This window comes from Thermobia domestica, chromosome 4, assembly GCF_964235325.1.
Source record: "Thermobia domestica chromosome 4, izTheDome1.hap1.1, whole genome shotgun sequence".
Taxonomy (NCBI): Eukaryota; Metazoa; Arthropoda; class Insecta; order Zygentoma; family Lepismatidae; genus Thermobia; species Thermobia domestica.
Window position 1 is genome coordinate 183,765,278 of NC_137457.1, and position 72,089 is coordinate 183,837,366.

The following is a 72,089-nucleotide window of genomic DNA, read 5'->3' on the forward strand; positions in this document are numbered from 1 at the left end:
TGCAATTACAGATTGTGATGCTGTAACATTAGGTCAGCTTAAGTCAGTGTTAGATAAATTTCTTACAAAAGGATATTTCCAAATATCAAACGAAGAAGCAAATATGTTCACTATGAAGAAGGAAATTAATTATACATTTATTATGCCGATTGAGAAGTAAATGTGTTAAAGATCAAATTTTTAGAATGGTCTATTATCTAATATTACACATTCCTGTATAACGGTAAACTAATGCATATAGAATCATATTCTGTTAAGTTCAACCTAAATATATATTTAGGTGATGATAATTTGATGGAAAATTTACCTTTCAGCTTTAACAAGAATAATACAACAACCTTAATTACGGTTTAACAATTACGATTAAACCAAGAGATTATTTCTTGCAAGTTTGAGAAGACATTATAGAAGAAATCCACAAACTTGCAAGAAAACACTATCCTAGACTAGACGCTGTTATAAAACGTATTATCATCTTTAACTAACTGAGCTTGTAGAAATGGATAGTGGAGCATTAAAAGTTTTTTTCCAATTAAACAAAGGCAATAAGTAATTACTAACGATTATTGGTATGTTCTCCAAATAAGCGTTTGCTGTTATTGTTAAAGCTTAAAGCGGTAAGAATGTCACAAAAGCGTTTGAATCAGTATTAAAAATTAGAAAACCTAGTAACTTACAAACTGATCAAGGTAAAAAAAATTCTATAACAAAAACTTTAGTGAGTCGTAGGAATAAAATATGAATCATTACTCAGCTTATAGTAATAAAAGAGTTTCTGTCGTATAAAGCTTTAGCAGAATTCATAATTTTCCGAAAGTCGCCCTGTTGTAAAAAGTACAAGAATATTTTTGTTTTTTCTGCACCTCACTATTAGATAAAGTTGTAAAGCTGGCTGTGTTATGTGTGCCTTCCTTCTCCTTTTCCCCAGCGCTCCACCGAAAGCCAAGCCCTATCACGGCACGGTTCAGTTTTCAGACGCCATTCAAGCTGAGAAGAAATGTCTTTGTATTAGTTCTTTCGAATACAAATATTTCGATAAATATTTTAATTTTTTTGAGTGTTTTCGAACATGGTAAGGGTAAGTGGTATTCCTCCTCTTCTCCAACAGTAGTCTGACAAAAAGGAGAATGGTGTCATCCTTGAGCCTGATACTGGAAATGATCTAACTGATGGAAATATTGAAAATGATAGCCATTTAGACGAAAATGAAATAGAAGATGAAGATAATAATGTGGTGTCTAGTGACCAAGATTTTGTTCTTGAAAAGGATTTACAAAATATTCGGAATAAAACAGAAATAAGGGGTATGTATAAAACTGCAGAAAAATATTGTAGAAATGTTACCTGTACCAAACCCTAAAAGTATAGGTATCAAAATTGAAGTTGATGCCTTTTTACAGTTTTATGACACAGAAATGTTGGATATAATTGTAAAATATACCAACATATACAGGAGTAAAATCAGGATGAAATATGGTCGGGACAGAGATTGCTTACCAACTAATCGAACTGAGTTAATAGCTTTGTTTGGAATTTTATATTTGATAGGAGTACGAAAAAGAAATCATGCTAATGTTCAAAAGATTTTGTAAAGTGATGGTAGTTTTCTAATTGTTGTCACAGGTGTCATGAGTTACAAACGTTGCTTGTTATTTTTGCGCTGTATGAGTTTTGATAATCCAGACACAAGGTTCGATTGTAGCTGTGTCGACATAATTGCTGCAATCAGGAACATTTTAGGTCCTTTTGTAAAAAACTGCATTGAGAGTTGCTAGTCACCATAGATGAAATGAAGCATCCTTTCAAAGGGAGATGTTCATTTCTTCAGTTTATGCCATCTAAGCCGCCCAAATACGGTATCAAAATGTTTGCTATGTGTGTTGCCAAAATATTATTCTGCAGCAATTTAGAGGTTTACTGCGGCAAGCAGTGACTTGGACCTTACCAACCTTCTAATAAACCGGATGATATAATGGAAAGACTGGTTGTTCCTATCGAAAAGTCAAACAAGAAGGTGACAACTGACGATTGGTACAGTAGTATACCTCTTGTTGAGGATATGCTAGCGACACAGATATCTGTGATTGGTAATTAGAAAAAAAACAACGCGGAAATTACTCCATCATTTCTGCCAAATAAGCAGCGAGCAGTGGGCGCTTCATAATTTGGTTTCAACGATGACAAAACAATTGTTTCGCACGTTACAAAGGTCAACAAAGCAGTGATCCCCATTTCATCTTTGCGTGACACGAAAACTACTGTCACACTTACGGGTAAATCGTAAACCATTCTTGACCACAATATGACCAAGTGTGGTGTGGACACATGTGAGAAGATGTGCGCAGCTTATACTGTGTCCCGAATAGCAAGACGATGGCCTCAAGCAATTTTCTATGTAGTGATGAATGCTGCTAGTATAAATGCTAGAGTTATTCTTTCTTTCGATGAAACTTAAAACATTCGAAGAAGAAGGACTTTTTTCAGAAAAATCTTGCAATGGAGCTAATGAAAGGGCACCTGACAAACAAAGTGCAAATAAAATCGTTGCCTATGGATATTTCTGTTTACTTGGCGCGATCGAAACAGCAACCTCCGGAACAAGCATCTATTTCAAGTGAATCTCCAACTACGAAAAGAGGTACTTGCCGGTTGTGGGGAAGGGAAAGAAATTCAACAATTTCTATGAAGTGTGACAAGTGTGCTTATTTTATATGAGAAACATATGCGAAACCAATCTGTATGTTTGAAGTGCGTAGAACAAGATGCTGCAGCCAATGAACTGTAAGAACTAATCAGCTGGCAAATGACATTGAAAAATATTTTCAGGTTATAGTTTATGTTTGACAATTTTGTATAGGTTATTAAAGACTTAAAATAGGTTAATCAATAGCCCACATATTTATTCGGAATTTCATAATATATTCATATCGTATCCTCATAGTGACATTCAGAAAGAAAAAAATACAAACACCATATTCAATAAGTTAAGTCATTACGTATATAGTATTACATATTAACATGTTATATATTTTATATTGACTGATTACAATATATTAAATAAATAATATGTTTAGCGTTAGGTGTTGTAAAAAGTACAGCGTGCGACTGCTTGTGTGACAAAGGTGGGCGCGACTATAGGAAATTTGATGAAAGCATGTGGAAGAAGTTTACTACGCAGGAAAATTATAAATGGATAGAGATATTACCAACATTTGCTAGCGAATACAATAGTAAAGTACATTGAATAATTATTATAACGCCTGTAGAAGTTAATAAAAGGGATGTGCTAATAATATTAGAGAAAGTACCTAGGAAAGAGTATAAGCGTATCAAACCTAAATATAAAATTAATGATTACGTTCGTATAAGTTAATCTAAAGGTTAGTTTAAGAAAGGATATACTCCTATCTGGTCAAGAGAAATATTTGTTATTACAGAGGTTATTACATGCAATCCATTAACATACATAATAAAAGATTTAGATAACAAAGATGTACAAGAAAGGTTCTATGGGGAAGGACTGTAAAAACTAAATATAAAGATGAGTACCATGATGAAAATATATTGCGAAAGAAATGTAATAACGTATATGTCAAACGGTTAGGGTTTGATGATTCCCTTAATAGTTGGATAGATAGAGAGAATGTTGTAGTTTAAGTTTAGTATGTTTTATCTTTTTATGATTATTACTCATAAAAAGGTTTCTAAGATTCTCTGGTAGCATATATTCCTAACATGAGAAAACCAAGAGCAGGGCCCATAAAAATGACTTAAAACTACTTTTTTCAAAAATAAAATCTTTACAAAGTATCTCATTAATTATCTTATATCGTAACATGTCTCTTAAAGTTGACTGTTAAATGCAAATACTATAGTCAAAAGAGTTATGGTAAAAGATTCTGCTGTGAATGATATGTTTTCTTCTCAGGCTGTGAGAATAAAACCTGTGCATACCCGTTTACTTAAAACATGAGTTAGGATAGACACGCCAAAAGGACACTTTGGGAAAATCTATTCTAGATAAAGTTTAAGTTTAAAAGAAGATATATATATATATATATATATATATATATATATATATATATATATATATATATATGCATTTGCTATAAACGGTGGATATCATGGAGCAAACTCTCAAATAAAATTTTCTGATACCTTATCAGCAAACTCTCTTGAAATCTTCTGACAAATCATTGTATGTTAAGTCTTCCCAATTCATCTTTTCCTTGTATTTACGTATAGAATTTGTAACGCTTTCAGTGAAACAGACATAAGACCATTGATCATCTCTTAGTGTATCTAATATTTCATTTGACAAATTCATAATATATTTCTGAATAATATTTTATATAAGGAGTTCATTATCTTACATGACAGCCTTTTTAAATAAATGATATTGCATACCAATATCAATGCAAAAATTAATAAGATTAGGATTATCAAAATTAACGCACTCATCATCATGTAGATTTTCATATTCATCTGGGTTACAATAAATACCATTTCTATCATATTCTACATTCATTGAAAGATCATTTTCATCATCAAGGTAATAACACACGATTGAATACAGGTGTAAGAGATAACATTTGCTTAGCATGTAACATGTTCGATTACCATTTAACGTAAAAAATATAGGCTATATATTGTTTCAAGATTTTATATATAAAAAATATGGAAATGAATTGTGATTTAATACATGATCAACTTAAAATTATTCACAAAGACAAACTTCTAGCAGCACTATTACAAAGAGAACTACCACTGAAAGAAAAGGAAATATTGCAAAAAAAATAGAGTTAATGGAAAGAGAGAATGCATAACTAGAATTAAATTGGGATAGACATAAACAAAACAAATCTATAGAGGGCTATGATGTTGTAGATTCTTAAGTATATAGTTTAGAATGTAATTATGTATGTCTTTACGTATATCATAGAATCTGCTCTATAGCATGTAAAACGAGTACTGTTAAGAAAAATGAAACGAAATTAAAATGTGCAAAATAAAACAAAAAGATGAAGTTTTCTGTTAAATGTACCTTTGCAGAGTTCACGATTATAGGTAAAGAGAAAGGAATAATATGTTATTCCCGACTAAGGAAAGCGCAGCTTACTGATTGTATTAATACTAATGAAAATGAAGAAAAATAAAATAGATTGAAGTTAACCCAAACATTCCCATTTGAAAATGACACCATTGCAGAACCAAAAGCTACAAGACTAAATACAAAGAAAGGTTGAAAGCTGTTTGCACTTGAAGAATTAATTTTAAAAACTAAACCGGAACGCATACCTACTAAAATATAAACAAAAGAAACAGCATTAAAAAGCAATTTTAGAACATTAAAGTCGATAACATAAGTTGATATAAAGACCCAACAAAATTTTTATATGTAAGTGGAAGAGTTGCTATTAACAAAATAAAAAGAGAGTAAAGGTTCCATCCTGTTAAATATAATCTTGTTTTCATTTCGGACTATATCAAAGGCAAATAAATACAAGAATTTAATTTAACCACGACAAACGAGATAATATTACAATCACCTGAATTAGATGAATACAAGTAGTTTGGTGGCACTTGGTTTCGTTTTGTAACCAGATACCCGATTTTGTTGTACCAGAGTTTGATTAACTTTGTGTAGTCTTTTATGGCCTTTTTCTCAATGCTAAAAATTACTATGACGGTGTACTCGTTCTCATTTATAACCCCTATTTTCAACCCTTAAATATAACATTGCAGACCACATAACCACTTTTCGCAAACATAGCAAAGAATACTAACATAACCGGCTTACTAGTTCTCTTTTATGACCCATATAAAACATAAAAGTATGAACACCTATTTTCGCAACACATACCAGAGCTAATAAAAGAGCATGATTGACTTATTTTTCAACCCCTATATAACAAAGCACATATTAATTAAGCTTATAAGCACATCTTTCAAGCTGATTTCACACAGTAGACATTATATCAGGTTGCGAGCACGTAACAGAGCTAATAAAAGAGTTTGGCTTATTTCACCACTCCTATCTTAACATAGCAAAATTTACATAATATTATGAGTACATTTTCCTTCCCCTATGTAACATAGCATAAATTATATAAGACTACGGACAAGTAGCAGGGCGCGTAAGGGTTTGGATAATTTTTAAAACCATATTTTAATACAGAAAGAGTTACGTAACGATATGAGCACAGAGACTATGAACGCAGATTTAACAGCACTATTATGTAATCTAGTTAAAATAACAGAAAATAATAGGGAGTGTGTTCGTTCTCTTTTATGACTACTTTTTTCAACCCCAATTTTAACAATGGAGAAATTACTTAGAGACTACGAACACCTTTTTTCGCAACCCTCTAAGTATAAAAGAGTATGGCCTATTTCTAACCACCATTTAACATAACAGGGATTACAACCTCTCTTTAATACAGCAGGGAATATGAACTAATGGAAGGAGTGTTCTCTTTCCCGTTTATTAACACCTATGTCACATAGAAGAAATGACACAAGCATTTATCTAGTACTCCATATCCGGAAATTACTGACCATCGAGGTCAAAAGTAAAAATAATAAACCCGAATAACTCGTAAACGGAGTCACATATTGAGGTTATGTTTCCACACTAAAGTAACAGGTCATCAACTACTAAATATCCCAAAATACTGACCATCGAAGGCAAAGCTAATAGATTTAAATACAAATAACTCGTTAATGGCGAGATGTATTGTGTGCGTGTTTCCAGATTTAACAATAGCTCAACAAGTACTGCACGCCCGAAAACAACTAATCATCGAGGTCAAAGGTCAAATATTTAACAGTAAATAACTTTAATATGGTAATAGGTATTTAGCAATAAGTTATCAAGAGGTCCTAGTCCCAAATATATTAATCATCGAGGTGAGAGGTCAAATATATAAACCAGAATAACTTTTAAACGGAGACACATATTTAGGTGCGGTTTCGACATTTAATTACAGATCATCAACTACTTGATGCCCCAAAGTACTGGCTATCGAGGTCAATGGTAATATATTAAAACTCGAATAATCTGTAAACGGAGTGACATATTGAGGTGGTGTCTCCATATTTAGTAACAGGGCATTAACTACTACATGTCGAAAAATTAGTGACATCCGAGGTCAAAGGTTATTTAAACCCAAATAACTCGTATGCGGAGTCACATACTGAGATGCTGTTTCCACATTTAGTAATACAATATGTAATACATATCCCAATTATACTGACCATTAAGGTCAAAGGTCAAATATTTAAACGCAAATAAGTCGTGAACGGAGCCACATATTGAGCTGGTATTTCAACATTTTTTAATAAGGTCATCCACAGGAACAAATTGCAAAATGGCGGACACCTTCATGCCCATTCTGTCTGATTGCATAATCGCCAAGTACGGATGCTGACCAACAGTGACGTTCTGAGTATTAAGTAAAGCGAATTTGTACTCAAATGCCTTAGAAAGACATCTGGAGTGTCCAATAGCACAATAGATAAAGCAGGGTGATTCACATGTGTGGAAAGACAACGAAAAATGCCTACAAATGCACTCATACTCAGTAAACGTGAGTTCAGAGCGTCGGAAATGTAAGGATTAACGTCAAGAACATGAAGGTCATTGCTGACTCACCAACAATATTCCCTCAATCGAATGCAATATGATGCGCACGGTTGCATACCAATAAGGATAGAACGACTGATGTCGAGTTGCAATTGTGCAAGGGGACTCAGAAAGAAACTGGTAAATTAAACGTATGCCACTAGTGGGATCGCATGACCGACATTGAAATGTGGCCAATCTGTGTGTTGATATCAACATGTAGCAAATGGACAAATGTAAACATGTCCTACTACTACTAGGAAACCTTCCCAAGTGCGAAAACTAGGAAAATAAAGTTGTACGTTCTACAATTACATCTGATGCACTGTTTGGTAGAACGTAACTAGAACACGAGCGTATCAATCTGTCTTTGTTTGGGACATTGTCCAGCAATCGAAATATGAAAAGAAATCTCTTAATCTATGGTTCAAATTCTGATAGAGCGTGAAAACTTGTACCATACTTGTACCATGTTCCGCGTCTTTTGGGACCTATGACGTATTCGAAATATAGGAAAATACCTAAAGAAATTCGTATCTTACACACAGTGCACGTGCCAAGACAAACACGAAAATGAACTAATTTGGCACATGTAACTCTACTGCTGCAACACATATGGAAAATAAAACGACCTGAGAAGTAGGAAGAAACATCTTAAAGCTTGATTGTTTACAGCTGAGCAGTAGGAGAAACAAAATGAAACACACAAGCATGTCGGAGGACTGTACAAGAGCGCTTGCCGAACAAAGTAAGTACTCGTAAAAGAAATGCGTACAGTGAAAGTGAGGCTCATTCGTAGCCTCAGGGCTAGAGGGCTCGCTTTCGCTTGCGTGGTCGCAGTTTCCAATCATACTGAGAGCCCAGTGCATCAGATTCGAGACCTGAAATGTTATTTTGCTATTTTATGCACTGGGACGGTGTCCCAGCAGTAGTGGGACATGTTTACATTTGTCCATTAACTACATGATATTTATTTATTTGTTTATTTATTTATTTAACGTCAGAGTTAAGGCTATGTTTGCCTTTTCTTACACTCAACCAAATCAAATGTATACAAGATATACGTACTACCATTGACGTCAAATCCATAAGAATTACAATTGCCACATTAATGCCTATGTACATACACACATATATACACTTAAACACGAATATGCTCCCTTACATACTCCCTCCCCCACCATACCTTCATCCTATTCATCATGAAAACAACAAGAAAACTATACATACAGCATACACAGAACGATATATGTATTCATAAAAGTATGCAACCTTACATTCCCGCCTCCCCCATAACCTCCGCACAAACCTAATATTATAGATACATATCTAAGTTTCTGTTTACATTTGGTTATCATTGCTCAGTTTTGAGAAAAAAATCATCATTCCCGAGATTGGTGTACATTGGCTAAGGCTATCAGATATTGCTTCAAATTTCTTTTGAATGTCGCAATTGAGGGTGAATTCCTTACATTGGGTGGAAGTCTGTTCCATTCTCTAATACCAGAGATAGTGAATGAATTAGCCATTTGATTCGTATTATGACGAGGTATCCACAGCAGTGTTGATCGGCTAGAGCGAGTATCACGATTGTGGCTATTTCTAACATACTGTAGTTTATTGTAAAGATATATAGGCACACCACATGTCAAAACTTTAAATAAAATTGCCATGGATTGATACATGTAGCGAGCTTGGATATCTAACCAGCCCAATTCATTAAAAAATGGCGCCAAGTGATCAGAACATATAAGATTAAAAACAAACCGAACGCATGCATTCTGAACCACCTGTAACTTTCTTAGCGCTTCTTTATTTACATTGCCATAAGCTCCACTGCAATAATCAATATGTGGTAGTAGGAGGCTTTGTACTATAGATGCCTTAATTGCATAAGGCAACATATTTTTCAAACGGTATAGAGAGTGCAATGACCAATCGCCTTTTTGCATACATGATTTATATGATCCGCCCATAGAAGATTCTGATCAAATATGAGGGCAAGATTTTTCACTTTTTCATCAAAAGCTATATGTGTGCCATTAATGTAATTTTGGGAAGTTCGGTGTCTGCAGTATATATATGCAGATGGGATATATATGCAGCTTATATGCAGATGGGATTTATAAATAAATTATTAGATTGGGCCCAGGCACTTATGCATTCCAGGTCTAAATTTATGAGTGAGATAGTGTCATTTATGTCCCCAAGATCTGTCGAAGTATATACTTGAACATCATCTGCATATAAGTTATATTTAAGGTGGCGAATTTGTTGAGACAAGTCATTTATGTACATAGACAACAGGATCGGTGCTAAGACCGTTCCTTGACTAACTCCACAGTGCACTTTTGTCCATGAACTTTGATTGTCCAGAACAGAAAGACGCTGATATCTATTCTCAATGTATGAACGAAACCATTTAACCATCGTATCTGTGAAATGAAAGAGTGACTTAAGTTTTGTTAGAAAAAAATTGTGATCGACCGACTGGAATGCTTTAGTGAAATCTAAAAGTAAAAGTATTGTGGGTTGTTTCTTGTCTATGCTTTCTCTTATGTCATCTGTAATTTTTATAAGAGCCGTATGTGTAGAGTGTCCTTTTTTAAAGCCAGACTGATATGGACATGGGAAGTTATAAAATCAGACAATTGCTTTAATACAATATTCTCCAAAACTTTCGAAATAAACGGCGTCACGTTTATTGGTCTATAATCGTTCGCCGTTATTGGTTGTGCTATTTTCTTGAGGGGATGAATGAGAGAAAATATTAACTGGCTAGGAAACCAACCTGAAAGTAGAGAGGAATTACATATGTCCATTACAGGGAACAGAATATATCTCATGATCTTCTTAAGAAATTGTAGTGGGATGTCATCACCTCCTATTGAATTGGATGTAATTTTTTCAGAGCTACCTCTATTTCTGGGACAGAAACCGTTCTAAATTTGAATTTTTCGTGAATGCATGGGTTTTTGTGTATGTTTTTCATAGTAGATTGTTTCGTAACATCGTCTATAGTTGGGAGCTGAGCAAAGTGATCGTTTAGTTCGTTAAGCGGAATGTGTATAGATTGTACGTCAGTCTGACGGTTTCCTATACCGAACATGCGTAACTTATTCCAAACATATTTGGGGTTTTTGCTTTCAGTGCTTATATCAGCCGCAAATCTAATTTTAGCAGTTCGAACTTTTTGTGAGGATTCTATATTCTGAGGATTCTATTTCTTCAAAAGTATTGACAGAACCACTAGGAATAATTTTCGTGGACCATTTAAATTTTTGATATGCCAAGTCCCGTTCTTTCATGAGCTGCAAAATGTCTGGTGTGATCCATGGGTTAGCACCTTTTTAAATATTTTCTTTTTTAGGTGCATGTTTATTGACGAGAGTGTGAATAAGGCTATTAAATAATTCTAGTTTGCCTTCAGTGGAAGGTATAATTAGGATGTCATTCCAGGGTATTTCCGCTGCGTCCCGTCTAATGCTTCATCATTTATGTGTTTTAAATTTCTAAAAGTGGAAATTTTATGTCTATATTTAGGAACTTAGTGAATAGCTAGAGTATATTAAATCATGACGTGAAAAACCGAGGGCAGGAAATTGCCCATGACTGACAATTCTAGAGGGGACTGCAGTTATAATATGATCTAGGAGGCTTTCACTATTTATTGTATGGTGCGTTGTCTTCAACGCACACAGTGAAATGTTGAGTGAGCGACGAGATTCTTTGTACCTTTTACTATCTCTTTTATCGAAAGTAAATCATAATTCGTATCCCCACAAACCATGATATGTTGGTATACGGGAATATTTTTAGATATCTCGTTTAGAAAGATTTCAAATTTTGCTTTAGGTCGTCTATACATCACTGCTAAGAGCACCTTTTGGTGGTTTCAATTCACTTCTAATATAAGGAATTCGCTCTCACATGTATAAATATTAGGCGATTAACTCACCACTTTCACTTTTAGGTCGTTTCGTAGATACGGACATTCTCCTCCCGCCCCCTTCCCAGTGCGATCGACTCTCAAAAGATGATAATTTGGGAGTTTGATCAAAGTGTTACTCAACGATGGTATCATGTTGATATCAACACACAGATTGACCACATTTGAATATCGATCATGCGATCCCACTAGTGACATTCATTTAGTTTACAAGTTTCTTTCTGAGTCCCCTTGCACAATTTCAACTTGGCCTCAGTTGTTGTACCCTTATTGGTACGCAAGCGTGCACATCATATTGCATTGGATTGAGAGAATATTGTTGGTGAATCAGCAATGGCTTTCATGTTCTTGACGCTAATCCTTACATTTCCGACGCTTTGAACTCACTGTTACTGACTATGAGTGCATTTGTGAGCATTTTTCGATAAGTGGTTCCACACTTGTGAATCACCCTGCTTTATCTGTTGTGTTCTACTGACACTCCAGATGTCTTTCTACAGCATTTGAGTACAAATTCCTACACTTAATACTCAGAACGTCACTGTTGGCCAGCATGCGTACCTGGCAGTTATGCAACCACACACAACGAGAACGAAGGTGTCCGCCATTTTGTATTTGTTCCTGATATCGACTTAATATAAACGAATTGTTGTTGCCTGGTAGAAACCCTATCGATTCATATACATTTAAACCAATTTTCATTTGGCAGATTATCTGGGACTCTCTACGTTCCTTTGGGGAACTCCTTGCGCGTGCATTGCAGGATTGTGAAACATGCAAAATTCAATACAGCACATGTGACTTCTTCAGTGAATTTTTAAACCACCCTCTTTACGTTGAATAGTTTCCGAACTATTGGCGTCCGAAAGTCATTTTTTCAAACTTTAGGCATCTTGTAGATCCGAAACAATGTCCGATAGCCGAAAGTTCAAAATAATTTTCTCTCTTGTTTCAGTGGCAGGAGTCACCTACCAAGAGTTCTAACACTTATTTTGCAATACCCGATATATATATATATATATATATATATATATATATATATATATATATATATATATATATAGATAGATAGATAGATAGATAGATAGATAGATAGATAGATAAATAGAGATGTGTTTGTGTCTAATAGGAAACCACGTATCTCTGAACAGAAGAACAAACAAATTGTTTGTGTTTAGCATATTCTTCTAATAAGAAAAATGCCTGAACTATAAGAAAGTAATATTCCTATATGTCTTTAAAAATGCGAGAATGTTCAATAAATAATGTAGTGTAATATACTAGTTTTGGTTACTATTAGAATATGCAGTATAAACAAATATAATGCTTCGTTATATTCAAATATGAGTTATGGATGTTTTCCTACCGTCATCATAGTTGCAGTCTTCTGTAATTGAAAAAAGTAATATTATATGTAATAATTATTTAGGTGTTGAATACATATGAAGTAACAGAAACAATAGTGAATTTTGTTTTACCAAATTACTGCATATTATAAGAAAGTTATAAGAACAAACCAGAAAAAATGCTTTCATTTTGTCTAACTTATCTATTTTAAGTGGTTAGTCTTCGAGATATAATGGAAAAGAGATTGCTCAAAAAGGGCTACTTATTATGACCGTTAAAGAAACAATTACTTTAATAAAATATGGCGTTGCATGTGTCTGGTAAAGAAAACTCTCTCCTTTCCTCTCTCCAATACTAAAATTAGCAAAAATCAGTGCATTGTAATTTCAAAATGTACACACCACAGTATTGACAAAATGCAACAATAAAAGCAATACGAGATAACATTAATAACTTATTGTAGGGAGAACCTTAAGCGCACACACAGTGAATAATAGAAACTAATTGATATTGATTAGACAAAGGTACAGAAGAGAGATATAAAGATAATAGATTAGAAAAGAAGGAAAGGGTAGTTCATACAAAAATATTGAACTTAAAAGTAATGAGAAAATCACCTAACGTTATAAAATTCCATAGTATAAAAGTTTATATATGTATTCATTAAGTCCCTTTCAAAACGAATAGCCAACTAGGTGGTCAAATTAAATACTCAATTTCCAGTAGAACTGTACCGTAGAGCTCTTACAAACATCTAAAACAATATCAAAAATTCACACACTTGCTCTGTTTCCGCTTGGATTGGTTGCAAATCCAGGAGTTTTCATTGAACGTACTGATAAGAAATACATTCTAATAAAACCAGTAAGTATCGTAGGTTCATACATTGTATTGCAGACTACTAATTCAAACTGAACAAAATATAACACATACAGAGAAACAGGGATATAAGGAGGAACATCCTTATCATTACACTGTATGATGAAGTACGCAGACAGTGTTTACTTGGATTCTCGCAAGTGATGCTTTGTGAGTTTTCCAACCGCAGATTAATGTTTCCAGCTATTATTTTATGTGGAAAAGTATACTACTTGGTGGGTAACCGACAGTGTTTACTTGGATTGTTGCCAGTGATGCTTTGTGAGTTTTCCAACCGCAAATTAATGTTCCCTGCTATTATTTGATGCGAAAATGTATACTACTTGATGGGTAATCGAATTTTCCGGTTGGCAATCTAGCACGGCAAATTCTGCACTTAGTACGCTAAACAGAATTGTTAAACAAATATTATAATGTTTCTTTCTGACAATAGTACCACGAAAGTTAGATACTTCTAATCTATCAAATGTTTTGAACTGCCCATGTAATTTCTATAAATATTTGCCGCTTCGCCACCAACATTCGTAAATCTCCTTCATTGTACAGGTTTATGCTTACATATTCTTGATTATTGTTAGATTAGCATGTGAATCATTTTTGGATTCTCCGTACCCACACAGCAAGCAATATTTCTTCAACCAAAAGAAAATATTTTCCTAGGTTCCAAAAGGTTTTCCTTCTCTGGACACTTTCATGCTTGTTTCTCCAATGTATTCCGAAAATTTTCAGAAAATATTTCCCAGAAAATGATTGGAAAACATTTTAGAAATTACCAAAAGTACGTTTTAAGTATTCTTGCCAGAAATTAAATCCAGGACACTAGCCGGAAAGAACATCCACAAAATGCATTAGACATTTTTGATTTGATGTAAAGTAATATGTTTTCACTGTCGAGAACGAAAATATTGTCAAAATTATACTAACAATGTTCTAAAAATTTGAAAAATGTTTTTTTAATATGATAATAGCAATATTTTCTATTTTTACGAGAACAATTGAATATATATTGTGAAAGAACATGTAGAATATTTTAAAAATAATAAATTATTTCGTAATAAAAGACATATATTAAACATTTTTTTTTTAAAAATTTACATATTTTTAGAAAAGCGTTTTAGTAATCTTCTTATATAACTCAAGTGAAATATTTTCGTACAACATTTTACTGTTACTTCCAGAAGGTGTTTTTTCGAATTGTTATTATAAGCAGGAAAAAGATATTATAAGTGAATAGAAAATATTTTCTGTTGAGTTTTGAAAAAATATTTAGTTTTTTTAGTGAACAATATTTTCTGATATATCATAGAAACATATTTGCATTTTTTTCAGAATATACTCTTCCGTTACTGTAAAAATATAATCCTTTATATATATGAACACTTTCCCTAATATTTACCAGAAATAATTATTTTTAAAAAGGTGGATAACGTTTTATGAAGTACAGGAATACATTTTTAGAACGTTAGCAGGAATAGAATGCGACGAAAATTTTCACAAATCATACTAGAAATATTGAGCGTTATCCAGATTCGTTCTGGTGCGTGATTAGTGCCATACTAAAGAGTTCGACTGTCATATGATTCTTGCAATAGTCGGGCCTTTAGTATGACGCCAATCATACATGAAAATGGCTCTGCATAAAGCCTATTGTGTTGAATGTAATGAAATATGTTTTCAACGTTGCCAGGGAAAGGTTTTCAAAGTAATACTAAAAATGCTTTACGTACATAATAAGGAAAACAGAATAGAAATTTATTAGATATATTTTAAAGCGGTTTCTAAAATGTTTTTTGCAATCTTTTCTATTATTATGAGAAAACATATGAAATATGATTTTAAAAGTGTTTCAAATATTTTAAAAATAAATTCGTTCGTAATATAACACATATTTTTTACCCACAAATGCCCAAGACCAGTTTTATTCGTTAGCAACTGTCTTGAACAATACCGTGTTACATCGAAAACCTGAGAAGAAAACTGAACGAAATTCGTACAACAAGAGAACGGGTAGTGTGCCTGAAGTGGAACAACGGGGGTTTGGCTAACTGAATGATATAGCCCATGTAACGTAGTGAAAAATAAAGTGGGTCACTGGTGGCACAAGGAGCGTTTGTGGGAAGCACTTCATTTTCATTTTTATGGACATTTTTTGTATTTTCTTCTATAACAAATGAAATATTTTCATACAATATCTTACAGTTATTCACAAAATATTTTATTGAATGTTGAATAAAAATTTGAAAACAGATATTAAAAATGAATAGAAACTGTTTTTATCGTATTAATGAAATATGTTTTCAGCCTTTAGCTAATAATAAATTCTAATACATTAAAATATATCTTTTACAATATTCTCACAATATTTTCTTCAGTTTCAATAAAAGTTGATAATCCTAATATGAATTTTACCGAAAATGTACATTTTACCGATTTAAATTGCATATCCTTTGATAATATTTTGGAAATAATTTTAATGTTTTCGTTCGGAACACACACACACATATTTATACAAAATTATATATATTACAGTTTCCTGCACGAGTCGGCACTTCAGGTAGGACCTGGCACGTTCAGATTATTAGCATTTCTTAACAATTATTGATTTTAGTTGAATGATAATTGCAATAAAATCAACGTGGAGTGAAACGTATCAAAGCAATCAATTTTTTACAGTTATTGATGCCTGGCGGCTCCACTTTCGCTATATAGAGAATTAGTGGTTCACCCAAGTGACCGGCACAGGCCGGACTGGGCCGGACTTAGCTACATTCAGGCCAGATTATGCTCGGGCCGAAAAGTACGGCCCTAGCATGTCTTTAATATATAGGTTGTTCGCGTGCACTGTTTACAGCGTTTGGGAGGTGAATCTAATCGAAACACGAAAAAGGTTTATGTAAAACTTACTAATACACAATTGAAATCTTCTCTTCTCTTAACTTTTATTCTTAATCTGCACCTTGTCTATCTTATGTATCTCATACATCAATATCATTCATGAACTTCCAATCTTTACATATCTCATAATCTTAATCGTATTTCTTACATTTATAATCTTCCACATAATCATACATCACAAAATCAACTTATCTTTCAAACTGTATCTTCATAATCTCTACTTTTATATTCTATCTCTTCAAACTCTCTATCCTAAACATCATCCATATTTGCACAGAATCTCTCTCAATCCAACGCAACAGTTTGTGTCTTATTTGTGAGTACTTTTTGCCCTTTTTATATCCTAACATTTCTCCCTCTTTACATAGTTAGAACCTAACTAAAAGAAGCAAAATATTACAATGATTATAATAAGCAAATCTAGGAATCAAAATCAAATACATTATTCTGAAATTCCGCTGAATTCTTCCTTTTCTTTCGTGTGTACCCTTTGGCCCTCAGGAAATCAATCTGCGCCCGCATAATATTTTGTTTCTCAGTGAGTTGCGCAATAATTTTATCTTGTTCTTGCTGTTGATCGGTGAGCACTGTAGTGCTTGTCTCTGAATTATCTCTGTTTTCCTTGAACTGCTGCAGACTAGTATCACTTGCAATATTCCTTCGTCTTTCACTTCTTATTCTATTGTCAACCCATTTAGCGACTATTTGTTTAAATTTCTTGCGTGAAGATACTTCAGAAATTTCAACAGCATCAATGGAAGGGTAGCTAGATTGGTTTGTTCCTATGGACTTAGACGCACATATTTGGTTTGTGTCCTTTGTTTCTTCCTTGCACTTTCTCTTTTTCTTTCCTTCCTGTTTCCTTGGGTTGCTGGCATTCTCCTGTGACGCCCTACCCTTTACCTGTAAATTCAAGTCATCCTGCTTCATGTGATTAGTGACAGTAGATGACTTTCCAAGAAACTTACGTTGTCGTGAGGAATATGGTTGTACTACAAAAGCATCTTGTCTACCTTTACCCGCATTAAGTTTTGAATTATTAATCAAAGGACAAACGTATGCAAAATGTCCTTGCACCTTGCACTTGAAACAAGCTTTGTTTCTAGCCGGACACGTTGCGTTCCCATGACTCAATAAGCAAGAGGAACAGCGATTTGAACTGATGTACGACTTTTTAGAACAACGATAACATTTGTAAATTCGTGGTTCCAACTGCAGAACAATTTCTTTCAGATAAGCAACTTCCTTGACCAAGTATTGAATTAACATATCTCTCTTAGCCAGTTCCGTCCTAAACCAAGGCTCAGCAGGGGTAACATGTGTTTTGTTAGTGCTTGGTCTACTTTGAACTCCTGGTTCTTTCTGACCGTTAAAATTCATCTTCAATTTGTCGGATTCACAAAAACTTGTTGCCATTTTTAGAACATCCTACCGACTGCGCCAATGTAAAACTTACTAATACACAACTGAAATCTTCTCTTCTCTTAACTTTTATTCTTAATCTGCACCTTGTCTATCTTATGTATCTCATACATCAATATCATTCATGAACTTCCAATCTTTACATATCTCATAATCTTAATCGTATTTCTTACATTTATGATCTTCCACATAATCATACATCACAAAATCAACTTATCTTTCAAACTGTATCTTCATAATCTCTACTTTTATATTCTATCTCTTCAAACTCTCTATCCTAATCATCATCCATATTTGCACAGAATCTCTCTCAATCCAACGCAACAGTTTGTGTCTTATTTGTGAGTACTTTTTGCCCTTTTTATATCCTAACAGTTTATATGAACATGTGGTCAAAATTACGAAGTATCGGAGCTATAGGCTGCCAAAAGCGTGAAAAAGTGAATTTGAAGGGTCCTTGGCTCCACTACTATAGGACCGATCGTGGTCGAGTCAAGACATGACTTCGGAACTAGTATGCGACCTAAACAAATATCCTTGTTCAGAATCCAGCGAAACTTGGTCATCAAATTTCGTGGATGCAATTGATGGATACTTCAAATTTTCTGAGTGCTTTTGAAATGCATCGCAAAAAATTGTTGCGTAAGCGCTGCAGGATTCTGAAACGAGGATATTTAGAGAGGACGAATACTAGTCCCCAACTGGAGCATTGACCCGACTACTATCGCTTCCAAAGTATTGGAGCCATTGCCTTTGAAAGTTCATTTTGTCACGTTTTAGGCAGCCTATAGCTCCGAAATGATGGGCTAGACCACATGTCCTTATGAACTTTTTACATATGAACTGTTTCAATGATTTAATTCCCAAACTCTGTAAACCTTGCACGCAAAAACCCCGTGTACATATATATCGCGACTTTTAAGTTTTGAAATCAGGTATGGCAGAACATATTAGAATTATTCCGCAAACATTTGTCATCCTCTTATTTAGAATACTCCTTGTGCAGATTTAATGTTCTGTGCAATATATTTTGATAAATTTCACAAATATTTTTGAAACATATTTGACAAATATTTTAGGAATATGTTCATCGATTAAAGTAAAGACATACATTTTATATACTTTAAATGTATGCAAAAAAGTGCTTAGCAAGCTGAAATACCTTTTCTCCCAAAAGAAGGATAACTTTATATGAATTTCCGAGTTCAAGTAGAGCAAATCCTCACATTGGACATTTTCACGATGAAGTAGGGATATTTTCACGATGAAGCCAATTAGTTACAGAAATTACCCCCTTCCATTCTTAGAAGTGACTGCATACTGCATCAATTATAGCTGAATTGAACTATTGTGTAAAATATTATTAGCTCATATTTATCATTAATTAAAAGTGGAAATTCTTTGACGTCACTGAAAAATAAATATTGTTAAGCTTTTGGAAATATTGAACTAACTGAAGTGCCCGGCGTTTTACGGCAATAATAGTTTTATGGAAATTTTTTCTAAGCTATATTTGAACTTCTTTTCCCGCATTATATGACAGAATATATATTTGCATTGGAATTAAAGTGTAAAAATCCAGTTCGGTCAAAAAGCTGAAGTTCTCAGCGTTGTGCTTCTCTAATGATCCTCTCCAACAACGTTTCCTTGGAACTGTTTGGGGAATCGTAACGGTTAGAGGATTCGAAACCAGAACTCTTTTGGCAATCAAAACTGTTTCATGACACGGATCTTTTCGAATCTGAACTGTGTTAGATATCGGAAATATTAACGGAATCGGAACAGTTAGACGATTTGAGAACTACTTTAGGAATCGGAACAGCATAATGAGTCAGAGTAGTTGAGGTCTCCACCCCTTTCCCTACCTCATGTCAATAAGGGCTAAATTTGGATTACAAGACTATTCATCTCAGCGACTACGATGGACTCGTCGCAAATATTGGTCATATACAGTGGCGCCGATTTCTGTATAACTTTGGAGGATCTGGTTCAGGTACCTGTAACCAGAGTTCAGATGTGTGTATAACTTTGGGGGGATCATTGTCAGATACCGAAGTAAATATGCAAGAACATGTAATAAATCACAGCTGGGACATGCAATCTTTCTGGAGGACTAGAGCCCCTTGACTCACCCAGAACCGCAAGCCATGGTCATCTTTGACATCTTATTTTTAACATCTTCTTGCGTAATACTATTAGGTCTGAATTTAGGAATGAACGCCATCTGGAACGTCACCGTTTAATTTAGCGACTCCGAAAACTGGATTTCACACAAATTTCGGTATTATTGATTATTTTTATATGTTCCTGTGACACTTCAAAGGGTGATACAGCGTGCGATGCCCGATTGAACTCGTGTCCCCATGGGAATTGCCGCTCTTGTCCGTCTTCGCAGGGAAAGGACCACCCGCCACTATCCTACTTGCGGAAAATATGCTACGAAACAAGAAGTGCCGCGCACCAGTAAATGGAAGACGCGAAAATGAAAAGTTGTTGACTAAAAGAAAGAAATGGAAGATTAATCTTGATTGCTGCATTGAAATATGAATTGTTGGCTTTCTAATTGGCACGTAGTTTTTCTGAAGTAGACCGGAAAAAATCATGCCGCTCATGAATATATGCCTTCCTGAGCGGTAAAAGTCGAGGGTTGGAAGCGTGAAATCTCCTACGATAAAAAAATAGAAATGTTTTATAATCTCTGAAAATGATGTGAAAATTGAAACTATCATGAAAAATCATCTGTTGTATAGAAGTTGGAGTTTATTAATAGAAGTTGGAGGGGGGCCCTGTGTGGGAAGTGGGCCGGAGGAGGAAATAAACGAGTGGATACAGAGGGGTTCTGACAGTGTACTGCTAGAAATCACTACAGAAAGTAATTTACAATATCTCCTCCAGAAAACAGATTTTGTTGCAACAAATGCATGGATATGTAAAGTGAGTCGAATAGAATTTATACGAAGTTAAAAAGAGAGTCAACAGGCGGTCGATATGAGTGCATTTTCGTACGTGCCATCTTTTTTTTACAGTCTACCCGTTTAAAGGGTTACGCCCTTTCTTCGGGGTAGTGGTGCATTTATATTTTTGAGGCTATATCAAGTATGGTTGGTCTAAGGTTTTTTTCTCTTTAATCATTATTTTAAAGACATGAACATATATATATTAGAAATAAACTTAAACTGGTGGTATACATAAATAAAATAATAACATCAGAAAATGTGCAGGGAGGCGATGAGTAATATGAAACAAGAAAATAAAAAAATAGTGCAGTGCATTAGGTTCAGTGCGTGAATATAAAAACAAATATGAAAAACATTAAAATGAATAACAATTCATAGCAAAAACATAGCAGGGATAATATAACTCATAGGAATAATTATTTGAAATGATGATGAAATGAGGATGAATTGTTCTAGACGCCACAACACGAGGTTCTGTTAGTGAGCAGATGCGATTATCTTCTGTTCCTGGGGCTATTCAGGAACTGATGTAGACAGAAGAGGCCCATGTTATTAGGTATTTACTGTGCATATGATGGATATATGGAAGGTGACAGATGACGTGGATGATATATAGCAAATACTTCTGGGTCGCGGTCGGCAGGATCTATTTACAAGTGGTACAATGTAAGATAGTGCTGTAGCGGAGAATCGACGTATCGTGGTGGTGCATCATTGTCTCGGTCATAGCGTATTACGTCCTGAAGCATGGGGTGTTGTAAGTCAAAACGTTGCGTAATATAACGGATGCGAATCTGTTCTAGATGGGTAAGCAATGGTGGAAAATCCATGAGGTCGTAGAGGAGCCTAGTTGGACTTGGTAATTTAATTCGAAAGGCCAATCTGAAAGCATGTCGCTCCATTATAGATAATTGTTTAAACATTTTGTCGGGAGCAGCGGCCCAAGCTGTATGGCCGTAGGTTAAAGTAGTCCTCATAAAAGCTTTGTAAGTATGGAGGACAGTAGGTGGTCGTAAACCCCAGCTGGTTCCAACTAAGCGTTAAAGGAGATTTAGTCTGTTCTTGGCTTGAGTAATAATTTTCTCAAGATGCGGTGTCCAACTGAGCTTTGTGTCAAATATCAGCCGAAGGTAGGTAAGAGAAGATGAAAGAGGAACTGGCATGTTGTCCACATGAATGTTTAATAGATTTGGATTGCGAAGCACTCTGGATCGTCTACCAGGCGGTAAAAATAAAATATATTGTGTTTCCGCAGAGTTAATACTGAGTCTCCATACGTCACAACAGTGGACAAATGTGTCGATGGCTAGCTACATTAGTCTGTTGATAGTACGAGCCGTTGTTAGAAATGCTGCGTCGTCAGCGAATTAATAGACTTGGACGTGAAGAGTAACTCTGAAATCTGCAACCTAAGGTAAGTACAGCAATGGAGAGAAAGAAGAACATTGAGGTAAGCCAGAGTGTAAGAAAATTTGGTGTGATAGAGCGTTGTTGATAAAGATGTATGCAATACGTCCGGTTAAGAAAGCATTAGTTAAGCGTTTATGAAATATGGGTAGCAGATAATTATGTAATTTGTATATCAAGGCAGGATGCCAGACTTTATCAAATGCCTTTTCCAAATCAAATGTAACTAAACAAGAAGGAAATCCCAGATTCTAATGGTTATAAATGGCAGTTGTAAGTCGCAATAATTGATCTCTTGTTCTGAAATGTGGTCGGCAACCAGCTTGATGGATTGGCAGGTGATTGTATGTAAGGAGGTGTTCGTGGAGCCGTCGAACGAGTATACGTTCGAATAATTTACAAAGACAGCTTGTTACATTAATTCGACGATACGACTGGACATCAGATGGTGGTTTCTTTGGCTTAGGAAATAAAAGAACCTTGGAGTATTTTCAATCGAGCGGAAAGAAGCCAGTTCGAAGGATGAACGTATTAATACGACTGAGAATCAGAATGAAAGAAGGAGGTGCATGTTTGATGAGAGTATATGTAATGGAGTCGAATCCAGGCGTCGTATTGCGCTTAGTTGCTAAAATAGTTCTGATGTCATCTGGGTCTATAGCCTGAGTTAGTGGATTATTAGTTTCGAGAACATGCTGGTCGGATGGTTGTAAATGAGCAGATGAAGGATCAGCGTGATGGTTGATGGAAGATTGAAGGCATGCGGTGTGTGCCATCGAGGAAGTGGAGTGAAGATATCTTGAAAAAATGCAGCAATGATATTCTACTTTTCTATCTCAGTATTAAAAGCTTGATTGTTGTGAATAAGAGGATAGGGCGTGCGAGACGTTTTGCCAGTGAGTTGATGGAATTTACGCCAGTATTTGCTAGTTGAGTTTCCTTGCTAAGGATGTTACACTTGTGAATCCACTGTCTTGTCTTGTAGGCTATAATATAGTTGTGTGTTATTCGGAGATATTGACGGTGTAAACGAAGTGCTACAAGTTGCCGCTTGTTCGATATTCTCGATAAGCTCGACGTGAATCAGAAATTAATGTAAGATACCTTGGGTGCTAGGTAGGTTTGTTCGGATGGACATGAGTAGATGGAATGGAATGATCTGCTGCACCATTAACTGCGTCAGTAAGTTCCGTGATGACATGATTAAGACTATCTTGCGAGGTAGGTACAGTGAGTGCGGTAATGGTATCATCGATGGTAGATCGATATTGATCCCAATTAGCCTTATTATAGAGATAAATCTTCCTAGCTGGTAAGGGATTTGTTGACTTTGCTGTACACTGTATTTCCAGGTTAATAGGAACATAATAACTACGGATTGAGTCCAGCATAGTAATGTTGATAAGAGGAGAAAAAGAAGACGAGGTTATTGTTACGTCAGGAGTCGTGTTAAAAACTGGTCTCGTAGGCTGTGGCAAATTGTGAAATTCCCCAGCAGTGGAAGTATGTATAAAATCAAGGAAGAGCTGTTTGTCGCGTTGTGTTCGAATATGGAAATTTAAGTCAGCCATGATAATATAATGCCTAGATTGTGTATCAATGAAACGAAAGAAATCGTAATTGATAATCTTTCCGGGGTGAACATAGATTGTAACAAATGTGATTGTGCGACCGCAAAAGTAGATAGTTGCTATATTGTATTCAGGCAGATTGAAATCGTGAGGTATTGTAACAATGCGGTATGGTATACGACTGCTAATGCTGAGAGCTGTACCCTCATATAGTCGTGGTACGGGCGGAGCATCATGACGTAGTATATTAAATTTTGGTTTGTAACACTGTAGGTAAGGAGCCAGGTAAGTTTTGTTGAGCGCAAAATCTGAGATATGTTCTTCCTGTAATAACTGCGTAAACAGCACTTGATGTGTCAACAGAGAACGAATGTTCATATATAATAAGTTGTAAGTCATCACGAAAATACAGAAATAGTAGTAAATAGGAGCTGCCATATTACACGCAGACTTCAAGAGGATGAATTTGAAAATGTACTGTTGGACCAGAATAGGTGGATTTAGCTGGAGATTAAACAAGATTTTAGCTGCAACAATGATTTGGTTGAAAATGTGAGTGCGAAGAAACGGCTGGATATTCTGTAACCTAATTGTGAAAAAGCGAAGCAGATCTTCGACAGTAACAGGGACAGCCATCTTTCTTTTGTCCGTCATTCCGGTTAAAGGGTTGTGCCCTTTCTTCGGTTAAGTGAATTAATTTGACTGATTGAATTGAAGGAAATGTAGGTGGTGTAAGACGTTTCTTATTTAGCGTTTATTTATTCATCATATTAATATTAATCATAAACACACATAAATATAAAAAGAAACACATACATGAACAATCATATTTTAGATATTATAAGTAAATATGTTAACATTGTCAGGTATTACATGAACACAAATCATTTAGGAATTTGTGAACTCAAAAATAAAAGTGCAAGTATAATTAATGGAATGGAAGAAATGAAGTGCTCTGGACGTCACATCACTGGGTTATGTTAGTTCCGAGGAATGAAGTTATCTTCTGTTCCTGGGGCGATTCAGGTACTGATGAGAACGGAGAAGGCCCTTGTTAATAGGTACTTACTGTGCGTATGATGGATAGATATGAGATGAAAGTTCATGCGGATGATATACTGCAAAGATTTCTGGGTCCAGCATAACGTTATCTAATTGTAAATGATATAGTGCCATGAAGTGCTGAAGGGGAGTATCAACGTAATGAGACAGTACATCATTTTCAGGATCGTAGAATTTCATGAATCGAGGGATGGTGCTGAGCAATTCGTTTGCAGATAAAGCGTATACGAAGTATTCCAGATGATTTAGTAATGGCGAAAAGTCGATCATCTCATAAAGTAATCTCGTTGGATGCGTCAGACTTATACGATATGCTAGGCGTAGAGCATGGCGCTCGAGGATAGCAACTTTTTGGTAGAATTTCAACGGTGCAGATATCCAAGCTGTATGTCCGTATATTAACTAACTCCGCATGAATGTTTTATATATATTGAGTACGGTATGTGCTCGTAGTCCCCAAGTTGTGCCAACTTGCCGTTTCAGAAGATTGAGTCGGTTTTGTGCTTGGCCTATGAGTTTGGTAAGTTGTGGAGTCCAAGTAAAATAAGTATCAGAAATGACTCCGAGATACGTAATAGTAGTTGACACGGGAAAAGGCGTAAGATCAACCTGAACACGAAGTCGATTATGACACCAACGCACGAATGCATCAATAGCTGCTTGCATGGGTTTATTAAGAGATCGTACTGTGCGGACAATTGTGAAAAATGCAGTGTCGTCCGCAAACTGGAAGATTGTGGTGGTATTAGGGACGACTAGATCGGCGACGTACAACAAGTATAATAAAGGAGACAGAGATGAGCCTTGCGGTACTTCAGAGTGTAAGAAGATTGGATGAGATAGCGTTCCATTGGTCGAGATGTAAGCTAGTCGCCCTATTAAGAAGGAGTGTATGAATCGGAGGTACGAGGTTGGTAGTAGGAAATTACGAAGTTTGTATAGTAAACCAGGGTGCCACACTTTGTCAAAAGCTTTTTCTAGATAAAACGTTACAAGGCAAGAAGGAAAGCCTGTATTAAACTGATTGTGAATGGCTGTGGTGAGACGGAATAATTGATCTAGACTGCTAAAATGTGGTCTAAATCCAGCTTGATGAATTGGAAGAAGGTTATGTGAGTTGAGATGGTCGTGCATGTGGCGTACAAGGATTCGTTCCAAGATTTTGCAGAGACAACTTGTGAGGTGAATAGGACGGTACGATGTGACTTCTGATGGAGGTTTCTTTGGTTTAGGGAAAAGAAGAACTTTGGACTACTTCCAGTCGAGCGGAAAAAATCCAGTTCGTAGAATAAAGTTATAGATGCTGCTAAGAAAAAGAAGAAAAGAATGAGACGCCTGTCTGACGAGAAAATATGTAACAGCGTCAAAGCCTGGTGCTGTATTCCGTTTGCCTATAAGTGCATTACTGATAGTTTCGGGGTGAATTGCCATGGTTAGAGGATTATTTGGTTCTAAAGTATGATCAGCCCATGGTCGATAGGAAGTAGAAGCTGCATCGGTATTTCGGTTGATAGCTGATTGTAAGCGGTCTGGTGTATACTAACCGGGTAGTGGGGTAAAGATGCCTTGAAAATAAGAAGCATCTGTATCCGTCTTGGTCTTGTTTGTATCCGTAAGGACTGCTTGATGGTTATGAACGATGGAGTATGGCGTACGAGAAACCTTACCAGTTAGCTGATGAAATTTGCGCCAATATTTTGTAGGATGTGCTTCATTAGCAAGTGTGTTGCAAGTTTCGATCCACTGACGTTTCTTAAACGCAACGATATAGTTATGGGTTATCCTTAAGTATTGTCAATGAAGACGAAGCGCTTCAAGGTTGCCCGCAGTTAGATATTCACTGAAAGCTCTCCGTGAGGCTGTAATAAATGGTAAGTATTGCGGAGGTAGCTTAGGTTTTGTAACTGAACTTCGATTGTTGGAATTGAACGTTGTGCTGCGTCCTGAAGGGCTGTAGTTAGACCAGCTATTGTCGTATCGAGGTCGTATTGTGTGCTAGGCATAGAGAATGAAGTTACTGCAGCGTCTAAGTCGGAAAGATATTGCTCCCAATTTGCCCTTTGGTAGCAGTAGACCTCTTGAGGAGAGGGCTTAGGCTGAGTGCTAGGAGAACAGTGAAGTTCGACTTTGATGGGAACATGGCCGCTACCTATGGAGTCTAGCACAGATATATGGATGGACTGAGAGAGAGAAGATGAGGTTATGACTACATCAGGAGTAGTACTAGTGATAGGACGTGGAGGTTTCGGTAGATTATGGAATTCAGCTCGTGCTTCATTCCGAACAAAATCTAAAAAGTTGTCCTTGTCTCGTTGTGAGCGACTATGAAAATTTAGATGGGCCATGATAATATAATGCCGGAAATTGGAATCAATGTGGGGGAAGAAATCATAATTAATAGCTCGTCCTGGACGATAGTAAATGGTGACAAGGGTAACTGTGCGGCCTCGAAAATAGACTGTCGTGATGTTCTGTTCGCGAAGGTGTAGTGCGTGTGGAACCGTAACTGCACGATAAGGAAGATTGTGTCGGATACCAATAGCCGTGCCTCCGTAGAGACGTGGGCCTGTTGGAGCGTCGTGGAGAAGTAGATGATACTTTGGTATATAACACGTTAAATATGGTGCAAGGTAAGTTTCATTTAGTGCAAATGCGGCAATTTGTTCTTCCTGAAGGAGCTGGGTTAAGAGTACTTGATATGTCAGCAGAGATCGTATGTTAAGAAAAAGTAAGTTGTAACTCATAATGATAAAGGATATAAGTGAACAAGTTGAATTATCCATACTAAACATAAACCTCAAGTGGTTGGATTTGGAAATGCACGGTTGGTCCCGAATAAATTGCATGTAGATGTAAATTAAACAGAAGTTTGGCTGCGTGCATTATTTGAGTTAGAATATGTTTGCGAAGAGATGGATGATTGTTCTGTAATGAAATAGTGAGAAAACGGAGTTGATCTTCTACAGTAACTGGATGAGGTAATGAAATTGGTGGTGGAGGTGGTGCATCGACCGAACGTATAGGAACAACAAGTTCAGGCTTAGCTGGATCAGGCTGAGGCTTAGCTTTACATTAATAGCTGTATGTTGGCTGACGCTCGGAACAGCGATCACAACGTGGTGGTTCTTGAAGGTTTTGGGCAGCTTTTAGTAGGATGTTCGCGGGAACAATAACCACATTTGATGGTGTATGTGCATTCTATTGTTGGGTGTGAATTATACTCTTGACACTTCTCGGATCGAACAGGCAGAGGTGCTGGCGTGCGAGATGGCTCGACCTTATATCGGCGTCGATATATATAGGCGCCCTTGGAAAGAAGTTGATCAATCAACTGTTGTTGGTCAGTTAGCACTCGTACGAGATAGGTTGGTAACTGGTTGTACTTGATCCTAATACAACGTTTTATAGGTAGCCCTTCCTGATGAAGTTTATCAAGAATTTCGTCATCAGTAAGATCGGGTTCTACACCACGAATTACTACAGACAGCATAGGAGGTCGCCGTGGAGGACGAGGAGTTTTGCGGGAACTCGGTTGCAAAGTAGAAATCTTTGCTTTCGTCCCAAAAATGGCATACGTTGCCTTGTTACGAACATGCGTGGCGAAATTCGGGTTACTGGATTTCAAAATGATGCCACGGCCGTGTATTAACAATTTCACGAATCTTAGGACGAAGAGCATACTTGGTTAATTGCTGGAAAACAGCACGAACAGTGTCATACTTCGGATCATAGTCTGTTAGTAAGAAGTTGTATATAGGATCAGATTGATATGGCTGTTGTTGATTATCGGCAGAAGTGGATTTACAATCCATAGTATTTCTAGCAGCTGAGGGTGTAGTCTGGTTAACGATAGGAGTAATTCGTTGCTTCTTGGGATCGAGGGTTTGTTCGCTATCAGAGAGAGATTGAGAATGAATCCGATGTCCTTTAGTTAAGCAATCAGCGTAGGTAGATAGAGAAATAATGTTACGGCCTGAACGAGGTATTCCCGTAACAATCCATGGCTGCGTCTTTTAGCGACCGTTAGGCCCGATGTTAAGTGGTGGAAGTTTTAATCCTACAGCCTGACCGAGGTTCGTAGATCCGTTAACATTGCCAGTGTCCGTCATAGTGATAGAGTAGCCGAGAGCCAAAGCCCAGATGAAGATAAATAAAATGAAAAAGATGTTAGACGAGGTTCAAAAAACAAGACACCCTCCGAAAGTGAAAACTTTCGTCAGACCAATAAGTACTGTAATTGTGCTATGCTCGCAAGTACGTATGCTATACTTGCCTCTCGCTCGCCCAGTAACTGACGCAAGAGAGGTTAGGTTTCTTGGTAGGGTATGTGTGACAGCCATTTTTTTTAGAAGATGAGCTTTTTTTTTTTTGCTAGCCGCTTACGACTAGCACCCACCCAAAGGGTCACACCCTTTATTGAGGAATGAGGGAGGAAAGGAAGACAGACCGGAGACAGGTAAAAGGTAGATGGTTAGAAACCAGTTTTCATTTATTTCTTTATTTCTTTATTTCCATATAATCAAAAAAGTGTAAGGAAGCATCAATTCGCAGCAGCGGGACTGTCTTGAGCTGCTAGGACATTATGGCATTTAACCATAATCATTCAATTAGGATGGGATGAGATGAGAATGAGGTGCAGTAGACATTACAACAACAGGGAGATGGTTAGAATAGACGAACGCATGTTATGTTCTGATAAAGGGCTACTCTGGATCGTGATGTAGACAGTGGGACTACTGTGCAGTGGATTTAAAAATGAAAGATGAATCATGGTGCGTGATGAAATCTGCTACGAGAGGAAGGGGAAAACTATTTGGCGGTAGGGAGTAGTAGTAGAGCGTAAAGAGTAAAGATAAGTGAGTATGGCGAAGTACCGTCGTTTTACGGAAGGTGGAGTTGAAATGCATAGTGTCGAAGAGAAGCGGATGGTGGTTCTGGAAGCGCTGCGAGATGTACCGTAAGCGGAGAGTTTCAAGATGATAGAGAATATGGGGAAATGGTGAACGGGCGTATAAATCACGGGTTGGGCTAGGCAGACGGATTCGGAAAGAAAGCCGGAGTGCATGGCGTTCCAGAATTTGAAGGCGTTTCTAGAAGGAGGGAGGAGCATCGACCCAAGCTGTAAAGCCATAAGTGAGGACTGGTCGGAGGAAAGCTTTATAGGTATTCAGAAGTGTGTTAGCAGAAAGACCCCGCGTGGTACCGGTCAGGCGACAAAGAAGATTAAGGCAAGAATAGGCCTTCTGACAGATATACTTGAGGTACGGAGTCCATTTGAGGTGTTGATCAAAAGTAACGCCTAAGTAGGTGACTGTTTTGCTGATGGTAATAGGGGTGTGTGAAATGTAAAGATGGAGGTTGGCGGGGTTACGATAGACGCGGGACCGTTGGGCAGGTGGTAAGATGATCGCCTGAGTTTTTGTGGCATTGATGGTAAGTCGCCGCGTGTGGCACCAAGAAAGAAAGGAATCGATGGCGGGTTGGAGTAAGAGATTAAGGCGAGAGATCGTATTTCCTGTAGCAAGAGTGGCAGTGTCATCGGCATATTAAAAAAGGGTGACATTGGCGGGTAGAGTAGGAAAATCTGCGACATAAAGAAGATAGAGAAAGGGTGAGAGAGCACAGCATTGTGGAACACCTGAGTGAAGGAAAATGGGATGAGATGGATGATTGTTGATGGATACGTAGCTAAGGCGACAGGTTACAAAGTGATAGATAAGACGAATGTAACAATAGGGTAGATTGAAGTGAAAGAGTTTATAGAGAAGGCCCAGATGCTATCCCTTGTCGAAAGCTTTTTCGAGATCAAATAACATAAGTGTTTGGTTGGTGATGAAAGTAGTGAGGCGGAGAAGTTGATCTGACAAGTAAACCTTACGTTTGGGTGAATCGAGTTGCTGACTGAGACACATATGAAAAAGTAGTACTAAATGTGGTAAGTATTTCAGTGAAGTTTTAGGTGCGAAGCTCCAGGGGTTTAGGAGATACAGCTACCAGAACATCACATGGAAGTAAACAATAGTCTTCATACAGTTGGAGGTAAAAGCCCTGTAAGACCTCTTGTAACGACAAAAGGTGAATAACAAATATATGGGTACATATTAGGACTAGGGGGAAGTCATATAGTAAGGGTATACCTGACGGCGGCCATCTTGAAATCCGCCATTTTGAATTAAAGTTAAGTTTTTAAAATAGGAATAGGGTCACGTGATACATGATTTAAGGCTCAAATTTAATCAGAAGAACAATGGTGACGTTAATTTTGATTTACGCGCAATTGTTAAAAAGTTACAGGCAAATTAAATATTGTTGCAGCATATGTATTAGTCCTTTATCCCACCTTGTAAATTTTGTGTTAATGATAATAATTAAATAAAAAGGAGGTGGATAAATATTAGGTCTATGGTAAGAGTTGCCTTGATGGCGGCCATGTTCAAATCCCCCATTTTGAATCAGACAAAAGTTTTAAACAAAACGCATGACATTGACACCTTATTAATAGCAAATTTCCAACGGTATAACCATTTTTACTTTATCATGAACCAGCATTTGTTATCGCATAAACAAGTTGCTAATTTAAGAAAAAATGACCAAAGTGGAAGTGAGTCATAATTGAACTTGGGTCTTTCTTCCAGAAAAGTCCTCAATTAGTACAATCGATATGTAGTTCAGAAAAGAGTGCATGACTTGCACAAATGCTCTGCTCACAGTGAGCACACCTGACAAAGGCAATCGAGTTACACTTCACACATTTGTCGTTAACAATTCCGTCAAAGCAGTAATCGTAAGGAGCGATCCAATGACAAGAGCGAGCGAGGAATAGATGTGAACAGGATACACGAAAAACAACGAAATGGCGTGCAAGTACAGCATCAAACAACTAACATTGTAACGCCACCATTGTAGTTCTGATTAACTTCTAGCCCGAAGTCATCTATTGCATTACTCTATTCCCATTTACTTTTGTGCTGGTTAATGATAAAGCAAAAATGGTTATACTGTTGGATTTACGGTAAAATTTGCTATTAATATGGTGTCACTGTCATGCGTTTTGTTTAAAACTTTTGTCTGATTCAAAATGGGGGATTTGAACATGGCCGCCATCAAGGCAACTCTTACCATAGACCTAATATTTATCCACCTCCTTTTTATTTAATTATTATCATTAACACAAAATTTACAAGGTGGGATAAAGGACTAATACATATGCTGCAACAATATTTAATTTGCCTGTAACTTTTTAACAATTGCGCGTAAATCAAAATTAACGTCACCATTGTTCTTCTGATTAAATTTGAGCCTTAAATCATGTATCACATGACCCTATTCCTATTTTAAAAACTTAACTTTAATTCAAAATGGCGGATTTCAAGATGGCCGCCGTCAGGTATACCCTTACTATATGACTTCCCCCTAGTCCTAATATGTACCCATATATTTGTTATTCACCTTTTGTCGTTACTAGAGGTCTTACAGGGCTTTTACCTCCAACTGTATGAAGACTATTGTGTACTTCCATGTGATGTTCTGGTAGCTGTATCTCCTAAACCCCTGGAGCTTCGCACCTAAAACTTCACTGAAATACTTACCACATTTAGTACTACTTTTTCATATGTGTCTCAGTCAGCAACTCGATTCACCCAAACGTAAGGTTTACTTGTGAGATGCTAAAGGAAGGGCGGAAACCAGCTTGATGAAGCGGGAGTAAATTATAAGCAGTGAGATGGGTGTGGAGACGGGTGACAAGGATACGTTCGAGAATTTAGCTAAATACTATTGTGAGTTGGATGGGGCGATAAGAGGAAACTGAGTTAGCTGGTTTGTTTTGTTTAAGAAACATTAATGTGATACAGGTTTTCCAGGATATGGGATAAAAGCCAGTGCGAAGGATGAAGGTAAAAATAACGGAAAAGAGGTAATGTAAGATATAAGGACCTTCCTTGATATGACAATATGTAATTTTATCTATGTCGGGGGCAGTGTTCTTTTTTCGAGAGACGGTTTGACAGATTTCCGGGACAGTGATGGGGACAGTGAGAGGAGTGTTTAGAGGAAGCTCATGATCGGGGTGAGGTTGTAAGGTCGGTGAGGAAAGGTTTAGATGATCAGTAGGATGGTGGCGAATAGGTGGATCAGGCGCAGTTGGTGTGAAAATACCTTGAAGATGTGTTGCAAAGGCGTTGACTTTGGTACTATCGTCTGAAAGAGGATGATTGCCATCGAGAAGTGGGTAAGGGGTGCGGGTACTTTTTCCAGTGAGTTGATGGAAACGCTTAGAGAACTTGGTGGCAGCAAGAGTGTTGCACGTTTTAATCCAGCTGCGGGACTTGTAAGCCACAAGATAATTATGGACTGTACGTTGGTACTGGCGGTGGAGGCGAAGGGATTCAGGATTTCCTGTACGGGTAAAATCCCGATATAGTTGGCGGGAGCGTGTCATGAGCGAGAGATAGTAGGGTGGGAGTGGCGGTTGGTATGGTCTGATTACAGATTGTGGTATGTATTACTGCGACGCTGAGTGAATGGTGTTGGTGACAGTTTCAAGAGTCGTATAGAGTTCTAATTCTGTAGTTGGAGGTGAAACATCAGAGAGGTTTTCAGAGATGTAGGAGCGGTAACCAACCCAGTCAGCTTTATCGAAACGAGGAGTGGTACGAACTAGAAAAGACTGAGTATGAGAACGGGATGGCCGGAGTGGGATGGTAAGTTTTACCGGGACGTGTTCACTCACAAGGAGGTCCAAGACCGTGATCGCACAGCGTGGGGAGAGGTTGGCTGATGTTTTTACCACGTCCGGGGTGGAGTTACTTTCGGGACGAGTTGGTTTGGGAAGAGTATGAATGAAGCCAGTAGTGTGGGTAGTGATATACGTTTGAAAGTCTAGTTTCTGGTGGGCTTAGCGGCTATGGAATTTCAGATCGGCCACAATAATTAAAGAGCGGAAATTAGAAGAGATGTAGTGAAAGAAGTCGTACGGAATGGGATGACCGGGACGAACATAAAGAGTAGCAACAGTGACAGATAAATGTTTAAAATAAAGCGTAAGAATGAGATATTCAGGAAGATTAGGAACAGTAGAGAGATGCTAGCGATAAGGAACACTGGATGGAAATCCGATGGCGACTCCACCATTAGCTCGACGTGCTGGAAGAGCATTATAAAGAACTGATAACCAGAGATACATGGATGGAGGCGCGGGGTCAGATACGTTTCGTTTAAAAGAAACGTAGTAACATGTTCTTCCCGGAGTAGTAGCTCAAAAAGAGGTTGATGTTGTGATAGGGAACGAATGTTCAAAAACAGAAAGTTCAGTTCCATGATGAAAGCTACAGCGAAAGTTAGTTAATGTGAGAAATATTGAAGAGAGTCACACTGCTGTTTGGAGCACATCGGAGTGAAAATAAACAATAGGAACAAAATATGTGGCTTGAAAGTCGACGTGAAGTATGGCTTTTGCTGTCTGTTGAACCTGTTATAAGATGTGATGACGAAGGAAAGGATGGATATTCTGAAGAGCAACAGTGATGAAAGACAAGAATTGATTAATGGTGATTGGTAAGATATACGGATAATGGCGGAGGAACAGTGGTATCTGGAGTCCCGTGAGGACGGAGAGGAACAACAAGTTCCAGCTTGAAAGGTTCGGCGGTTGGTCGGGTTTTGCATTTCTAGCTATAGGTGGGGTGATTAGAACCACAGGTACTGCAGAGTGGAGGTTGCGTAAGATTTGTGCAGGTTTTGGTAGCGTGTGGTGCGGAGCAGAAACCAAATCTGGGTGTATTCGGGCATTGAGAAGTGTGATATGAGTTATAGACTTGACAGATTTCAGAACGGACGGGGAGAGGAGCCGGTGATTTAGAGGGTTCTACTCTATGCTTTTTACGTCAGATATAAGAGCCATGCGAAAGAAGATTGTTGATTGTTGATGAGGATTTGGTAAGCACGCGGACCATGTATGTGTTCCCAGAGGCGTTTTTGATGCGGATACACTTAAGGATACTGTGGCCATCAAGTTTGAGTTCCTCCGCAATCGGTATAGTCAAGTGGTACTCCTCGATTAGCAACTGAGAGTGCTGGTGATCGACGAGGTGGTGGAGGTTGTTTCGTATTAGGAGGTAGTTTAGAAAGATGAGCGTTTTTGCCAAAGATTTCATAGGAATTTGTATTTAACAGTGTAGCAGCCAGGTTACAGTCGGGACTTTTGATGATGATTCCTTTACGGGTTGAGACTATTTGACTGATGTTTCCACGTGGAACGTATTTGGTGAGTCGAAGGTAGAGTTGCTTTAGATCCTGATATTTTGGGTCGTAATTAGTGAATAGAAACGAAGATACTACCGGAGACTGATGATTGCTGACGATAGGCGGATCCTGTGAAGGAGGTGAAGATGGAAAGTCTTTGTCCATGTCGAAATGACCTGAAGTAGTAGTAGGTGATAATGATTCACTAAGAGTATCAGGACGTTTAGCTCGTGGTGATTTTGGCTGAGGATCCTCCTTAGTACGAGGCGAGCGTTCGGGGCTAGGTTGATGTTTATCACGGCAATCCTTCCCTTTAACGGAAGAGCCGGAATCGATGTGAGAGTGTCCTTGAGAAGACATAGCTAGTGAACACAAATATGATACTACAAATTCAGGTATGAGGTTGAAGACCACCCATTCGGATAGTGGTCTAGGTGAGGAAATGCCCCAGTCTAAACGTGTCGCAAGGAGCTACCCCTGACTGAGATAAGTCTGATACTTGTTTCTCAGCAAGTCCCAGGATCAAGGACAGGAATAAAAAGACAGCCGTTCTGATGTTGGTACGTCACAGCTGATGTTGTCGATATTGCTATCGACCTGAAAGATCGTGACAGCCATCCTTTTTTTTATTTTTAAGGGTAGCCGGAGGCTAGCGTCCTTTTAGAGGGCTATAGGATGTGAGAGGTATAGAATGTGAGAGGATAGTTTAGGTTCAGAGGAACAATGCTTGAGCTAAGTAATATTCGTTAGGGATCCTTTATTATTTTTATTTATCTGAACCAGGACATTATGATCTTTGCGACCATAATCATAGCGTTAGGAAAGGTATTCTACGTTTATTAGACAGAACTTGCAATGTAGATTAGGTGTTACAAATAGAAAAATGTATAATAACAATGACTATGATAAAATATATACAATAACAATAACTATGAAGAGAACGCGACATAATGGGATACAGTAAATGGTTTTTTAGTTGATATGAACACATACAAAATAATTAACATGTAAAGTATTAATCAGACAATAATGAGGGCGAAGAATGTGATTAAGTGCGATGCACGGGACAACACATGGTTATGTTAGGAAGATGAATTAGTTATCTTCTGGCTAGGGGCATCTCTGGCTGATGAGGACGATGGGAGCCCTGTTAGGCACAAGAGGTATCACTGTGCAGTAAATGAAGAGAAAATATGAGGTAGGTGGGCATGAAGTTGATAGTCTTGTAACAGGACTCGATCTGCATGATCGGGAGGCAGAGTGTAGCAGTAAAGGGTGAAAAGGAGACAAAGTGGAGAGTAAACGTACCGAGGACGGGCAGGATGAAGTTCTTGAAAATGCATACTGGCCATTAGTAATGGATGCTGAGAGCTGTAACGAGCTGAGATGAATTTCTGTTGGAGAGACTCAAGATGATATATTGTCCTGGGGAATTTGATGAGTTCATAAAGTTCTCTCGTGGGGCTGGGTAGCTGGATACGGTGGGCTATGCGGAATGCGTGCCGTTCGAGAATTCGCAGCTCTTCGTAAAAGGAAGCTGGTGCAGAAAACCAGGCGGGGAAGCCGTAGCTGAGAACTGGACGCATGAATGCTTTGTATGTATTAAGGACTATGGTCGGTTGGAGTCCCCAGGTCGTAAAAGTGAGGCGCTTCAGGAGATTTAGGCGCTGGTAGGCTTTGGCAGCGATGTGCTGTAGATGAGCTTTCCAGGTTAGGTGAGTGTCTTAAATGATACCTAGGTAGGTGACTGTTCCGGTTAGAATTATGGGAGTATCGTGAACCCGAAGTGAGAGTAACGACGTGTTTCGATGGACCTTAGAACGTTTGCGAGGTGGAATGAAAGTGATAGCTTGAGTTTCGCTGCATTAATAGAGAGGTTCCACGTGGTGCACCAACGAGTGAAGCAATTAATGGCCTCTTGCAGATGTTGATTAATTTGCCGAATAGTGTTACCCAAGGCTAGAAAGGCAGTATCGTCCGCATATTGAAATAAATAAATGTCAGGACGAAGCGAAGGAAAATCGGCCACAAAAATGATATACAATAGAGGTCATAAAGCAGAACCCTGAGGTACTCCACACAGAAGGAATATAAAACGAGAGAGCTGATTGTTGATGGAGACGTAACAAAGGCGACAGACCAGAAAGCGATAAGTAAAACGAACGTAAGCAGTGGGAAATTAAAGGTGAAATAGTTTGTAAAGAAGTGCAAGATGCCATACCTTGTCAAAGGCTTTGTCCAAGTCAAATAGTAGAAGGCAAGAGGGTTTGATAGAATTGTAGTGGGTTGTGATTAAACTGGTGAGGCGAAGGAGTTGATCGTTGATGGAGTAGGAAGGTCGGAAGCCTGCTTGGTGAATTGGAAGTATACCTTTAGTTTCGAGAAACGGATGGAGTCGCTTAACAATGATACGTTCTAGAATTTTACTGAAAGTAGATGTTAACTGGATCGGACGGTAGGAGGATGTGTCAGTTGGAGGCTTATTGGGCTTTAGAAACATCAAAGTTTTAGAAGTTTTCCAGTCTGTTTTAAAGAAGCCTGTGCGAAGAATGAATGTGTAGATAATGGCGAGCAGATTCAATAATAATGGAGGACCCTCTTTGATATGCCTATATGTAATGTTGTCAAAGACATGGGCTGAATTTCGCTTACGGTTAACAACAGTAATGATTCATCGGTAGTGATGAATGTTGTGAGTGGATGATTTGGTAGCGTATGAGAGACGTTAGGCTGTAAGTTAGGAGATGCAAGACTGGTGCGGTTAACAGGGTGTGCATTGGTGCGTTTAACGAAAGAGCCGGAATCGATGTGAGAGTGTCCTTGAGAAGACATAGCTAGTGAACACAAAGATGATACAACAAATTCAGGTATGAGGTAGAAGACCACCCATTCGGATAGTGGTCTAGGTGAGGAAATGCCCCAGTCTAAACGTGTCGCAAGGAGCTACCCCTGGCTGAGATAAGTCTGATACTTGTTGCTCAGCGAATATCTGTCGAGGAAGTCCCAGGATCAAGGACAGGAATAAAAAGACAGCCGTTCTGACGCTTGGTACGTCACAGCTGATGTTGTCGATATTACTATCGACCTGAAAGATCGTGACAGCCATCCTTTTTATTTTTTTTTATTTTTAAGGCTAGCCGGAGGCTAGCGTCCTTTTAGAGGTCTACACCCTCTTTTAGGTATAGGATGTGAGAGGATAGTTTAGGTTCAGAGGAACAATGGTTCAGCTAAGTGATATTCGTTTCGGATCATTTATTATTTTTATTTATCTGAACCAGGACATTATGATCTTTGCGACCATAATCATAGCGTTAGGAAAGGTATTCTACGTTTATTAGACAGAACTTGCAATGTAGATTAGGTGTTACAAATAGAAAAATGTATAATAACAATGACTATGATAAAATATATACAATAACAATAACTATGAAGGGAACGCGACATAATGGGATACAGTAAATGGTTATTAGTTGATATGAACAAATACAAAATAATTAACATGTAAAGTATTAATCAGACAATAATGAGGGCGAAGAATGTAATGAAGTGCGATGCACGGGACAACACATGGTTATGTTAGGAAGACGAATGAGCTATCTTCTGGCTAGGGGCATCTCTAGGCTGATGAGGACGATGGGAGCCCTGTTAGGCACAAGATGTATCACTGTGCAGTAAATGAAGAGAAAATGTGAGGTAGATGGGCATGAAGTTGATAGTCTTGTAACAGGACTCGATCTGCATGATCGGGAGGCAGAGTGTAGCAGTAATGGGTGAAAAGGAGACAAAGTGGAGAGTAAACGTACCGAGGACGGGCAGGATGAAGTTCTTGAAAATGCATACTGGCCATGAGTAATGGGTGCTGAGAGCTGTAACGAGCTGAGATGAATTTTTGTAGGAGAGACTCAAGATGATATATTGTCCTGGGGAATTTGATGAGTTCATAAAGTTCTCTCGTGGGGCTGGGTAGCTGGATACGGTGGGCTATGCGGAATGCGTGCCGTTCGAGAATTCGCAGCTTTTCGTAAAAGGAAGCTGGTGCAGAAATCCAGGCGGGGAAGCCGTAGCTGAGAACTGGACGCATGAATGCTTTGTATCTATTAAGGACTATGGTTGGTTGGAGTCCCCAGGTCGTAAAAGTGAGGCGCTTCAGGAGATTTAGGCGTTGTTAGGCTTTGGCAGCGATGTGCTGTAGATGAGCTTTCTAGGTTAGGTGAGTGTCATAAATGATTCCTAGGTAGGTGACTGTTCCGGTTAGAATTATGGGAGTATCGTGAACCCGAAGTGAGAGTAACGACGTGTTTCGATGGACCTTAGAACGTTTGCGAGGTGGAATGAAAGTGATAGCTTGAGTTTCGCTGCATTAATAGAGAGGTTCCACGTGGTGCACCAACGAGTGATGCGATTAATGGCCTCTTGCAGATGTTGATTAATTTGCCGAATAGTGTTACCCAAGGCTAGAAAGGCAGTATCGTCCGCATATTGAAATAAATAAATGTCAGGACAAAGCGAAAGAAAATCGGCCACAAAAATGATATACAATAGAGGTCATAAAGCAGAACCCTGAGGTACTCCAGACAGAAGGAATATAAGATGAGAGAGGTGATTGTTGATGGAGACGTAACAAATTCGACAGACCAGAAAGCGATAATTAAAACGAACATAAGCAGTGGGAAATTAAAGGTGAATAAGTTTGTAAAGAAGTGCAAGATGCCATACCTTGTCAAAGGTTTTGTCCAAGTCAAATAGTAGAAGGCAAGAGGGTTTGATAGAATTGTAGTGGGTTGTGATTAGACTGGTGAGGCGAAGGAGTTGATCGTTGATGGAGTAGGAAGGTCGGAAGCCTGCTTGGTGAATTGGAAGTATACCTTTAGTTTCGAGAAACGGATGGAGTCGCTTAACAATGATACGTTCTAGAATTTTACTCAGAGTAGATGTTAAATGGATCGGACGGTAGGAGGATGTGTCAGTTGGAGGCTTATTGGGCTTTAGAAACATCAAAGTTTTAGAAGTTTTCCTGTCTGTTTTAAAGAAGCCTGTGCGAAGAATGAATGTGTAGATAATGGCGAGCAGATTCAATAATAATGGAGGACCCTCTTTGATATGCCTTTATGTAATGTTGTCAAAGACAGGGGCTGAATTTCGCTTACGGTTAACAACAGTAATGGTTCATCGGTAGTGATGAATGTTGTGAGTGGATGATTTGGTAACGTATGAGAGACGTTAGGCTGTAAGTTAGGAGAAGCAAGACTGGTGCGGTTAACAGGGTGTGCATTGGTGAAATTGGTAGATGGTGCAGGTGTAGAGTTGTCCTGTAAGTAATCTGCAAAAACGTTTGCTTTCTCTTTGTCATTTTGGAGTGGAGCGTTATTGCGAAGAAGTGGGTAATGCGACTTGGTATATTTGCCACACAGGGCATTAAACCTCTTCCAAAATTTTGTGGGATGGCTGGTTTCATTGAGAGCATTAGACGTTTTCACCCATTGTCTCAGTTTATAAGCCTTGATATAGTTTCGAACAGTACGCAGTAGTTGGGTATACTGATGAAGAGTATCAGGATTTCTAGTACGCAGGTATTCTCGGTACAATTGACGTTAACGGCGAATCATAGGTAAGTATTTTGGGGAAAGACAAGGTTTATACGGTGTGGAGAAAGTGGATGGAATGTAAAGTTCCGATGCGCTGAGTGATAGTTGAGTTAATGGTATTAATGCTGTCATATAACTGGTCTTCCGTATCCGGAGGTTGCAGATGATGTAATGACTCAGATATGGTCACGGTACTTGTCCCAATTGGCTTTGTCGAAGCGAAGAGTTGGCCGAAGATGTGGTGGATTGGTAGAGTGAGAAGCCTGAGAATGGCGGTACGTCAGCCGAATAGGTGCGTGATCGCTGCCAAGAAGTGGAAGCACATCAACTTACAGTAGGAAGCAAGAGTATTAGAAGTGATGACTATGTCGGGTGTCGTCTGAGAGACAGGACGAGATGGTGCCGGTAGATCATGAAGAATGCCTGTGGTATTGGAAGTAACGAATTGAGTGAAGGTAGTGCGTTCATTATCGGTACGGCTATGGAGATTGATATCTGCCATGATAATATAGTGCTTGTATGTGTTGGAGGAAAGTAAGAGGTATCGGATGTCCTGGTCTTATATAAATGGTGACGAGAGTGATGGCAATTTGAGGTAAATAGAGAGTCGTGATAACATGCTCGGGAAGATTTGGCAATGGGCAAGTATGGCGCCGAGAGGGAAGGGTATGGTAAAACCCTATGGCTGCCCCACCATTAGCTCTCTAAGCGGGAAGAAGGTTGTAGTGGCGATGGATGTTATAACGAGCGAGGTGGATAACGTCCGATCTTTTAAGGAAGGTTTCGTTTAGGAGAAAGGCGTTTGCTTTTTCTTCGAGCAGTAGCGTTTCGAATAGTAATTTGTTTTTAGAAAAGGATCGAATATTGAGGAATATGACAACAAGAGCCATAATGAAGTACAATAGGTGATGGCAGTTAAGAAGTGGGTGGGAGATTTGTTGTGTGAAAATCAGCATCTGTATTAGAGTAAGTTGCGTTGAATGAAACATGAAAGGTAATGCGAGCAGCGTGAATGATTTGCTGGAGGATATGAGGACGAATGAAGGAGTGCATATTTTGTAATGCTAATGTAGTGAAAGCAAGAAGTTTATCGATGGTGACAGGAGTGGAGTCGTCGGGAAAGTCAGTGTTTATGGAGGAGCCGTGAGTCCGGAGTGGAGCTACTAGCTCAGGACGAGAAGTTTCCGTTTGAGGTTTTCCTTTGCACTTATAGCTATAAGTTGGATGCTGTTCATTGCATGTAACACAGCGAGGCGGAAGTTGTAAATTGGAACATGTATGGGTTGAGTGACTACCAGTGCAGTAACCACAAACAACTGTTTTGCGACAATTAGCAGTGGTATGCTGATTGTAAGCTTGGCACTTTTCGCAACGAAGAGGAAGTGGGGTGCTGAGCGAGATGGTTCTACACGGTGCCTCTTTTTATAGATCAGCGCGCAATGAGTAAGGAATGAATCAATCGTCCCCTGTGATGGGGTTAAGATCCGCATCATGTATGTGGGCCCCTGATCGTTGCGAATACGATGAACTTTTGTTATGTTGAAACCTTCTAGGTGCAATTCTTCGTGAACTTCCTCATCTGTGTATGAGGGGTCGACTTCCCTAATAACAACAGAGAGAAGAGGAGGTTTCCTAGGAGGTGGTGGTTGCTTACGTCTCGAGGAACTGAGTGTTTCGATTTTGGCAGTTTTCCCAAAGATCTCAAAGGAAGCTTTGTTCCGGTTGGTGGTAGCAAAGTTGGGATCCGGTGATTTGAAGATTATTCCATTACGGGACTTTACTACTTGAGAAAGAGCGATGCTCGGTAAGTACTTGCGGTAAGTTGAAGAAGCACGTATTTAATATTATCATACCTAGGATCGAAGTTTTGTAGAAGAAATGAATGAATCTGTGGAGCTGAAATGGATGAGATGCCTGATTGCGGATGAGATTGATGTGACGACGATGGATGAGAAGTAGCGGTATCCATGGCAACGGAAGTATCTGTTTGACTCAAATGTTGCTTCTTTGCTGCTGGTGAGTTCATGACTCGCTCAGCATAGCTTTCTGGATGGTGTGGTGATCTAGATCTGCTGGAGGCATTAGAGATAGTGGAGGCTGTAGAGCGCTCCGAAGCTCGGCGGTGTCTATGACCATCCTTCCGCTTTTTCCACCTTCCTGGAATGAATGGGATGGACAAGAAAGACTGGTGGTAATCCTCAATGATGACCATCTATCTGAGAACCTACGAATGAAGCAGGATCCGCCATGGATGATGAGCCGAAGCCCAAACCAATGAGATGTGACGTAATGAGATGAAATGTGATGCAGGTGAGGTGACCCGTTCGGATAGTCACCAAAGTTGGGACACTTCTCTGGACAAACCCGTAGCACTACACACCCTTGGCATGATAAGTCTGGAGAGTAGTGCTCAAAGGAATGACACAGAAAAAAGCCCGGGATGAGGAACAGGAAGAATATCAAAAATCGCTATAGCCAAACTATTGCGGTTATCGCTAACAAAATCGCTAGCGACCGAAAGTATGATGACAGCCATCGCATGTCTTCCGAGCATATCAGAAATAACTTCTGTACTGGCTGTGAAAATTAGCATGATTTTATTGGGATACGGACAAAATCTCGCGGCCGAAACATCGCCGCCCAAAATCTCGCCGGCCAAAACCTCGCGGGACAAAATCTCGCCGGGCCAAAACCTCGCCACCCAAAATCTCGCCGGGCCAAAACCTCGCAACCCAAAACATCGCGTGGGCAAAACCTCGTCGCGAATGAAACTTTTCTTTAACATTTACACAATGAGTTTCTTAATATGCAATTCCACATTACAAATAATAATAAGAAGAAGAAGAAAGAAGAAGAAGAAAATACAAAATATCGTGTGTGTGAAGTTTCTCGGGTTATTCCCGTTTCCTCCCACTTACTTTATTCTATCATTTCCTTCATCGTGGTCATCTGCGTCTCCTTTAACCTACAGGACATAATCAAGGGACGTCGTAAAAACTCATATATTATTTCATACTTTCATAAATATTATTAGATTTTTGTTAAAATTTTTGGATGTTTTTGGATGTTCCAAAGTTCACGAAACTAACCCCATTAGTTGTCATTACTTTCCTTATGCAGACATTCTTTCCCTATAACCAGTTTTAAAACATTCTGTCGCCCTACCTTCACATTGAAATCCTCTAATACAGAAATAGAATTTTCATATGGTATCGCGGGACTTGATCAAACACCCATGATACAGTGTGAAACAGCGTCTTTATACCGTCTTTCTTATAATCTGTTGGAACATTTACATTTTGGTCAGGCGAGATTTTGGGTATTGCGATATTTTGGGGCGCGAGGTTTTGGCCCTCGAGGTTTAGGCCAGGCGAGGTTTTGGCCCCGCTAGATTTTGGCCCGCGACGTTTAGGGCGGCGAGGTTTAGGCCAGGCGAGGTTTTGGCCCCGCGAGATTTAGGGAGGCGAGGTTTTGTTCCGCGAGGTTTTGTACCCAAACCGATTTTATTGTTTGAAATAATCAAAGGTTTACGCAGTATTTTTGGCATTTATACCAAGTAACAAACAATGTTATATGTTTTAAGTATGCCCATCTGTCTCAATAATAGTTTTGTGAACGTGTGAATTGTCGGATAAAAGTTACAAGACAATAGTGCTCCCATCTGTTTTCCATACCTGTTATTCTTGTGTCCTAGCGCAAAAACTTACCGGTTTTGTCATGTAGTGTGGAATTGTGGGTGATAAAGTTTTGCGTTTCTTTTTCCCCACCTATTGCAATTGGAATAATGCATTACTGTCTGTATGGCACTTTTTTCATTACTTACTGTAAATTACTCGTTCTAATTGTATTTTATCCATTTTCTGGGATACATAAAATTATAATGACTTTCTATCATACCTTTACGTACTTTATTTGTCGCACTTTCCGAGTGAATGATCAGTTGTACGTAGCAATTGTACGTAATCATGTTTTCCTTTGACTATCTTTTAATAGTAATGATAAAACAATTTGTCTCCTTACATAATGTCCGTATATTACGGATTTGTTTGATCTTTGCAGTGTAGAATGGGTAGATATCATTATCATGATAAAATTTCATTACTGACGTGAAGTTTGCACTTTACTACGAACGTTTTCACATTATTGAGTTTTTTAACATTATAAAGTAAAAAATGCATTACAAAGACTATTTGTTCTTCTTCCTGCGATGTTTTCCTTACTCATGTCAAAAAACACGTACTGGATAGGGTAACCTGTAATATTTTCATTCCTGAAAGGCTTTTATCTCTCGTGGATGACGTCACATTTTCTGTCCAATCTTGAATGTATTCTTAACATTACAGAAGTGAAAACCTTCCTGTCGTTACGTACATTTATTGCGTACTACAGATTTTTCATAAAAGACAAAATGCAGCATGTTGTATTTCCACTTCGCCACACGATAAATTACAATTATAGTATTTTCAAGTCCAAATGTACGTAATTCAAGTACGGAATCAGGAAAAAACGACTTTACATGACTTTACTCTTACATTTTCTATGAAAATTTTTCTCAGTATAGCACGCGACGTTCTGGGGATGTCCCATAATAGCCCCTTTACATCTCAATGGGACACATCCGTGTGAGATGTCACTGTTACATTACGTTCTTAAGATTATCTTTTTCTCTTTTTTGCAAAGTAACATATGGTACGTATGTAGGACGTCTCTGCGATATCCTCAAGAGTACATCGTAAATGTTCTCACGAGAGTAACGTAGTAGCATTATTAGCAATCATTGTATTAATTGTAACAGCAATAAACAATTATATTTCTTAAAAATCAGAAGATGATGGTATGCTGTGTGAAATCGATGTGTGGTTGATGTGTGAGATACAAATGTGAGGTTGGGATTTAGCATAGCGACAACAGCCGTCATTTGTTCATCAAAAGTACCAGCATTCCCAGCGCGCTACTTGAATTGGAGGTTCGAGGCAATAAGGTTTCTTTCTATGACATTCCATCTCGAACGACAGTTTAATGCATCTTTCTTTTATTAGAAATGCTATTTTGATAAGTTATTTTCAGTGTGATATAAACTTTTACAGAGTGTGGATTACTTGATGCTATTAATCTTACTGTTTGTAAAGTTTATAGTGACTGACAATTAGTTTTAGGCGATTTAGAGCAAGATATCTGCACCAAAGAAAGAACCTAAGAAAACGTAAACTGAAAACTCGGTAATTATAACGATCATAAAATAATTTAGTTTATTTTAACTCTTTGCGGTTAAAATGAGTTAGTGCATATGTTCTTTCCATAGAGAAAAAGTAATGCGAATGCCGTGTTAATTAAATATTAAACTTTTTCGTGAGCTGCTAAACATATAGAAAGGAACATCTCTTCCAAATATGAGATGGATTTCGCAATTTTGTACAAATGCCTATAATTTGTACATATTTATTTTCTTATCTCTATACATAAAATTCCATGCAGGTATAATTTTGGCTCACTACTAGAAATAACTCTTGAAAAAAAAGATTCTTTTACAAATTTCTCTTTCTTGTTTCCTAAATGTCTTGCTCTAGGCGACTTGAAAAATCTCACATATCATAGATAAAATTCAGGAGGGGCACCCCTGGTAATTATTCATACATTACAAATATTATTTTATTATTTTCGTATATATATATATGGGGCCGGATGTATGACATAACTACAGTGTAAAACATGCAAATCAACCTTTAATAGGTGGCCACTAAAAAGCACAAATAGCATCTAACCGAGTCAGGGGGGGGGCGAAGGTGAGGGACGGAGAAGATATTTCCATAGGGAAAAGTTGCGTGAATTACCACTTTAATGACGTGTTATAATACAGTAATTCTGCGTGCGTTTTTCGGTGCCACTTGATATAAAAATGTAGTCTTATACTTATTTGGGTTTATTCGAGCAGACGGTTCTACCGGAAACAAAACATGGTAGAAGTAAACGGCGGGAATGTCCGGTCCATACGTCAGTTATGTGCATCTTTGATGTAGGTAATACTAACATTCTTTTTTTTAAAAAAAATGTGTTAAAAGGGATAAAGATTATAAAGTTTCTGCACATGGTATGATGGAGCGTAAAATCAAGTATGCAAAGTGAGGAAAATTATTAAATTTTAAAAACAGAGATGGTATCCCTACATTCTCTATTTTCTGTCGTTAATGTACGAATGAAAGACAGCTGGAAAATCTGTGGAAGTCCTTTTTTGAAGAATCGAAATTAACTGAAGATAAGAACTGTTACAGATACTTTAAGTGTTTTCCCACCATTCTCGCTTATGCGTATACTCCCGTCACGGCCGTGCCTGCTCCCTACGGACGCGCCCCCTCGCTACCGATAGGTCCCCCGCTGGGCGCCTGCCTTAACTTGGTTAGATAGCATTTCTGCTTTTTAGTTGGTTCGTGGTTTATGGACTAATTTCGTTTGAGTGTCTTTAGAGCTCCTCATTTAGTGCGTGTTGCGCAATCAGAAACCGGAAATTGCAAGAAATGTGTCAACATTTGGTACAATCATTTGCCTGTATATCTTTCAAAATGTGGTGCGCCAAAAGTAAACCAGCAACTAAAATCCAATTCTGAGTAATGACTGACTGACCATTGCACAGGCCAAACCGCTAAAGTTAAAATCTTCAAATTTGGACAGTACATAGTATTTGTGACGTATGGTACGCCTAACGAAAGATTTTTAGAATTTCTACAGGAAAGGGAGTATAAGGGGTGGACCATACTTTTATAATATGGCCATATATCTGAATCCCTAAGGCTTAAATACTTGAAAAGTTATTTGTACTTGTCATTTAAAATATTTTGATGCCTCTATCAGGGTTTTATGATATTTCATTAAAAATAGGAAGAGGGAAAATGAAAGAAAGGGATGGGTTTGCAATTATTATATTTACTTATGTCGTAACATTTGAACATTAGGAATATTGGATTTGGAATTTGGACTCATCGTTTAAAATAAATTGACACATATTTCAGTTCATTTACATACAACCTGGAATGGAAGAAAAGGGGCTGGGACAAGGAAAGAGGTAAGCAGTATTTTAATAAGATGGCCATATCTCTGAATCCCTTAACCATAGGAACTTCATCTTTTTATTAAGGCTCCACTTTTAAAATAACTTGAACGTGTTTCAGTTTTTTGATGTTTTTAAAAAAAAGGGAAGAAAAGAGAGGAAAGGAAAAAAGTTTTGGTAGAAGGTTAGAATTTTCTATTTATACTTCTGATTTACGTAATTAAGCGTTCATTTTTAAATTTACGTCGTAGAATAAAAAAAGAGTGCTGACCGTGATGGAGGGAGACAGGAGGTGGGAAAAAAAGCAGATACGTGTCCGAGATTTTGAGATTTTTGTTTATTAGGATGAAAGGTTTGTTAGTCTAATACAGTTCAGCTGGTATGCTCAGCTACTTTAAAAGTTACTCTGATGGCGACATAGCCGAATATTTGTTTACATATTGACAACCTCCTCAATTCGTGCCTTGAAATGGGGATGCGATATTTGAATCGCACCTTCCACTCACCATCCAGAATGAGTGGGCAAGTTACTGTTTCTATGCGAAAGGTTTTCGCATAAAGCGTATTTCTAACGGGGATTATATTGGAATGATAACACACAAGTTCAATGAATAATTAACAATTGTATTTCTTATTTGAAAGTGTGTTGCTTGCGTAAATGTCGTGGATAGAATCGGATATCTAGAATCTTTGCCAGAATAGCAATGCATACCAAGCATTGAGCATTTGTACTATGAATTTGAAGTCACACATACCTTGATCGATGTCTTCGGTTAATGATCCCTGATGGTGCTCTCCTGGGTTGATTATTAGATGTCGATATCGCCAAGTTGATATCGTAGCTGACAGGCGTCTCTCTGGTCAATAACTGGTCCGCATTGGAGATGGCGCCTCAATCCAATGCTCTTGTATAACTAACGTTAAATGTTAGTTGACTGAAGATCGGCGCATTGAGACTGTAAACTGGAGTCTCAATGTTGTGATTGACTGTGTACTCTCAAAACACATTCAAAGACTTCGCAGTGTTTTAACTTCTCCTTCTAACGACTCGGTACTACTCCACGAATAGGCTCAGTACTACTCCATTAATAGGCTCGGAACTTCTCCATCAAAAGACTCGGAACTTCTCTCTCTAAAGACCTCGTGTCTCCTGGTTTTGTTTCAGAATTCACTCCAGGAATTCGGTAGCGTCGTCTGATGTCAGGCAGGTGTGTCCTCCTTTCTTTTGGAAAAACAACGTTCTTCTTCATTTCGAGAACAAAAACTGCAACACTCGGAATGCTCTGATTTCCCGATTCTAGGCAATTTCTACATATCCGTGAATGTGTCTCGTGTTCACAAACATTGTACAAATGCAACTCATAGTTTTACAGAATGATATAGCCGAAGCTTTTTATAAATTTCTTTCCTTCATTCGCATACTACCAATTATGTGTTATTGTTTGTTTTTATCCGCTGACGGCAAAATAGTATAATTTTACAAACTTGCATTGACCTGAATTATGACTGTTATTTTCCAGCACCAAACAACAATTTTAATATCTTACATAAATCCAATATTCTCAAAATAAATAAAATTAATCATTAAATTATGATTTTGATAATTAACATACTGGCTCTACCACATGCCGATTCTTGAAAAATTGGTAGCTACGCTATCAAATTAGATCTCGTTGGAGATCGTGAATCAAGAATCACCCTGTAGATATATAAGAAAATATATGAAAAATAAATGAAAAGTGAAACATAATACTGACAAAATAAATAAAGAATATATATCAACATAAATAAATATTTATAAATCAATTAAATCGTTTCCTAAACCCAAAATTTATTTATTATAGCAATGTTTAATAATTATTTAATCATTTCATTCAATTAATATACAACATACAAAACATACATTTAAAAAGTGTACGCTCACTCCATCTCGTGAGTGTAGCTGGAAACAGAACAAGAGCATAATCACTCTGTGCTCTGTGATAATTTCAACTGTTTTAGTTTTGCAATTAAGCTTTATCTGTTGCCATGTTAGAGGCTGGAAATTTCCGTTACTTCATTGTCCATACTTGCCAACTTGGAAACTTGTTGACAGTATAAGCAAAGTTTTATTTTCACCTTTCCACTTGTATTCATTCTTTATTTTTTTTAAAAAAACGACACTTTTACACTAATAATGATAATATATTCACTATTGTGACACTTTAATTAACTGAAATACGTAACACCACATTAACCCTTTATTTTAAAAAAACTGAACACTTTATTTTCATTGATGAAAAAAATTATCTCTAGATCGTTTGCAACGCTGTAGGTGACTTTGAGCGGGAACCGCAAAATCAGCAGTTTTTAACCAAGGTTAATCTGCTTATCCGTTGCCTCATCCATTTGCACGTCACCTTGATCCAATGTTACTCGTTGTCGAAAACGCACTGAAGATTTAACTAAATTTTCCTAAAGTTTTACGTTTTACAGTATTATTATGTGGCAGGGGCGGTAATACTCCCTGTTGGCGTTTATCGTGCATTCAGTGTTTCCACGTTTCCCAGGATTTATCACGAAAACGTTTGATTCCGTGGTCTTAACGTGTCCCTTCTGCGTTTTGTGGTGTTCATCTTTCCCAGTGGTGTGGTCTTTTTATGTAACCTTCAATTCAGTATCAGTGCAAGTGCCTGAATATGTTTTGCTACTATCTGGCAAATTATGAAATATTGTGTTATTAGTGCTTTGTGTTGTGTTATTAAATGGTGTTCGATTCTTCTTTAATATTGTTGCATAGATGGGAGAAAATTGTGAATGACCGTAAGTCTCAGAATTGTCTCTACCACTTATATCTAACTCTATACTAGATTTTACAGAGCCTTTACTATTTCTATTTTCGTATTTTCTCTCTAATTTATTTAGTCTAACTAAAATATAACATGTAATAATAACTACAATAACTAATATATTTCCTAAAACTATCGTAGATGTCAATAATAAAATTGTTTCGATGTCCATTTTCCTTGTTTAGGTTTTAGTCTGAAATAGACGAGAAATAGATAAAGTCGGGATAGGCCTACTTAAAATTTGTAGAAAATTTTATTTACTATAATTATTAAATAATTATTATTTCTAGCTTGTGTCTGCTTACACTCTTTGCGACTATATGTCGCGTGTTATTGAAGCAGGCTTATAATGTTCTCTCCTTTGTCTAACACACTTGCTACTTTCGAAGTAATATTCGTGAAAGACGATTAAAACTATAAATGTGTGTAAAAACTCAGCTGCTCGTGAGCTATAGACTCTGTTTTACACTTAAAATCTCCTATTTTCCGTTGTTTTCTTCATTAAAAATCATAATAAGGTATACTTGTTATATCTCCATATATTTTCACTTATATATCTTCTGACCTACGTTTTTCTATTATTTAAACCTTACTTTAATAATCTATGTACTTAAATATCGTTAATTCTATTTAATGTCTTTATTTTCCGTAATTTAAAATAATGTATATTCGATTTTACGCTCGGCCAAGCTTGCTCGGTAAGATGGAAAGCATCTCTCGTGGCTGGATAATTTTCGTAATCACTCGTCTTTCTCGGAACTGTTCGTTGTCGTCTGCAGTCTTCGCTGGCTCCTGGAGTGGAGAGTAGATCTAGCCTCTCACCGGGTCTTAGTCAATGTTTCACCTCTTGGCGTTCGGAACTCCCTGAAGGTCTTGACGCAAATGAATACAGACCCCTTTATGACTATTGCCTATAGCGCTTGCAATATACATACAAAGATGAATTAAATAGTTCCAATCATAATTTTACTTAATATCGATTTATTATTACCAATTATATCAGTAATATGTTATATTATTTTCTCTTTCCTTTTCTTTAAAAAAATAATTTTCTGCACGGAAAATAAACATTAAATATATTAAACTTATTTTATTTAACTATTCTTCTGTACACCTCGTGTACTATTTCTTGTTGTATCTATGCTTATTCATAGATATTAACCCTTCCGTTCACAATGTAAATATTATAAAAATCAAATTATTCTTAATTTTCTAAAAGTAATCGTAGTACTTATTTCTACATTGACTACTAATAAAATAATACTAATCTATTTATCTATTATCTATTTTTATCTATTATTAATTATTTTTACTATTATTATTAATTTTCTATTTTCTACTATTATTTTTTTTATCCTTCTTGGATATTCTTGACTTTATCCATCCTCCTTTAGTTTTACTATTCTAGATTTAGCTAGGTTATCTATTCTCATCTATTTTATCCTTATTTTTTTCTCGTTTTACACCCGGAACGTAAATGGGACATCCTTTGGTTCGGTATTACGATACGATCTATTATTACATTCGGTCGGGTACTATGAACTTTTATGAACTATAGACTTTATTTACTACTATTCATTCCTACATTTGGTGATGGTCTTTACTGTTGGTGATGGCTGTTTGGTGAGTACCTAATGCATGTTTACTATGCAACATTAATACCTCCTACTCGTTTGTTTACATTTTATTTTTCTTTTTTTGAACGATTTACCAATTCAGTGACTTCACTGTTTACAACAAAAATTTTTCGTGTGTTATCGTGCACTAGAACATGAATAAATTTTCTATAGTTTACTACTATTGATATTAGTATTATTGTTGTTATTATTATGCTTAATTACTTTCTAGTTTATATTTTCTCAGCGATTTATACAATTTGCAATATAACATCATTAATGGAACAACAGCAACTACTAAAACAAATATAATAGCTGCAATTACATACATTATATAGTCTGTTTTCGTTATTAATAGTGGTACAGTGGTATCTACTCTTAATTCCAACAAATTTTCGGCTAGAGTATTCAGTGCTTCATAATGTAAACTAAAATTTAACTGTTTCTACGTCCAATTTCCTATTAAATTTAGATGTTTATTGTTGACGTTAATTACTTTTTTCGTCGGTATTGCTATCTCTCCAAAAATTAAATTATCAAATTGGCTGTAATTAATAAAATAGGAACAATTGTTTCCAAACCTTACTTTCGTTGATGTAATTTCGTGATGGTTGCCTAATTTAGTTATTTTTCTCTCTACTAGTAACGAATACAATACTCCAGCATGAGTATATCTATATACTAAATTCCCTAAATATTTTTCTGTTTGCTGTTGACAACCATGTAGTGATCCATTGAAAACAATATTATTAAGACATTTTGCTTCATCATCCAATGTTATTAGTTCGCAAAAATAAAGAAAGCTCTTAAATTCACATTTGGAACAATCCAAAGTGTGATATATACCATTAGCCAAATATACAACCTCATGTAATTTATAATAAATACGGAAATTCCTAGTCAAGTATCCCATAGAAATAACATTAAACATTCTTGACACAGTGTTTTCGATAATAAATCAATATTATTTTCATTATAGTGGTACTTCATCAAATAAATTGATGAAACTCGGTAGAACATTCCTGTCAGATCGATATATTGAATGTTTTAGAATGTCATGGGTACTTATGAATTTATTTACCTCTGAATTAGATAAAATATGATAGGATAATTGGTTACTTAGTACATCGTTGAATATTTTAGTCACACTTTCTCTAGCCATGTGCGAAAATAGATTCGTTAAAATTTTTCTCTGGGCTTGCTGCAAGTAACAATACGTTTCTTGCAGTTTGCTCCTTACATTTTGTAATACATGATGAACTTTTACTACGACTCCATGAATTATGGAAACTTCTTGGTTATATTATAATTTTAAGTTATGAATTTCCTTAGCTAACAAATTCTCATGCTCAGATAATTTCTGAACTGATGATGACAATTGTTGCGTATAAATTAAATTATATGCTGATAACCCAATAGAACTAAATCCTAATAACAATGACCAAATTGATCGTTTGGTTCTCGTTGAGTAGGCACACTTAGAACTACCATTAACAAATACAACGTGACACGGGATAGAATTAATGATGTTATTCCTAAATTGTCTCTCTCTGTCAGCGTAGTCTTCCATTATATCGTAAGATTCGCTACATACTGTATGCATCGGCACTGCTTCATGGAAATTCACACGCATTTTGATTGTTGTATATACCGTGTTAGAAGCATGAACCGCCAGAGCGTCTTGTGTTAGTGCTATCCCTACGTCTTGCATTGTCAATTGGTGATGATCAGCCTTTCCATATTGAAATATAAACACCCAATTTAGAATGATGAATAATATTCTTGATTCCATTTTACATTTATTTCCTTTCCAATCTCGTATAACAAGTCTGAAATTGAAAAAATCTAAAATTACTTATTTTACCCTATTGTTATTTATTTATTTATTTTTTATGTTTTAAGATTACTTTAACGATTTATTAATTTATATGTACTTAATATTTTACTTTATGTTCTAAGCACAAACTCGATGTATATTTAATAGTACATGCGTATAGCATATGTATATAAAATTATTTAAAATTCTAGTAACTATAATCCAAAAAGTGTCTATCGATTCGGGAATTTGCTGATGGAGATTAGTATTTCCTCCAATCTCGGCATAAGGGTTTGGTTGAGAAAAGTGCCCCCTGTCTGACACTTCATCGGTAGACCCAATTTGTACCATAGTTACAGTAAACCCTAACTTAAATATTTTTTTTTCAAATTTACTCTTCGCCATCTGACACTTGATCAATATCACCAAACTTTTTGTCTTTACTACCAACGAATAATTTCAATCGTCTTGTGCCTATAGTATCAATTTTAGTTTCACCCTTTTTAGTTTCATACCGAACTTTGTATGAGTTGTTTTGACTTTGTCAATAATTACGCCTTTAGTGTTATACCGATTACCGAAACATCCCGGTAGTCCTGCTCTAGGCATTTCTCTTATCAAGACTATTTGACCAATATCAAAACTTGGTTGATCAAATTTATTTTCAATTTGTTTTTTCTGGGATCTAAATTTCCTTTGTAAATTTTCATACGCAAGTTGACGTGCCTCTTTTATGCCTTGAAGTTTCACCTCGTTGTCGACAAACTCGCAAGGGATATCTAAATCCTGTTCGAGAAATGTTCGTGGGTCGACCCCATGCAACAAATAGTACGGTGAAAAACCAGTACCATCATGCACTTGTGTATTTATCGTAAATATTATACTAGGTAATATTTCGTCCCAGTTTGCAAAATCTTTATCTATATAGTGTTTCATTACTGGTTGTAATGATCCTATGGCCCTCTCTGCGCTACCAATAGAATAATAAGCACTCGTATTGGCAAAGTGTAAGTTCATGCCAAATTTCCGACATCTCCTCTAATATCTTGCTTCTGTGGGATGATAACCTACCCAGATGGAGCTGGGATGGGACTCCGTGTTTAGTAATAAGATCCTCGAAGATCACTTCAGCTACAATCTCGGCTGTTGTCGCCGGTACTGCGCTAGCAATGATGAATCTCGTAGCATTATCCACAAACACCAAAATATACTTATTCCTATTATTCCGTGAGATATTGAATGGTCCGACCTCATCCATTACTACGGATTGAAACGGTGCATTTGACGGATAAGTTTGAGCATGAAACGGGACTCTACCTGTTTTCTTCTTCTGTATTTGACAACTTATACACTGGCCCACTTTATCCGTGAAAAACTTCTTCATATTTGGGAAGTAAATTATCTTCAGTGCTCGTCTGTAACACTTTGTATACGAAAAGTGTCCACCACCATATATTGATCAATGTAAATTCCTAAATAATTGTTCTCTAAGAGTATATGGAATACACAAAAGTAATTTCGTTCCGCTAGCCATACGCTGTGTTGTATATAACTTATCTTTAACCGTGTACCATCTGGATTTTTTCTCTGCTTTAACATCTGCCTCTGCTGGATTTTCAATTGCTTTTATTATTGGGCTAAAAAACGGATCTTGAAGTTGCAATTCCCCTACATCAATATCTTTATCGAAAGTTAAATTCACTTGTAAATCCTCCGTGTTTACATTTAATGTTTCCAAATCTACATCGTCAGTTGTTGGTTCTATGTCAGTGTTCCTGGATAATAAATCACTAGGATTCTTTTCTCCAGGACAATGCACTGGTGTATACTTGTATTGAGGCAAGGCAAGACTCCCTCTTACAAGCTTTGGTGCTAATTTTTGCGGTTTGAAGATATTTTAGTGCTTTACAATCGGTATACAATTCAAACTCCTTATTAAACAAATAGTAGTTGAAAGCTGGCAAAGAACTAATCACAGCTAAAATTTCTAATTCTACTATGTGCCTAGTTTTTTCCTGCGGTCTTAGTACACGACTGAAATACGCCACTGGTGTCCATTCACCATTCGCTTGCTTCTGCATAAGGACTCCGCCAATTGAACTAGTTGATGCATCAGTGTACACCCTTGTGTATAACTCCTCCCTAAACGGAGCTAACAATGGTGCATTCATCAACGCCGATTTTAACGCGATCGAATGTCTGTTGGTACGATTCATTCCACTCAAATTTGTGTCCTTTCTTTTAAAGCGGTTGGAAAATTGATGTTATTTTAGCGTATTCTTTACAAAACTTTCTAACATAATTTGTTAGTCCAAGAAATGACTTCAGCTGTTTCACATTGTTTGGGGCTTTGCACGCTTTAATGGCCTGAATAATTTTTGTTCTCACTTCATAACCTGCATCGCTTACTATATGACCAAGGGCTAAAACTTCCTCTCAACGAACTGGCATTTCTCTACAGACAACTTGAGACCATAATGTCTCAACCTCTTAAACACAGACTGTAATATTTCTACCATTTTCCCTTGTTTATCCGTGTGTAGGAACACATCATCCATAAAGTAGGATACGGACTCAGGATTAACGTTGGCTAAGTTCACAGCCATTATTTTAGTATAGATAGCTTGCGCTTGGAAGTATCCCATGGGCAAAACACGGTATTAATAAGCTCCTACGCCTGGTATGTTAAAAGCAGTGTAATCTCTAAACTTTTCTAAGATAGGAACTTGGTGGTAAGCAGATTTCACATCTAAAATGCTGAAATATTTATGTCCTCCCATACATGTTATTATCTGATGGATGGGTGGCAACGCTATGCTATGTAATTTGACACATTTGTTGAGGAACCTACAGTCCAAAACTGCACGGATACCCTCTGATGGTTTCTGTATAAAAAGCATCGGAGAATTGTAAACGCTAGAACTTTCCTCGATAATGTTTTGTTTAAGCAAAATATTGATTTGCTCTTTGTGCTTGTCCTTAAGTGCAATCGGGGTGGGATATTGATGTCTCCTGAACGGTACTTTAGTCTCTAATTCTACGTGGTGTTGAAAATGTTTAACTTTACCTAACTCGTCCTCTTGCCAAGCAGACGTCGCGTACTTGAAACATAAATTGTCATTCTGTTCCTTAATTTCAGGTCTTGTTTCCTCTCTAAATTTTAATCTAGACTTGTCAAAGTTTTCTCTTGACTTTAAAACACCTTCTATTTCCTCATCCGACAATCCTTCTTGTTTTAACTCATCCTCATCTATACATTCTTCCACCTGTCCTAGCGCTCTTAACATAACAAATTGGTTAGATGGATTTACTATCTCAACTTTGTAATTTTGCTCCGATAAAAGCACACGCGGGATCAAAACATTATATTGGCGCTCTATATTCCTATCGGGCTCTAACAAGTACTCCTTGTTATTCCATGAATTGATTAAATTGACCTCTACTGTGGTTTACGTTCTAGGTAACAACCGTACCTTGTGACTTAAAACCCATTTCGGTCTAATGCTGTATCTTAAACCAACCGATGCATTTTCTGATACTGATACAGATTCCTGTTCTTGCGTCTTTCTAAACCGTGGTTTCCCAAATCTCAGTAGCGTTATTTTCTCCATAATTTATCTGACAGTTGTGACTTTTCAGGAAATCATTTCCGATCAAAACCCGATACGGAAAATCTTTCACTGCACGAAACTCTAAATGAAATGTTTGACCTGCCATCTTAGACTTTAAAATTGCTACCTTGTTTACCACTAACACATTCTGTGTTATACCACGTATTCGTGTCGATTTAGAAAGAACTTTAGCACTCGGTGGACTTCACTTTTCATTGATGATCGATATTTGAGACCCTGTATCAATCAATGCCTTATGTTTTCGCCCATCTACTTCTATCGGTACATATAACATATCGTTCCCATTTACTATAGAGGCTACTATTTCTCTAATTTTCCTCTTATCTCCTTGTAAATGCGCAACTGTCATTTACAGTATTACTTAGTTTAAATTCGATGTATTTTGAGTATGGTAATATGTTGTTCCGTTCACCTGATTCGGTACAACCGGTACGTATTGCACTTGTTGATTCGCCTGTCCTTGATTACGACACCACGACTGACAATTACTTCTATTTCCATAACAATTTCCACGTTGTTGCCAAAAATTTGTCCTACGTGATCCATGATTACCACGCAAATTATTATTATTCCTGTATCCTCTCCTATTATTATAATTACCATTTCCTCTTTTTCTATTAAAATTACCATTGTCTCTATTCCAACTTCTATTGCCATTGTTACGGTAAAAGTTACGTTATCTATTTCTAAAATTCCTATTGCCTCTATAATTATTTCCATTCTTCTGTTCTTTGGACACACTATCTTGTCTATCTTCTCTATCCTCATGATCTCGAAATTTTGCTGCTAAAGTTAATTGTAATTTTTCAATCTTCTAATTCGCCTAATTGGGTGATACTTTGGGGCTCTTGTTTAGCTTTAACTTTGTCTCTATTCCTAATTTCCTTCTTTAATAATAACTTGTCTACTTCTAAATCACTGTCATCTTCTTCTACCTGTTCACGCTTTTCTGTATTACATCCTTAACCGTGACCTTTCCTTTTTTTCTTTTTACGCGTTTGTCAACCTTGCATTTATTCTTCTCTATTTTCTGAAGATCTTCGACAAACTTATCTATTGTAGAATATGAAATTGTCCCTACTTTCTCCATAAAATATGGCTGAAGGGCTCCTACAATAATACCAATTTTCTTTTTGTCATCCATACTTCGATCCAATCGCTCACACAACACCAACATGTCGTAAACATAGTTAATAATAGGCTCATCCTCGAGATGCAACTCTTCGATAATGTTTTTCTGAAGTTTCTTATAACCTATATCATTTATATTTCTCCGTTTTAAAAACACCTTGACCATTGCCTTTCGTTTCCCTTGAATACACTTGGCAAAAGCTCTTTCCTTTTATCCTCATTCACACCTGCCATTTGACAAGCGTCGTCAAATTCGTCGAAAAACCCTACTATATCACTGTCCGTTTTTAAGTCATATTTAGTTAACTTATTCACATCGGAATAGAACAATAGAACATTAGTCGTCATTTTGCTTTCTTTCGAAGTATTATTTTCACTACTAGATTGATTATTGTTTACTATACTACTTTCAATTGGAAAAATAGAATCAAAATCTTCAGAATATGATTTCGTTACAGGGCTAGATGGAAAATTTTCTACTGGTCCTAGTTTTATATTTGGTTTGGCACCCTCTTGTTCGGTTACTTTTACTTGTTTCTTTCTACTCGAAGTTGCAATATTAAATAAACTTCCCACTTGTACACCTCTAACTGCTCTTTGTGCCCTTGCGTGAACTGCGTCGTCAATCATTTATGTACTATTATAATCTATTACTTATTATTATTCTTATACCAGATATATTTTGAGCATCTAAATATCAGATAGGGTGGATGGGTGGGAATTATTCTTATTACTAAAACCGAACACTTAATCTTTAACCATATTTCGTGAAGGACTTACTGATAACTACTTAACATTACTATTAAACGCATCTTACTGTTCTTCGAAAGTTAATACTAGTAAGGGTCTGAACGTATACTTCACCATAACAAGGTGGTCTATTTACACTAACAAATAACTCGGCATGGACTCGAACCCAAAGCAGTCTCCACCATGACAACCTATGTATTGCACTGGACTCTATATACTGCGATAGAAACTCACAGCATCCCCCTACCATGACAACCTGCTCAATTCGTGCCTTGAAATAGGGATGCGATATTTGAATCGAGCAGATCACCTTCCACTCACCATCTAGAATGAGTGGGCAAGTTATTGTTTTCTATGCGAGATGTTTTGCATAAAGCGTATTTCTAACGGGGATTAAGTTGGAATGATAACACATAAGTTCAATCAATAATTAACAATTGTATTTCTTATTTGAAAGTGTGTTGCTTGCGTAAATGTCGTGGATAGAATCGGATATCTAGAATCTTTGTCAGAAGAGCAATGCATACCAAGCATTGAGCATTTGTACTCAGAATTTGAAGTCACACATACCTTGATGGATGTCTTCGGTTGATGATCCTGATGATGCTCTCCTGGGTTGATTATTAGATGTCGATATCGCCAAGTTGATATCGTAGCTGACAGGCGTCTCTCTGGTCAATAAATGGTCCGCATTGGAGATGGCGTCTCAATCCAATGCTCTTGTATAACTAACGTTAAATGTTAGTTGATTGAAGATCGGCTCATTGAGACTGTAAACTGGAGTCTCAACGTTGTGATTGACTGTGTACTCTCAAATCACATTCAAAGACCTCGCAGTGTTTAACTTCTCCTTCTAATGACTCGGTACTACTCCACGAATAGGCTCAGTACTACTCCATCGATAGGCTCGGAACTTCTCCAACAAAAGACTCGGAACTTCTCCCTCTAAAGACCTCGTGTCCGCTGGTTTTGTTTCAGAATTCACTCCAGGAATTCGGTGGCGTTGTCTGACGTCAGGCACGTGTGTCCTCCTTTCTTTTGGAAAAACAAAGTTCTTCCTCATTTCGAAAACAAAAACTGCAACACTCGGAATGCTCTGATTTCCCGATTCTAGGCAATTTCTACATATCCGTGAATGTGTCTCGTGTTCACAAACATTGTACAAATGCAACTCATAGTTTTACAGAATGTTATAGCCGACGCTTTTTATAAATTTCTTTCCTGCGTTCGCAGACTACCAATTATGTGTTATTGTTTGTTTTTATCCGCTGACGGCAAAATAGTATAATTTTACAAACTTGCATTGACCTGAATTATGACTGTTATTTTCCTTCACCAAACAACAATTTTAATATCTTACATAAATCCAATATTCTCAAAATAAATAAAATTAACCATTAAATTATAATTTTGTTAATTAAAATACTGGCTCTGCCACATGAGCTTTCTTGAAAAATTGGTAGCTACGCTATCAAATTAGATCTCGTTGGAGATCGTAAATCAACAATCACACTGTGGATATATAGCAAAATATATGAAAAATAAATGAAAACTGAAACATAATGATGGCAAAGTAAATAAAGAATATATATAAACATAAATAAATATTTATAAATCAATTTAATCGTTTCCTAAACGCAAAATTTATTTAATATAGCAATGTTTAATAATTATTTAATCATTTCATTCAATTAATATACAACATACAAAACATACATTTAAAAAGTGTAAGCTCACTCCATCTCGTGAGTGTAGCTGGAAACAGAACAAGAGCATAATCACTCTGTGCTCTGTGTTAATTTCAACTCTTTTAGTTTTGCATTTAAGCTTTATCTGTTGCCATGATAGAGGGTGGAAATTTCCGTTGCTTCATTGTCCATACTTACTAACTTGGAAACTTGTTGACAGTATAAGCAAAGTTTTATTTTCACCTTTCCACTTGTATTCATTCTTTATTTTTTTTAAAAAACTACACTTTTACGCTAATAATGATAATATATTCACTATTGTGACACTTTAATTAACTGAAATACGTAACACCACATCATAACTTTATTTTAAAAAACTGAGCATTTTATTTTCATTAATGAAGAAGAAAATTCATCTCTAGATCGTTTGCAACGCTGTAGGTGACTTTGAGCGGGAACCGCAAAATCAGCAGTTTTTAACCAAGGTTAATCTGCACATCCATTTGCACGTCACTTTGATCCAATGTTAGTCGTTGTCGAAAACGCACTGAAGATTTAACTAAATTTTCCTAAAGTTTTACGTTTTACAGTATTATTATGTGGCAGGGGTGGTAATACTCCCTGTTGGCGTTTATCGTGCATTCAGTGTTTCCACGTTTCCCAGGATTTATCACGAAAACGTTTGATTCCGTGGTCTTAACGTGTCCCTTCTGCGTTTTGTGGTGTTCATCTTTCCCAGTGGTGTGGTCTTTTTATGTAACCTTCAATTCAGTATCAGTGCAAGTGCCTGAATATGTTTTGCTACTATCTGGCAAATTATGGAATATTGTGTTATTAGTGCTTTGTGTTGTGTTATTAAATGGTGTTCCATTCTTCTTTAATATTGTTGCATAGATGGGAGAAAATTGTGAATGACCGTAGGTCTCAGAATTGCCTCTACCACTTATATCTAACTCTATACTAGATTTTACAGAGCCTTTACTATTTCTATTTTCGTATTTTCTCTCTAATTTATTTAATCTAACTAAAATATAACATGTAATAATAACTACAATAACTAATATACTTCCTAAAACTATCGTAGATGTCAATAATAAAATTGTTTCGATGTCCATTTTCCTTGTTTAGGTTTTAATCTGAAATAGACGAGAAATAGATAAAGTCGGGATAGGCCTACTTAAAATTTGTAGAAAATTTTATTTACTATAATTATTAAATAATTATTATTTCTAGCTTGTGTATGCTTACACTTTTTGCGACTATATGTCGCGTGTTATTGAAGCAGGCTTATAATGTTCTCTTCTTTGTCTAACACACTTGCTACTTTCGAAGTAATATTCGTGAAAGACGATTAAAACTATAAATGTGTGTAAAAACTCAGCTGCTCGTGAGCTATAGACTCTGTTTTACACTTAAAATCTCCTATTTTCCGTTGTTTTCTTCATTAAAAATCATGATAAGATATACTCGTTATATCTCCATATATTTTCACTTATATATCTTCTAACGTACGTTATTCTATTATTTATACCTTATTTTAATAATCTATGTACTTAAATATCATTAATTCTATTTAATATATCTATTTTCCGTAATTTAAAATAATGTATATTCGATTTTACGCTCGGCCAATCTTGCTCGGTAAGATGGAAAGCATCTCTCGTGGCTGGATAATTTTCGTAATCACTCGTCTTGCTCGGAACTGTTCGTTCTCATCTGCAGTCTTCGCTGGCTCCTGGGGTGGAGAGTAGATCATATTTCTTGAAGGACTTACTTATAACTACTTAACATTACTACTAAAACGCATCTTATTGTTCTTCGAAAGTTAATACTAGTAAGGGTCTTAATGTATACTTCACCATAACAAGGTGGTCTATTTACACTAACAAATAACTCGGCCTGGACTCGAACCCAAAGTAGTCTCCACCATGACAACCTATGTATTGCACTGGACTCTATATACTGCGATCGAAACCCACAGCATCTCCTACCATGACAACCTGCTCAATTCGTGCCTTGAAATGGGGATGCGATATTTCAATCGAGCAGATCACCTTCACTCACCATCTAGAATGAGTGGGAAAGTTACTGTTTTCTATGCGAAATGTTTTGCATAAAGTGTATTTCTAACGGGGATTAAGTTGGAATGATAACACATAAGTTCAATCAATAATTAACAATTTTATTTCTTATTTGAAAGTGTGTTGCTTGCGTAAATGTCGTGGATAGAATCGGATATCTAGAATCTTTGTCAGAAGAGTAATGCATACCAAGCATTGAGCATTTGTACTCTGAATTTGTACATTGAGCATTTGTACTCTGATGATCCCTCATGATGCTCTCCTGGGTTGATTATTAGATGTCGATATCGCCAAGTTGATATCGTAGCTGACAGGCGTCTCTCTGGTCAATAAATGGTCCGCATTGGAGATGGCGTCTCAATCCAATGCTCTTGTTTAACTAACGTTAAATGTTAGTTGACTGAAGATCGGCGCATTGAGACTGTAAACTGGAGTCTCAACGTTGTGACTGACTGTGTACTCTCAAATCATATTGAAAGACTTCGCAGTGTTTAACCTCTCCTTCTAATGACTCGGTACTACTCCACGAATAGGCTCAGTACTACTCCATCGATAGGCTCAGAACTTCTCCATCAAAAGATTCGGAACTTCTCCCTCTAAAGACCTCGTGTCCGCTGGTTTTGTTTCAGAATTCACTCCAGGAATTCGGTGGCGTCGTCTGACGTCAGGCACGTGAGTCCTCCTTTCTTTTGAAAAAACAAAGTTCTTCCTCATTTCGAGAACAAAAACTGCAACACTCGGAATGCTCTGATTTCCCAATTCTAGGCAATTTCTACATATCCGTGGATGTGTCTCGTGTTCACAAACATTGTACAAATGCAACTCATAGTTTTACAGAATGATATAGCCGACGCATTTTATAAATTTCTTTCCTGCATTCGCAGACTACCAATTTTGTGTTATTGTTTGTTTTTATCCGCTGACGGCAAAATAGTATAATTTTCCAAATTTGCATTGACCTGAATTATGACTGTTATTTTCCTTCACCAAACAACAATTTTAGTACCTTACATAAATCCAATATTCTCAAAATAAATAAAATTAATCATTAAATTATGATTTTGTTAATTAAAATACTGTCTCTGACACAATATTCATAATAACTCACAGCGCATACGTTTATTGTAAACTTTAACTTCAAGTACTGTGTTGTATGAGCCTGTCAAATCTGGCCAGCACGGGACATTGGCAGAAGAACTGTATGCGAAATGAAGTGAAGTGACATACAATTTACTAATTTTGTTTAGTTATTCTGTGTCACTTCAAGTCACATAACGTAAACTCACTGCATTCAGTGATGTTAATCAGCTGGTTCCTTAGAACCGGAAAAGATATTTCGAGTTCGCAGAATTCTTTCATATACAGTGAACCCCTGAATAATGGACACCAATGGGACATGAATTTTTCTCGGTTATAGAGGCGTTACAGAAATTTAATTTCTCAGAACGGTAATTGTATGCAGTAATATACAGTAAATATATTATATATGAATTTAAATACGTAAAATTGAATATGAAAATTATCTAGTACGTATTTGAATTACAGAGAGGTTTGAAGGATAAATTCATATCTGTTAAATAATATTGTTGCTCGGGAATTTGTTTATAAATTCATTCAATACCGGCTATCAACTAATGGAAAATACCCTAATATATCTGATATATTAATACTCAATATGAGCGTTTTTCATTTATTCTCAGATCCTTTTCAGAAGATACGTTAGGAGAGGATGAGACGTTCAGATTTAAAAAAAGATTACATATCTTTGGAAATGAAAGATTTTTCACATAAAAATCTTGGCCATACGATTGACTCTACATGAGCGTTATTGCTTACTGAAGGTTTTTTAATGTTTTCATGAAAAGGCAGTTTATTGGGCAGAAAAAATAATTTCAAATTCAGCTCGTAGCTGTTGTTTCACGGTTCACCAGATCTAGACTCAGATACCCTCCGTCCATGGTAATATGTCGCAGAGCCGACAATAATTCCTATATGTTTTGAAGAGGTTATTGTAAAGCTTGAAAATACCCTCCGCGTCCGTATCATAGTATCCGTAAAAGGGAGAATTTTGTTCCGTAAGAGAACATATTTTTCCCGGGACAAAAAGTCTGTCCGGATTATACTGGGTCCGTTAAGGGAGATATCCCTCATCTGCTACATAACAGAAAATCTTACCCAGCTATACCAAGGAACAATAAAATTTAGTTAAACTATATTTGATTTTAGAAATTATTAAAGAGACCACGGTGGCTCAGCGGTAGACCGTTTTTCCTTGCTGCGTGAGGTCCTTGGTTCGATCCCAGATCGCACCAAGTACGCTTTGTGGTCGACAAACCGTGTGTGTGTCCTTCCATAGGAGCTCTGCCATTTCCTCCAACTTATTTCATTCGACCATTTTATTCATTTGTCATCATCAACGTCTCAAATAACCTCGCTTCATAATCGTGGGATGTTAAGCTAAATGTTTCATCTTGATTTCCGTGTCCAAGTAACTGCTTCTTAAGTCCAAGATATGTAATATTTTCAATCTCTGAAAAATCCTAAACTAGTGTATTAATAGAGGTTGGAGAAATTTTAGTGCATACAATTTTCCGAAGAATTTGATATTTATAAAATCTGATAGAACAACTTCGTGTAGGCTTTGGTTTGGAAGTAATTTGGAAAGACGTGACTTGTTATTCAATGCATACTGCAAAGTATATCTCATCCTTTTTGAAATTCGCGACTAGTTTGTGTTTCGATTGTGTAATTGAACACACTGGGAAGCTCAAATTAGCTCAGTTTCGAATATCACTGTATCACTGGATGCCTGAAGGATTTGTCTTGTAAACACTGAGCTGTGCAGTTGATAACATGAAATGAAAAGCATATGTAAAGTAGAATTCCAAAATAAACCAGCTTTCTTTATTAGCAGTAAAACTGAGAAAAGTGCACGAATGTTACATTCTCAGAGTAAATGAGTCAAATGCTGCCACCGTTATAAGCGTAAGCTACCTGCCATTGTTACCAGCAAACACAAGAAGATTGATTTGCTCTTTTCGTTAAAAAAAACTTCTAAATCTTCATTTTACAGAAAATATTGTTGTGTTTGTGTGATTTGCTCACGCCTAAAGTACTGAACCTGTTCTGCACCTTTTACTGAACTGTTCTGCCATGTTTGTAGTTTTCTTGAGCATTTCATGATTTATTCCTACTTTCGCGATTCTTGTATTCTTTGCAATGCAACGTTATCAAGATTATTCATTTGTATAAGGCCCAGTAGTATGTATGACCTGCTCCATGGGAAATAAATCAAGGAAGGTAGTTGTCCTCAAGGGCTTAGTAATCATCTTGGTATTCAACTGGTGCGATTTGGGGAAAAAAGAATGACTGGGCCAAGATTTGAGATCGTAGCCTTCCGAATGGGACGCTAGTTCTTCATCAATTCAAATGATACCATTTGTCTCCAAATTATAATTATTTGCTTTTATTCTTTAAAAATATTTTTAAAGATTTTTTTCTATTCGATGCTGCTAATTGGGATTATAATTTGCATCAGTTGTAACATTCTCATTCGATCTACATAGTACGATTGAGAGAATGAACAAGTAATTTAGTTACAGCACACTGCTAAGCAAATGTATTATGTAATTGTAATATTTGTAAGAAGCTCGACTTGTTAAAACGTCCGCAATTAAGCTACAGTCTGAGCTATGTTATTTTTAGCTGTACCCTTTGTCTTCTTTGCTCTTTACATTTTATTGACGGTGTTATGTTTGATACACAATATTCTTTTCACAAGTAGATGCGGGCCCTAAGCAAAGGTTTTAAATATATTTGTAATTTTAACATGTAATAATTAATAAGTATTACCCGATGTTATTATTTTATGAAACATTGAATGTTATTTTTATTTTCAGAAACTGTGCGCCAACGCAAGAGAAACGTAACTAACCAGATTATTGAGAATTGGCTTCAACACGCCAAACAGAGACGAACAAAAAAATCAGTAAAGAATTCAGGTGCAGTCCCACAAAGCTTCAATTCGCAGCGTTCGAATTCTAGTTAGATTCGAAATTTGATCTAGCAATCAAAAGTAACATTATAAAGGAGTAAATATGTGTTTCTAGTTATTCTGCAATGTCTTTTGTCTTGAAAGTGACAAAAACTGACATTTCTTCAAATGATCTGTTTACAATGCGCCGTAGATTTGTAGAAAATATGTTCAGCACCATACCTAAATCTTGTTGCTTTTACAAGTGTTTACAAGATAGATGGTGAAAATATTGTTTGAAAATCTTGTTCTTAATATATAAAAACAAATAATACAAGCAGCACGAAGAAGACGCTGCTGAAAAGCAAATAAAGAAATAAAGATCGATTAAGGAACATTTACATTTTTGTTTAACCCTTATCCGGGCAACCCGGGCCCCCCAGGCCCAGTAGCTTCATACTTTTCTTCGAATTTCTCAATAACCATAAATATTTCGATGCCATAAAATTCTCAATTCTTCTATCTTTAGTCGAAGTTAAAGTTATGAACATATCGAGTTGGTAAGGCTAATAGAGTTGGTAAGGCCCCAGTTGCAGTCTAAGCTACAAAAATAGCTTGCCAAGATAAGGGTTAACTACTAACCGAGAAAAACTGATATATGTTATAGTGCACAGCCTAAATTATGAGTACATAATGTTCCCTTGCTCTCATAATTTTAAGCATTTTTTTACTCAAAATCTTATTTACATACTGAATGTTTCCGGGTGTGCCACTGCTACTACTGGTGTGTGGCAACACCGTGCATGCTGCGGTGTCTTATGCAATAGCAATTCTTTTCCTAGCCAAAAACCGGTGTTAAGAGCTCAACATCATTGGGAAACTTCTGAATTTATGTTTCAATTAGGCAACGTGGATGTTCAATTAGGAACATTCCATGGAATATCCCAAGAACGTATCCAAATCTGACATTTGGAGATCCCAGTGACATCGCATGGAAGGTAAACAGAGCGCATATTTATTGGTCGCAAAGTTGTCACATTTAAGTCGCGTGGACTTTCTGTACCAGGCATTTTCTTTTTTGTGCAATAACCTTTCTTTCTAAGTAAGCTGCTCTCAATTACGTCAGAGGTAATATATCAGGTAATTGAGAGATAAAAAAGCATAGTATTTCAATAATCAAATTCCCTCTACACGATTTCGAGAATCTAAGACGTCCTCACTGGATTGTTATATGCAGATGTACCTTGTATAAGAAACTCTAGCTCGATTATCAGCAGTATTGGTAAATTTCATTATAGTCTGTGCGCAGCAATGCTTCCTCGTGATGAAGACAGAGTGATACAAAAGCGTCTAAGCCGGTAAAATTCTACAGAAGAATATTATGTTTTCTTCCAACTTCTATGTAATAGCCTGACCGGTTTTTTTTAAACCCACTATTTGTTGCCAGCAAGGTGGCGGTATATATATATATATTGTTATGGGATGTTATGATACTTGAGTTCAGATCTTAGTAATGCTACGATATATTTTATTATTGAAAGTAATTTATCTTAATTTTATTTACATAATCACTGGTGTTTAATAACTTATATTACTCCACAAACGCAGAATATTTTTTCTGAACTGAGTTTTCTCAAGAGTTTCCATGTGCTGGCTGGAGCCATTGTTGTTTCGAAGTATCTCTGAAATCTGCAATCGCATGTTTTCGGCTACATAAAAAATTGTTTCCTTGGAAATAGGAAGAGGAGTAGAGATCGAGGGTCGGTAGAGTGCAAACTAGAGTCGCGACGAATTAGTAAACGTGGAGAGCCGTAAATCGTAAACAGACGAACATATCATATCTTCGATAGAGTACTACCTACGAAGTAAAGAAACAGAATCATTCACTTAATCTAGAAAGTGATCGGAGATTTATTGAACGATTCTTGCTATCAAGTGTTTTATTACCAAGTTTGATGCTTCCAAGGTCATTTTACAACTCCGAAACTGAACCGCAGGAAAGGACTCTTGACAACATGGATCCAGCTGTACTCAAGGTATGACATTCTCTTTGGCCAGATTTCCTTTATTTTATTCTACACAATCTTTCAGACATTTAAACAGTTAACTCTAAGAACACAAATTCTATGTCCAATAGTTGATTGATTGATTGATTTTTAGTTTAGCGTCCCTTTCAGCAGCGAGGCTATATGAGACGTGGACCTACTGATTAACGTGGAATCCGAACCACATGAGCTCCCGCCGGGAATCGAACCCGGGTCTCCCACGCCAAAGGCGCGTACGCTAACCGCTTAGCCACGAGGGAGCTCTCTATGTCCAATAAATTGATATGGAATGAAAGTAAAACTTCTTTCTAAATTAACCAAAAACACATCATATATCAACCAAAAAGACATGACGATATTGATATTGTACATATTTTATTAGTTATATTAGTATCATTAGCTATACTCTCATTAGTTATACTATTTAATCACAGATACACACGATTTTATATAAACATAAGATCTCTCTAGTATATTATATATATATATAGTACTTACGTTTTGTAGAAGTCAACAAGGTTCAATATTAGAGCACACCTTCGCTTCAGTATAATCCACGCTTAGACGCAGAAGGTGAAGACCTTTTCAAGGGCAAACATCACTGCACACTTTCCTTTATCACAACAAAGCATCAGCAGTGAGACATACACGAATTTTCTAATTGAAACTTATTCCATTGAAACACCACAACAAAATTTAAAACCAAGTTTTCCCAAGAACCTCTTCCATCTCATACCAAATCGTTACGCCACCACCACCCGAACTTTCTGGCCAGAAGATAATAAGGTTAGCAGGAAGAACAATCATTTTGACCCGCAAGAGGTCCAGCAAGTAAATTCTATTGTTAAAAACGAGAAAACTATATCACAGTGTGGATGCCTTTTCTTGTAGTTAGTTCAGTTAGTAACTCTTGGTGTTTACCAATATTTTTCTCTTGTGACAACCGCTAAGTGCTAGCGTGAACAGTTCTCCAAACATATGGGAAAAACGAGCAAGATGAAACTAGAGAGTTGTCCCATCGTCACAAAAGTTAAATTTGAAAGTTGTCACATAGTTAAGATATTATTGAAGAATTCATAGTTTGCGGGTCAGAAAGACAAATACTCACACTGCGATTGTCCTTAAGTCCAAGGTAGTTCTTTGTTGCCACCTACATCAGAGTGAAGTTTGATGCATAGTTTTCGTCATTACTGAAATAATGCTGAAATTCCAAATGTAGTATATGTCCAAGGTCGCAACAATTTGCATGACTTTAGAGAGAAGAACCCTTGAAGATTTCCGAATATTTCCTTTGCCATGAGTTTCAAGACACTGACAGCAAAGTGTGGTAAGATTGTAAGATTGTAAAATTTAATATCAAAGTTAAGAAATCGTAAGTTAGAGAAAAGAATGTAAGAACAAATACAATATTCGAAAATTGTTTCGGCTTAAAACATCTGCGATTGGATTAAATTCCCAATGGACATTCTGGAGTATATAGTATGATCGTATATGGAAGATAAACTAAGCAAGAACGATGGGGATACGGTCCTAAAACTATCCAGGTTGTAGTTTCTTAGACTCTCAATTCATTTAACAGACAATGCCAAGTATTTGGCACTAACTTATAATGTCCTTCTATCAAAATAAAAAAAAAACTGAAAAAAGGCAAACATTCACATCCTTAGAAAAAGCTCTTAAACAAGTAGACGTTCGTTATGCATCCTGTAGCAAGGCTACAAGAGTTCTACGGCACATCCACCGAGCCCACTTTTGGTATATCCAATTCTAATAGCTAAAGGAAAAGTATGTGACTGACTGGATGGAGGTTTCCGTGTCTGAATGGATAAAGTCATGGTTCGTCATCAAAAAGTTTCGTGATTGGAAGGCCATCTTAGAACATGAAGTTTTTTAAATTCGTAATTCCCTAGATTTTAAGATCTTTCTCTGTCTTCGCAACCATCTGATGCGCTAGAAAGAGTTCTCCATGTAAGTTCGAGAACTGACTTGTATGATCCTCGCAGTTCGCATTTATCGTACTCAAGGGAGGGGTTATTACACTCTCTTATCCTGCCCAAATTACGAAACTGGAACATTTGCTTCTAATTACTTAAAGCAATCAAGAACACTCAATTGTATCACGAATATTTTGAGTTATGTGCCCCCATTATAGTCTTTGGGAACCAGGAAGCATACTGCTGTAATTACCAATTTCCATAGATTTCACAAGGAGCATTTTTCTAGGTTGCAGTGTTTGAAGAAGGTAAATAATGAAAATAAAGCCACTTATGAAACTATGTGAACATTTTATAAAATTTTTATTCAGCCTCTAAAAACGCATTTCAAAAGAAGCGAATGCAAGAAACGGTTTATAGGTATAAACCTTGTAAACTGGTTCCTATTTTTCACTGAATAGAAAGAGTGTATTACTCCGCACACTGCTTTAGACAATGTGAGCTGGTGGAGGAAGCGAGTTGGAGGTAAGTAGTCAATAGTCAATAGAGGTAAGTAGTCGATGGAATTGTGTTTCTCAATGAATAAACACAGGGAGCAAGAGTTTGTTTAGAT